At 45.9% G+C, this 71,723-nt stretch overlaps 3 protein-coding genes across 3 annotated transcripts; 2 read left to right on the top strand and 1 right to left on the bottom strand.

Annotated features, from left to right (window-relative positions):
• Positions 1-30,660: 30,660 nt before the first annotated feature.
• LOC146189516 (putative sodium-dependent multivitamin transporter) lies at positions 30,661-49,651 on the top strand. The gene is made up of 11 exons (XM_084605290.1): positions 30,661-30,716; positions 31,399-31,521; positions 32,817-33,071; positions 34,199-34,264; positions 36,465-36,516; positions 41,079-41,146; positions 43,065-43,222; positions 43,574-43,714; positions 44,266-44,395; positions 45,570-45,658; positions 49,504-49,651. Exons 2-11 carry the CDS (start codon positions 31,411-31,413, stop codon positions 49,649-49,651), a joined length of 1,218 nt encoding a protein of 405 aa, XP_084461416.1. The 5' UTR covers positions 30,661-30,716; positions 31,399-31,410.
• A 3,328-nt stretch (positions 49,652-52,979) lies between these two features.
• Positions 52,980-57,659, top strand: LOC146189515 (uncharacterized). The gene is made up of 4 exons (XM_084605289.1): positions 52,980-53,026; positions 54,500-54,600; positions 56,309-56,403; positions 57,399-57,659. Exons 1-4 carry the CDS (start codon positions 52,980-52,982, stop codon positions 57,513-57,515), a joined length of 360 nt encoding a protein of 119 aa, XP_084461415.1. The 3' UTR covers positions 57,516-57,659.
• Positions 57,660-62,107: 4,448 nt separating this feature from the next.
• LOC146189514 (uncharacterized) lies at positions 62,108-71,645 on the bottom strand. Its single transcript, XM_084605288.1, has 4 exons — positions 71,606-71,645; positions 68,125-68,183; positions 66,017-66,109; positions 62,108-62,376 (listed from the first exon to the last, which is right to left on the bottom strand). The coding sequence occupies exons 1-4, from the start codon at positions 71,643-71,645 to the stop codon at positions 62,143-62,145; spliced, it is 426 nt and encodes a 141-aa protein (XP_084461414.1). The 3' UTR covers positions 62,108-62,142.
• Positions 71,646-71,723: the final 78 nt, after the last annotated feature.

Genomic DNA, 71,723 nt, shown 5'->3' with positions numbered 1-71,723 from the left:
TCGTGGCGCGCCGCGCATTCGAAGGCCGCGCCACTTCCCAATGCTCCCTGCGCGCGTGCCTGTTTCCCTCTCCCCACTCCCGCGGGGATAACCGGTCCCGCGCGAGGGGGCTATAAAAGAAGGCACGCGCCGCCGTCTAATTCTCCCCCATGTCAAGCACAGTGTCTTCGCTCGAAAGAAAATCTCTTCCCAGAATGACTGGTATGGCTAAGCCGGGCAGATAGACGAAGCGATGCCTCCGCTTCCTGCCGTCAAAACGCAGGACCAGACGCACCGCTCCTTCTGCTTTTGTTGTCCCTGCTGCTAAGCTCAAAGGGGTTTCTGTTGGCTTGACACGGATGTTACATCTACGGCAAGCCTCGAAAACATCATCACCGACCAATGACAGAGTTGAGCCCGTGTCAACGAGTGCCGAGTAGCTTTGACCAACTAACCGCACTAGCATAAAAGGGCTCGAGCGCGACAACATTCCTTGCGCTCTACAGGCAAGGGGGACAAAAGCCTCTGCGCCCCAGGGGCGGTCGCCCGGTGACGCGGCGTGGGAGTGCATTTCCCATTTTCCGCCGTGGTTACCACGAAATTCTCCCGCCGACGGCGACAGGCTGGTGTTACCAATTATGGCCGCCGGCGGTCCGCGTTTCCCTGCGTACGCCTTGCTTGACACTCTCGTGCCACGTGGCCCGGCCGGTTGCAATTCCAGCAAAGCCGATCGTTCACCTGCCGCGCGGTCGGGGGATGCCGCGTTCCACGAAGCGGTTGGGGACGTAAGGTTCTTCACAGTCCTGGATGCAAGCAGAGGGTACCTGCAGATTGAGGTGGTGGAAGGTGACATTCAGAAAACCGCATTCACCTGTCACCGCGGGCTCTTCGAATTTACTCGACTCCCGTTTGGCTTGTCTAATGCACCGAGCACGTTCATGCGATTGATGGACATCGTGCTGGGCGATGCAAGGTTCAACTACGCGATGGCGTGCCTCGACGACGTCGTGATATTCTCACAGTCGTTCGAAGAGCATCTCATTCACTTGAATTCCGTTCTTGAAAGAATGAGACGTGCGGGTATAACGATCAACCCAAAGAAAGTGCAGTTGGCATCGAAGAGAGTGAACCTCTTGGGATTTGTGGTTGATGATGGCACTTTGAGACCGAACGATGACAAACTGCAGGCAATTCTGAACTACCCCTGCCCGGCGGACGTGAAAAGCTTGCAGAGGTTTTTGGGAATGGTTGCCTTCTACAGACAATTCATCCCTAGTTGTTCAGAGCTCGCTAGGCCGTTGAACCAGCTGTTGCGGAAAGGCTCGAAGTGGGTCTGGGGCAAGGAACAGAACGACGCTTCTGTTGCCTTGGCTCGCGCGATAGCGAACACCGCTAGTTTGCGCCTCCCCGACCTGAACAAGCCGTTTGTCTTGCAGACAGATGCTAGTGATGCCGGTGTAGGAGCTGTTTTGTTGCAGGAACACGAGGGCAAACTGCGCCCTGTCGCGTTCGCTAGCCGCACTCTCACATCGGCGGAGCGGAATAACTCCGTGACCGGAAAGGAATGCCTGGCGATAATGTTCGCATTGTCAAAGTTCTACATGTACCTATACGGAGCGGTTTTCACCGTGCAGACAGATCACCAGGCACTTTCGTGGTTAAAGAGGCTGAAAAACCCCGCAGGCAGACTCGCTAGATGGGCGCTGACGTTGCAACGTTACGCGTACGCCATTGAGTACCGCCGGGGCAGCATGAATAAGGTGGCCGATGCTTTATCGCGCGCACCGTTGAAGGCTGGCAGAAGCGCAGAAGAGGCGCAAACCAGCATTGCTGAAAGCGGCGTCGCCGCTAGTGGAGAGGAGGAGAGGGCGGACACGAGTGTCGCGCCCTGCGTAGTTAAAGAGAGAAAGGAGGCGGACAGAGTTGCCGCGCTGTGCTGCGAGAGAGAGAAGGCGCAGCAGCTGGTGGCGGCGACTACTCGCCTGCCAAGAAGCGAGGCAGAGAGAAATCTGTCTTGGGGAGTAGCGGTCAGTAGGGAAGAGCTAATTGAGGCCCAGAAAGCAGACGGTCTATGCCAGCGGGTGCTGACAGTGCTTGCGAGTAGTGCAGCTTGCACCGGGAACGCTGAGGGCAAGTACGACGCGTATCTGCTGGGCGATGATGGCTTACTGCTCCGCTACATCCCCCAACTTGACGAGGAAGAGGCGATTGCATCCCCCTTCCGAGTCGTGGTCCCGAGGAAGTTGCGGAAACGATTCCTCCAGTACTTCCATGACTCAGCGCTGGCAGGCCATGGCAGCGGCAGTAAGACTTACGACAAGTTATGCCGTGTCGCGACCTGGCCAGGTATGAGAAAGGATGTGCTGGGTTACGCCCGTACATGTCCTGTTTGCCAGGTAGCCAAGCCTCGGGCGGGGAAACCCGCTGGCATGAAGAAGCCGGTAGTTAGCAACTATCCGTGGCAAGTGGTCGCGTGCGATATCATGGGACCCCTCCCTCGCTCCGCGCGCGGACACCAATATATACTGGTAATAACGGACCACTATTCCAAATCTGTTGAGGTTTTCCCCCTTAGGAAGCTTGTGTCAGAACGGATTTGGGAGAAACTGTTGGAGACATTCACTCGTTTCGGTTTCCCTTCCGACCTCATTACAGACAATGCTTCGTATTTCAAAATCAAAGTCTTTGTTGATTCCTGTCGGGCGCTTCAAATCCGCCACAGGAAAACGAGTCCCTACCACGCTCAGAGCAACATAACCGAGAGAGTGAATCGGAATGTTAAGAGTATGCTGGTTGCGACGACCGAGCAGCACAGAGATTGGGACGCACGGTTGTCCGAACTGGCTTTCGCCACTAGAACAACCGTGAACAGGTCGGTGGGTATGACACCTGCTTACTTGAATTTTGGGAAAGAGATCGCTTTTCCGCTAGAGAACGCCCTACTTGACGTGGCGGGGCCCGCGCCCCCTCCGCTTACACAGTACGCGGCAAAGCTCCGCGAGCGCCTTGAGGCAGCGCAGCGCGCGGCTCGTGAAAACCTCGATGTCGCGCGCATGGAGCAAGCGGATCAGTACAACAAAGGTCGTCGTCACGTCGTTTTCAACACGGACGACTTGGTACTGAAAAGAACGCACCCGCTTAGTAACGCAGCGCGTGGTTTCGCCGCGTCGCTAGCGCACAAGTGGGTTGGACCGTTCGAAGTTACGGCACGGACTACGCCACTTACCTACCAGCTGCGGTTGTTGGCGAGCGGTGAAACCGCTGGTCCGGTGCACGTCGCAGACTTGAAAGCTTACCACCTTCGCAAGGACGATAACTGCGAAGCGGGGAAGCTCAAAACGATGCAGGTAGCAACCCGGTTCGCAACCGACGCTATAACCTAAGGCCAAGGTGCTTGTCTAACGTCTTTGCTTCTTTCAGAATGCATTCTGATAAGATTTTGCAGCAGCCAGATGAACCACCATCGCTGGGGCGGGAAACCGCACCCAGCGCTTGGTTCAAGGAGGGGCCACTTAAACAGGGGGTACCCCCCTAGTTTGTGGCCCATTATTGTGACCAGCGCGGCCATGCTGGCCGTCTTCAACGAGTTGGATTGAAGCCCGCTACATGTCCTGGAGTACGGGCCTCAGGAAGCCAGGTGTGCCCGTGGCGGAAACGCCTGCTGCAATGTGCATCCAGCACGGCGCCACGTCGTAAGGGGTCAACGATGTAGAGCAGCAGCTCAGGGCCGCTGCCAGTCGTATCCGTGGCCGAGCCCAGCTGCGCTTTGACCCCGAGGATGTGGCCGCTGCCGGAGAGGGACCAACCGGAACAGTCCCGCCATGCCTGCTGCTTCTCCCGTCCCACGGACCAGCTGAGATGGCATCCCGCCAGAGCCAGGCGACAAGCCTTCATATTTTACGCCGACCCGGGCTCGGACATGGACATGGCCCGGCTGTTGGCGGAGCCCGAGTCGGACGCTGAGGGGGGAGAAGATGTAGGGCTCGTGGCGCGCCGCGCATTCGAAGGCCGCGCCACTTCCCAATGCTCCCTGCGCGCGTGCCTGTTTCCCTCTCCCCACTACCGCGGGGATAACCGGTCCCGCGCGAGGGGGCTATAAAAGAAGGCACGCGCCGCCGTCTAACCCTCTCTTGGTCTCTGGCTCCTTGGTCCCTGGCTCTTCGTTCCGGCGCTCTCAACGACCCGCAGCCACCCGGACGACGACACCGACTTCGACGATCCCCGATCCCTGTGAGATTAAAGATGTTTATCATACGGCCCACTGTTTGTTTGTCGTGCGCATCCCTCGGGCAGAGGAAGCGCCCACAGGTTTCATCGAAATGTGCTAGAACTGGAGGTGACTGCAGGCGACGTTGAAGCTCCTGAAATTCGTCCATTTGCTGGTCGCCCCATGTGAACGGCATATCAGCCTTAGTAAGAAGTGTAAGGGGGGCGGCTATTTTAGAAAAGTTTTTCACGAATCGTCGATAATATGCACATAGCCCAAGAAAGCGTCGCACCTCTTTCTGGTCCCGCGGCGTCGGAAAATTGGCGATGGCAACTGTTTTTTCAGGATCCGGCAGAACTCCCACTTGGTTCACGACATGGCCCAAAAACTTCAGCTCTTCATAAGCAAAATGGCATTTTTCGGCTTTCAGAGTGAGGCCCGACGTTTGGATGGCGTCTAGTACTGCGTCTAGGCGACGGAGGTGCTCCTCGAAATTCGGGGCAAACACAATTACGTCGTCCAAGTATACAAGACATGTCGTCCACTTCAGATCTCCAAGAACGCTGTCCATGAGTCTCTGAAAGGTTGCGGGCGCGGACCAAAGGCCGAAGGGCATGACTTGGAATTCGTATAGCCCGTCAGGTGTAATGAAAGCAGTCTTTTCGCGGTCCCTTTCATCGACCTCTATCTGCCAGTATCCAGACTTGAGATCCATGGAGGAGAAGTATCTTGTGTTGCACAGACGATCTAAGGCGTCATCTATTCTGGGCAAAGGGTAAACATCTTTTTTCGTAACGTTGTTCAGTCGGCGATAGTCTACGCAGAAACGAAGTGTGCCATCTTTTTTCTTCACAAGTACCACAGGTGCAGCCCAGGGGCTGCGGGAAGGGCGAATGACATCGTTATCGAGCATTTCCTTCACTTGGTCTCGGATGGCAGTACGTTCTTTAGGGGAAACTCGATAAGGCGACTGGCGGAGTGGTCGAACAGTTTCGTCTGTAATGACGCGGTGCTTTGCAAGGTGGGTTCGACCGACGCGTGATGATCTGGCAAATGCATTAGAGTAGCGACGGAGGAGGTGCCGTAGTTTCTCTCGATACTTTCGAGGTAAGGCCGGGTTTATATCGTACAGAGGTTCAGTGTTGTCGGAGGGTTCTGTTGCTGAAGCGCTGGTGAAATTGCATTCATAACTAGTGTCAGTTATGGCGTCGAGATATGCGACATTTGTCCCTCTGTTCAGATGTTGATGTTCATTGCTGAAGTTCGTGAGAAGAACATCAAGTTTGCCATTTTCAACAAAAACAACTGCCCTGGCAACGGCGATGCCTCTTTCAATAAGCAGTTTCTGTTTTGTCTCGACGACACCTTCTGTATCTTGGATTGGGAGGGAACCCACGGAGACCATAATGCTTGAACGTGGGGGCACACTAACATGGTCATCAATAATGTGGAGTGCAGCGGGGAGCAGGCTGTTGGATTCGATAGCATTCTCAACTGAAAATGTCACGGACTTATTCTGCAGATCGATAATGGCGCCGTTTTCGGTTAAAAAGTCCATACCGAGGATGACGTCACGGGAACACTGAGCCAATACGATGAACGTCGCCAGAAAAGTTTGCCCTTGTACAGTGATCCTCGACGTGCACACTCCCGTGGGCATAATAAATGTCCGCCAGCTGTGCGTATTTGCGGGCCACCCCATGATGTTGTGACCTTTCTGAGAGCTTTGGCGAAGTGTGCACTTAGAATTGAATAATCAGCGCCAGTGTCGACTAGAGCAGTGACGTCTACGCCATCAACGGAGATCTGCAGGTCGGCAGTTTGTTGTGTCGGGCGGCGACAGCTTCGTGGGGTTCGGTCTCGACTTCGATGCTCTGAAGGAGTGGTGGGGCGAATGTCGGCGTCGTGGTTACGTTGAGGATCAGCGGAATTTCGTAGCGGCGTCGATTCTGCTGGTGGCCTTATGTAACGAACTGTAGTTTGCAGTGAAGAACTGTCGTGGGTCTGTGGAGGATCTTGAAATTTTCGCACTGTAGCAGCCGCACCTCCAGAGGCTGCTGCATCTAGTTTCCCCTATGGGGACTTTGGAGTTGCTCCTGGCGTCCAGGAGAGCTGTAACGGCGAGGCGACGGCGATTGGAGGCGGCTTGGGCCTGTGTTGGAACGCGAAATGTATTCTGCGATTTCGCGTGGCTGCTGACCAGGCAACGGACGACGGGCATCAAAAGAAAACCCACGGAGGCCGAGTTCCCTGTAGGGGCAGCGGCGACACAGGTGTCCAGCTTCGCCACAATGGTAGCACAACGGTTGGTGATCGGGCGTTCGCCAGATATCGGTCCTTCGGCGGCGTACGCTCGGCCGTGAAGACACATGGGCGACCGGTGCGCGAGGCTCGTAGGATGCTGTCGAAGGCGGCAGGTAGCGGCTGGTGACCGCGGCGTAGCTCAGAGTCTGGGGCAGCGGTGTAGCTACGACGGGTTCAGGCGCGGCGACGGGTGCGGGCCCGGTGACGGGTGCGTGCACGGTGACGGGTGCGGGAACACCCAGCGCCTGTTGTACTTCCTCACGGATGATATCGGAAACTGTGGCAACCTGTGGCTGTGGAGGAATCCGCAGGTATTTGGCCACCTCTTCCCAGACTATCGCCCGGGTCGTATCACGCAGCGATTCTGACGAAAACTGTACGGCTTCACCTGCACTCGCGGCGTTCATAGACACTGTAGTGCGCTGGTATTGCCGGGCGCGCATGTCAAGTGCCTTCTCGATGGTAGACGCCTCACTTATGAATTCGGCGACAGTTGTTGGTGGACTTCGCACCAGGCCTGCAAATAACTGCTCTTTAACACCTTGCATCAAAAAGCGCACTTTTTTCTCTTCCGGCATGGTTGGGTCCGCGCGTCGAAAGAGTCGCTTCATCTCTTCGGCGTAGGCCGTAACAGTTTCATTCGGATGTTGTATACGGCTATTTAAAAGCAATTGCGCTTTTTCCTTGCGAAGCGTGTTGGTAAACATACGCAAGAATTCTGCCTTGAATGTATCCCACGTTCGGAGTCCGGCTTCTTGATTTTCGAACCATGTCCTCGCAGAATCCTCCAGTGCGAAGTAGACATGGCGAAGCTTCGAGTCAGCGTTCCAGGCGTTGAAGGCAGCCACCCGGTCGAACTGCTCCAGCCAGTCTTCAGCATCCTCATGTGGCAGGCCGTGGAAATGTGGTGGATCCCGCTGGTGGTTGAGCAGGACAGGAGTTGTCGATACCGGGGGATTCATCGCGCTGAGAGAAACGCTCCTTGTTGGTCTGTGGTCAGGGAGAGGACCACACTCGGGAGGCAGACCTTGCAGTCAGGGGCTGCTCAGGTGTACTGGGGTCTCCACCTTAGGGGTGCGTCCTGGGCTTGTAGGGGGCGTCCGGCTCATGAAAATTGTACCCGGCACCTCCACCAGATGTCGCGTAAACAGCGACCTTTACAGTTGCGTCCGAGGTCCAAGGCGTGGCAAAGGTTCTACGAACAGCGTCAGAGTTCAGGCTCGAGGTTAGCACACTTCTTCCTCTCACACTTCTGCGCTTCTTTGTCGTCAACGCATGCTACAATATTATTGTTTTATGGCTGACAATGCTTTGCTGCAGGTGCCTCAATGTTTGTTTTAAACGTATTTCTTGTTCAGGCATGTTCCTTTGCGTTATAACTGAGACCGCTCCAAGGTCCGTTACGCTGCTGTCTATGTATTTGGAGTCTCTCTACGGCGAAAATAAAATTACCCTATAATATGACGACACGAACATTTCACCAAATTGGCCCGCCTTGGAGTGTCAGCGGCCAGAGCACTCGAATACCAAACCCAAAGACGCAGGACGGGACGAAATCCTCGCTTTTGTGGCCTCTACTGTATAACGGCGAAAATCAAGGCGCCCCTGTTTTAACTGTGTGGCTTAAGGGCGCGTAAAGAATCCCAGGTGGTCGACATTTCAGGAGCCGTACATTATGGCGTCCCTCTTGGTCTGAGTAATTTTCGGACGTTAACTGCTTTAAATTAATTCGAACAATTTCCACACATTAATCCAACCGAAAGGGTTCAGCATTCACCACGCGTCTAAAGGAGCGGGACATTTCACTTCTGAACACAAGACACAGTTTGACATTGAAGACATATATTTATGCGTAATTTATTGGGTATTACGAAACATTGAACCGATTTTCGCGGTAGGCAGGCAGTTTTTATGCTATACATTGTCTAGCCACTGCGTTGCGCTGTCTGGTCAGAGATATTCAACACCAGCCCAGAGGCAATTCATGGGGAAGTAGTATGCTGTAACGATGGGTGGTTAAAATTGCCGCCGCGATAAAGTTAGCTGATATCACAAAAGCGAGGTACAGAATAGTATACAAATTCTCTTTTATTTCTGATTACACTGCGGTTTGAAGACATCGCGAGTGCTGTACCGTGCTGCTTCCAAGATGTGTATTCTGGAAAGATCTTTCATTTACGTCAGATCATCAGTGTGATAATCTTTTCAATTAGAAACAACAAGCGTCACTGCGCAGCCAAATACAAGTGTCACGAAAATACGCCTGCCCTGTAACCTGCGTCGGCTCAAAAGTAGTTTCATTGCTTTGTTGGCAACGTCAACTGATTGCTGACGAAATTTCATGTCCCTTTCATCTGCACAGTGTTCGCCTTTGCGTTTCCGAGAAATGGAAGCTCACTTTTATGTGATATTTCTTCTTTTAATGAACGTGTGGGCAGAATGCTAAATTTTAAGAAATGCGCCTTCGTCACCGACGTAGAGTGTTCGTACATGAACATGAGCAGCCGAAAATGTTTTTATTTTAATATATTGAATAATGCATAATTTTTGTGGAAAGCAAGCGACGCCAGATTTTTGTGGAGAAATTGTGGACCAGTCGAGGGAGTCATGACTTAACTAAATAAATGTATAGCCCTCACTTGTAACTAGAAGCAAGCAACATGCAATAAAATCAAGCAACATATAGGATTTTGAAGTTTATTATTGCGATGAAAGACATCTCCTAAGATCGCACTAAAACCTAGCACCATAGGTCATGATTCGGGCACCCTGCCTCCGTCCAACGGGCCAAAGTTTTGTTAACGCCTATGCAATTGTCCCTGACAGGCTTGCTTAACCGAACAGGGCTTCATCGCGTAGACACATCAAGCACAATCACATTAGAGCCCGTCTACCTTTGAAAAGGCACTTCTGAATTCCGATGAGCCACACATGCATCATGTAAAGGCATTAAGTGAGTAGGTCGGTGGTTATCAGCATATACCGTCTAATAAGAAACGATATGATGATCTGAAAAGAGGCTATACCTTTGTACAGGCTTTTCCGGCCGTTCTGTATGCATTCTGTACGAATTAAAAGCGCATTCTCTCTAACTGAACATCTAGTCGACTTTGAAATTACTATCTTTAGCACAAACCAAAATTCAGTGAGTAAAAGCAACCGAAACACAAGCACAGGAAATTAAATTCTGTTCGATTACCTGTCACGCTGCGATCGGCGGTTTCGGAGAAGGTGTGTAAGGCCGCAGTGAAAAGCGACTCGCACGTGGAGTCGAGCTGGCGGTCGAACCCCCCACGCGCCGAGGCCAAGGAGCGAGCGCTGTTGTTTTGTTTTTTTTTTCTCCTTTTCTCCCCTTTTCTTGGGCGCGGGCGCGCGGGAGGCTTGGTTTGTTTCTCCCCTTCGCCCCGAGGCGTCGCCAAGAAGCGAACGGCAGACGCATCCTTATCAGCCGGGAACAACAGCAGTACGCTTCTGCGAACCACTTTACGGCCAGCTCGTCCAGCGATGTCCCACCGTGGCGCCAAGCATGGGTGCAGGGAGACGCAGTTAATGAAGCTTTTTGCACTGCCACAAGCGCTCACTAAATGTCCTGCAGAAGGCGACAATAGGCGCGACCCTAGGCCCTCCCAAGTAGGCAATCAGCCCAGCGGCCTCCCGCTGGGTCGCGAGACATTAGGTCCGAGCAACGGCGACTGTACACTGCTCTGGGACAGTGCCCCCCCCCCCTTTTCCTCGAACGGGACGGCGGGGTGGCCTGGTCTCCAGATCCCCCGCGGCGTTTCTTTCACAAAGGCGCCAGCTGCAAGGTCGCGTCGCAAACACGCTGAGGAGGGGAGGCAAAAACAGGCGCCGTGTGAGAGGGTTCGGGGACCAGCGAGTGGAGAGAGTGTGTGTTTTGAATGTTGTATTTTTATTTGGCGTAATTAAGGACCTGGGTCCAAGATTATTCCCAACCCACGGGGGTTATGGCATGTTTTTAAATAATTTGATTGGCTGCTTCATTTTCGGGGCGGATTCCCTAAGGTGACCGCCCTTGGGTCTTTGTTGATGTCTGGTATCAAAAAGCGGTCCTCGGACCATGTTCGACAGTCAAGATTGAGGTTCCGTGCTTAGCCCGTATTTACACCCCCCTAGGCTTTAACCGAAAAGCTCGGTAGGAAAGTAAGGGCCTGTAAAGTGACTTTTCTGTGTGAGAGTCTTCATTTTCTTTTAAGTTACAGTTGTCTGTGTGACTTGTTGCTGTAACTTTGCCTATGTATACTATTTTGCTTCTGTAAATATATATCTCCTCCTGGCCATCATCAGATCATCGTCTTCTGCTTCTTACCTGCCGAAGACAGCTAAACATCACTAGGTGCATGTGGCAGAGCTGCCCGAAATGGTAAAGTAGACAAGAAAATATGCCGCATAAATATGCCATGAAACCTCTACAATGAAAGCTGAGAGAAATGGCAGACTTCCGGGTACACCTTGTAAACCCGGTTATTGAACAATGTGTTATTCTTGCATGTGAGCAATGACCACGTGGTCACCAAGAAGTATTTATTGAACTATATATTTCTCGTCAGTTCCGCATTCTTCAGACTCATATAACACACTAACTTTTACAGACGAGATGAACCTATTAGCGAGCTCTGACAGTTGCCACCATCATCACATCACATCACTTTAATACCTTAAAGACCCTCATTAGAGGGTATTACATAAGGGGTGGGGCGCACAGAAATGAAAAACAGAATTGGTAACATATATGAGTAAGTAAGTTATAAAAATACAAGATTTTCACTGCGCAAGTACACGTGTGATTTGTTCAAGAAATAAAGATGGACATGTGATAGCAGCAAGTTCTCGGGGAAGGCCGTTCCATTCGTTGGCAGTCCGGGGGAAGAATGATGAAGAAAATGTAGTGGTGCGGGCGCGATGTCGGGACACTTGCTGCTGATGACCGGTGCGGAGGGAGATACGTGGTGGGGGTGCGCAGATGTAAGGTTCCTGTCGTAGCTCGGAGTAAAAAAACTTGTGAAACAAACATAAACTAGCAATGTAGCGACGATGAGCAAGGGTAGGTAGGTTGGACTGTGATTTTAAGGATGATATGCTGATATCAAAAGAATACGTTGAATGAATGAATCTAGTTGCTCGGTTTTGAACTGCTTCAATTGAATTACGCAGATATGCTTGTTTCGGAGACCAGATGGGAGATGCATATTCTAATTTTGATCTAACTAGTGATTTGTATGCGAGGAGCTTGACATGCTGAGGTGCAGAGCGTAGGTGACGCTTTAAAAATCCTAGTGTTCTGTTAGCGGGTGATATGATGTTTGAGATATGCGTATTCCACGTAAGATCCTGACAAAGAAGAACACCAAGGTATTTGTATGATTGGACAAGGTCGAGAGGAACGTTAGATAAGCTGTAGCTGAACAGGAGGGGGTAATGGCGACGATGAAACGGCATATATTTACATTTACTTGTGTTAAGTGTCATTAGCCATTCATTACACCAGTCTTTCACACGAGTTAAATTATTTTGAAGGGATTGTTGTTCGAAAGTGTTAGTGACTGTTCTGTAAATAACACAATCGTCAGCAAACATCCGAATATGGCAATCTAAGTTCTCAGGAAGGTCGTTAATATAAATTAGAAACAAAAGTGGCCCAAGGACGGATCCTTGGGGCACGCCCGAGGAGACTGGTAGGAGGTTAGACATTTGATTATTGACGATGACTGATTGGAAGCGGTGAGTTAAGAATTCTTTTATCCATGCTAGTATATCGGGATGCAAGTTTAGGCGAGAAAGTTTCAAAAATAAGTGGTTATGAGGTACCTTATCAAATGCCTTGGCGAAGTCGAGGAAAATAGCGTCAGTTTGGAGGTTAGCATCAAGGTTAGCATGAAAGTCATGAATGAAAAGTGCTAGTTGACTTTCACAGGAGTATCCTTTGCGAAATCCGTGCTGCGAAGAATGAAAAAAATTATTTGAATCCAGAAATTTCATTGTTAAAGAGTAAATAACGTGTTCCATAAGTTTACATGGTATGCTGGTGAGTGATATGGGCCGATAATTAAGTGGTGAATCTTTGTTACCCGACTTGTGGACCGGAACGACCTTCCCCACTTTCCAGTCATGGGGTATGGCACCTGTAGAGAGAGACTGCGAGAAAAGCAAGCATAAAATCTTAGCAGAAGTATGATTAACATTTTTTACAACCTTTGTGTTAATTTCGTCAAAGCCGGCGGATGATGACAATTTTAGTTTATCAATAAGACATGATATGCCGGCTTCCGAGAAAGTAACTGCAGGCATTGAAGTTCTTTGGTCATTTGCTGTCGTGAGGGGAGGCGGTTCTTGTTCTTTAGTGAATACAGATGCGAAAGCAGAATTAAAGATGTTAGCACACTCATCATCGGAAACAGCGCGTCCGGAATCATCAGTGAGGGTAACAGTGCGTATAGATTGCGGGTTTAAAAGCTGCCAGAATTTAGTTGGATTATCTTTTAGTATGTTGGGCAGTTCAATATGATAAAATGAGCGTTTGGCGTTTTTTACTGCAACCAGGTATGTCCTTTCAGCGGTGTAATATTTTTCCCATGCGCAGTCCTGTCCAGTCTGGTTGGCCCTGCGGAACAAACGTTTCTTTTTGTTTTCTAATCTCCCCAGAGCCTTGGTGAACCATGGTTTCTGTTTATTCGCGCGGAAGCTGCATTTGGGAACATATTTGTTAGTAAGTTCGTTCATTTTATCGGTAAACATCAACCAATTTTCGTGGATTGTTTGTTCTTGGAAAGAGCGCTGAAAAGTTGGGAAAAAAGCTTCCAGTTCCCTATTTATGGCTTCGTAGTTTCCTTTGTTATAAAGGGTGATTGTTTTTTTGGAAGTTTCTTTTGTTGTTAGAGTGAAGGAGAAGGACGCATGGATAACTTTGTGATCGCTAATTTCCCGAAGATAAGTAATGGAATTGAGGCTGTCAGGGTGGCTAGAAAGTATAAGGTCAAGAATGTTAGCGGTATCTCCTGCGATGCGTGTAGGCTGGGTTACTAATTGAGTTAGATTAAAATTTAAGCACACATCCATGAATTCCCGTGATTCATCTTGTCTAAAAATAGGCTGATGAGGGTTATTCCAATCAATACCAGGATAGTTGAAATCTCCAAAAAGTAAAACGTGTGCATTAGGGTGTTTTGTTGTAAGTTTGTTCAGGATGTTGTGCAGCTTTCGAGGGAATTCGGGGTTACTGTGGGGGGGGTCTATAGCAAACACCAATTAGTATAGATACTGGTGTGGCGCGACAAAGCAGCCATAATATTTCGAGGTCGGATTTTATGTGAATGTGGGAACACTGTAGTTGATTGTTGGTAGCGATAAGAACGCTTCCTCCTCGGGGGCCTTTGCGATCAGCTCGGAAAAGGTTGAAATTTGGTAAGTTGTACAGAATTTCAGTGTCGCTCACGTTATCGGTCAGCCAAGTCTCTGTCAGTACAAGCAGGTTACTGCCCATTGAAGAAACAAGGCTGGATACATTATCGCACTTAGAGAGCAGACTGCGTATGTTAGTATAGATAACCGAAAACGAAATATTCTGTCGAGGGGAGTTATGACGCGGATTAGATAAGTGTTGACGGTGCTGCAAGCGCTATGCTATTTCTTTAACAGTTTCAGTAGCATCATCAAAAGTGTAGCGTTTCTTGCCGAGAAATAGGGTCTTGTACCGCAAAGAAAACGGTCCGGTTTCTGCTCTTGCAAATGCGACAAGATGTTTGCGGGCTTTTTGAACAGAGCGGGTAAAATCTTCTCCAATACTATAGTCCGTGTCTTTCAGCATACCGCCTTTGGAAAGAATGGTTTCTTTTGTTTTAAAAGAGGCTAATTTTGCTATAATAGGACGTTGACGGTCCTTGTTATGGCGTCCCAAGCGATGAGCACGCTCTATCTGACTGGGCTCCAAGGTAAATTCTAAGACATCTTGACAATGCTTAATTAGTATTTCTTCAGATTCTGTGAATGACTCGCGGGGATTGGTGTCTGGAAGGCCATAGAATATCAAGTTGTTGCGGCGTGACCTGTTCTCTGTATCGTCTATTTGAGCCTTAAGGTTGGTAACAAGAGCAGCAGTCTCAGCGGCAACGGCTTGGGCGGATTCTATGCCAAGTTTTAGAGTAGGAATGTCCTGAAAGAGGCATTCCAGGTCTGCTAGGCGCTTACTCAGATCGGAAATGGTTTGGTCGACAGAACGCATCTGATCTTTGAGTTCCTGTACATCAGCGAGTATTTGGCCTTGACCGGCTGACAATTTCTTAAGTTCAGCAAGAACACTATCAAGTTTGTCCGGACCAGGGTTCGTTTAAATATCGCCGGACAAAAGAAGAAGAGATTTTACAACACAAAAGCATTCACCAGCCATAGAAATGCAGCACTGCAGGCTCGGCAGCTGTACCAGGCAACGGTCACTACATTTTTTTAGAAAAAAGGCAGTATGAAGAACTAACCTGCGTAGCGAAAATCAGTGGATGAGGAGGCTGCATCATGGCACAGCTACCGAGCCCACAGAGCGCGGGCGGAAGGCGGTGCTCTTTATACGTTGACAGGGTCGATGATGTCGCTGTCGCTTGCGCTTGCCATCCGGCGTCGATGGTCCAGGAAGGGAGCGCTGTTTTCACCGACGCATCAGCGCTGCTCAAAACGAAGGGTCCGTTGATCTCGACGTAGAACGGCTGTCCCGGGTCTCGTAGAACGAGCCACGAAGTGTCGAAGATGGCTGGTAAGATACAGGCAAAGGCAGGCGCGAGCACCTGCGTAGCGAAAATCAGTGGATGAGGAGGCTGCATCATGGCACAGCTACCGAGCCCACCAATCACTTCTTACATATGTGAAAAAAAAAATTGAAAGCTACAGTTAGATATCAGGTTCTTTTTTCTTCTTTTCTTCAAATTTCTCTCATCTCCCGATTAACCTGGACCGGAATTCACTCTAATTGCAGAATACAGAATTTATTTACAATATATACACATTGCAGCACAACTTCACTTCAGTCAGGGTGCGGCCTCTCGTCACGGCACCCGAAACGAGTCTATCTCTTTCCCGCGTCGATCGGACTCCTCGGAGCTTCTCCCCCTCTCCGGGTTCTCCTCTTCCCCCGTCACCCGGCGTCAGCGTAGCAGCAGTTTCAAGCTCTCCTCCGAATTCCTGGAAAACAACTCGCCGGCACGGATGGGGGTGGTTGAGGTAGGATCGGGTGTCCTCTCGGGAGCGGCGCTTTTCTTCGGCCGACATCGCCGGCCGGCCGTTCGGCGCCAGCCCGCAGACTCCCTCCCAGTTCGGGTCTTTCACAGGGAGGCGTCATCCACGGCCGCTTCTCTTGCACACACGCACGCACATACACACAAACGCCAAAACACATGCGTCGCAGTCTTTCTATTGGTTCGTTCTTTCTGCCCACGATCAGGGCGCGCGCACTTGACACCTCCACCGCCACTGTGATGCGTGACTTATTGGAACGCGTCACACCTCACACAACACCAGTGCGCGGCTGATGTCCGTGATCCCCCTCTGGCGCACCATGACAACAAAAACAAACGCAGAAATGGAAACAAAAGGGCCCTCGCTCCCTCTGAGCAATGGAGCTGGTGTACACGCGTCGGCAGCGCGTCAGCCCAGGAGGCGCGGGATGCCTCCGACCCCCTGCGGCGGAGGGCGGTCAGTCGGTTCCGTGTCCCCCAAACGAATCGTCTCCAAGGTCGCGCCCCTTCTGGCAATTTGGTGTTTCCGCGTCCTGCTCTTTGTCCACGCACCGGACTTCATCCGTCGCTCGCAAAAGCTTTGATTGAAGCGCTTTTTGCCCACGTTTCTTTCTGTAGAGCGGAATTTTCGCTTCTTCCCTTGACGAGAATCTCTGTCACTCTTGTCACCGGTCCGCCCGCAATCAATCAAGGCCCGCCCCATTTTTGCCCGGCGCGACTGCCGTGCTGCCCGCGGATCGCGCGATTGACTGGCGACTTTATCTCCCTTTTCAAGCGAAATTTCTGCAGCAGCCTCACCGTGAACGAGCGCGCTCGAGCTGTCCTCCGTTTCGTTCGACGTACCGCTGCCAGTTAGCTCACGCATGAATCCGTTGAATTCTGCAGCCCTGTCATGCGCGCAGTGCCCTCTTTCTGCACTGTCGCCATCGTCTGGCTCTGCTGCGATGACCGTTACAGCCGCATCTGTCTGAGCACATAGCTCACCGTCGTCACAACCCGCATCCCGAGCTGTCATTCCTACGCGCCACGGGTGCCGCTTCTACCCTCTCCGGATTTGTGACATTCTCAACAGCATCTCCCTCGGATGCCGGCGTGCTGTTCTGATCATCGAGAAGCGCAGTGTCAACCATGTTTACGTCTGTTTCTTTTGTTTCGCCATAACGCACCTCAAACACCTCAACAACTGCCTCCTCCTTCTCAACCTCGGCCTCATTGCCGCCTCCCGACTCTGCCAGTCTGCGGTCCAAACTTTCCGCTCTCTGACCACCTTCGAGACACTCCGCGATGCCCGTCCCTTTGTCTGGACTCACCGCTTGTTTCTTGCCGGCCGCCGCTGCCCTGACAGATTCCCCGTACTGCAATTTCGCTGCTGCCAATTTCATTTCTGCAATTTTTAGTTTCAATTTTAACCGCGCCATCTCGTCGGCAAACGACAACCACGAGCCTCCGCTGACGCCCCCTACCTTTGCGCCCGCCACCAGCTCCATCTGCCCATCTCCAGCACCCCGGCCCCATCCTTCCCCGCTACGGTCCCGCAAACTATGCCCCCACGAGCCTCCGCTGACGCCCCCTACCTTTGCGCCCGCCACCAGCTCCATCTGCCCATCTCCAGCACCCCGGCCCCATCCTTCCCCGCTACGGTCCCGCAAACTATGCCCCACAGTTGTCATAGTGCGCCGCGGAAGAGGGACCTACAAGACACCAACCTGTGTCGTGCTCCGAAGATGGCTTGGCCCGCTGGTCAGCGCCCGAGGTCCATGGCTCAGCCCTGGCTCCTTTGTTGTTCCACCTCCGTCGAGTCCGTTGGCCGGTCCGCTTCAAATCGGAAGATCCTTGCCGACTGCGCCAGTTAGATATCAGGTTCTTTTTTCTTCTTCTTTTCTTCAAATATCTCTCATCTCCCGATTAACCTGGACCGGAATTCACTCTAATTGCAGAATACAGAATTTATTTACAACATATACACATTGCAGCACAACTTCACTTCAGTCAGGGTGCGGCCTCTCGTCACGGCACCCGAAACGAGTCTATCTCTTTCCCGCGTCAATCGGACTCCTCGGAGCTTCTCCCCCTCTCCGGGTTCTCCTCTTCCCCCGTCATCCGGCGTCAGCGTAGCAGCAGTTTCAAGCTCTCCTCCGAATTCCTGGAAAACAACTCGCCGGCACGGCTGGGGGTGGTTGAGGTAGGATCGGGTGTCCTCTCGGGAGCGGCGCTTTTCTTCGGCCGACATCGCCGGCCGGCCGTTCGGCGCCAGCCCGCAGACTCCCTCCCAAGTTCGGGTCTTTCACAGGGAGGCGTCATCCACGGCCGCTTCTCTTGCACACACGCACGCACATACACACAAACGCCAACACACATGCGTCGCAGTCTTTCTATTGGTTCGTTCTTTCTGCCCACGATCAGGGCGCGCGCACTTGACAGCTACGTTTCTCACAATTTCATAATGAGCGCATCCAATTACACACTATCTGACTGTCAGCTTAAAATCCACTCGTTATACTTCCCTTTGAGTTCTGGTTCCTAAACGAAACAAATATCTCTAACTCGTCGTATTCTATTAAATACTTTTCACGCCCCTCTGATGGAGATAGCATCTCAAACCCTTAGTTTCGGCACATGATTAACTTAGTTGCTTACGTGTCGTATACTACATGCAACACACATTTCAGAGAATCTATAAAAGACCAACGGGACACAGGAAAGCTTAATAGACAGCGTAGCTCTGCAGTATATGACTTATCGCGTCGCGGTAGATCCATCAAAGCCAAGCACAATAGTATTGTCTCTCTTTAAATGCTGACACCTGCAACGCGAACCTTAGCCGTACGGACGCGCAGGTTCGCCTGGCGGTAGCCAGCTGTTTGGCCCCCGCGGCCACGCTGTGAATTAAGTGCCGTTTGTGCCTGGGCAGAAGTGCGACATATGCTGCGAACGCGCGCCCACTCCTGTTTTACCAGAGGGCAGTGAACCGGCATGCACCACCTGCTGTCTCCTTTCGATATGTTCAATATGGCAATATTTAGGCCGGTGTGTAATTTCAGCATTAAAACATCCGTTACACACACAGCTGGGTTGTTCACTCCGCCGGCAGTAACTTTCGCCATTTGGTGAGTAGTCTGTGCATCAAGCTGTGACCATTTGTGTGCATTGATGGCAGCCTGAAAATTCTTTGTTGTAAACGGTGGTTGATGCCGAGTCGGCAGTCTTCACATCTGGTCTATTCTGCCTGGAAGATGTAGTTTCTCATGCGCCATCAAAGCGGTAAGCACGCTCGCTTGTTACCGGGATGGTACGTTTGGATCGGACTGCGGTGGTAAGATGCGTCGGCGCGTTCCACTGTCGAGGTAGGAGTTGTCAGGGAAGACTGTTCAGTGGGGCTTGTCGAAGAGACGGGTGAGGTTGAGTCATTGCAATTCATGTCATGAATAATCGATTTTGGTGAAGGTGTTTGAGACTGGCAACGTGCCAACGGGTGGACTCTAGCACGGCATCCCTGACGGCGTGTCGTGCGACGCGCAAAGAGGTCTTCGCTCGGTCAGGCTCAATACGGTAACACTAGCCGCGAAGAAAGAAGTAACTAAAAACCGAATTTTATCGCTTGCGTACTGTATTAGGTCTTGCCAAGATCCATGAGAAGAGTTCACTATGAGTCAGAATTGGTCGACAACACCCTGCTAGAGGCAAACGCCAGCCGGCTTAGCAGCGTTCGGTATGGGAACTGGTTTTACCGGGTTGGCAACACTGGGCATGCAGTTTCGCTTCTGTATCCTGTTACTACTGTAGTAACCGCAGTTAAATCCCTAGTAAATCTGAGACGTGTACTGTTGCTCCTTTCACTAAGAAACCACTGCACGATTTCGGCTTTAGTTATGACTGCCTTTGTGGGGCCAATTATATGCCTAAGCCACGTTTTCAGACCATTATAATGGAAAGATTGGAGACCGAGGTATACACCGTGCAAGTGAGACAGCAGGAGTACCTGCATTTCAGCACCATAATGTTAAAGCCTCTTTTCCGGAAAATCTGCCTTGCCGGCGCTAGCTACAAATTCACGGGCATAGTTTTTGAACGCGATAACTACCAGATCATTGTTGAGCGCTGACTGTTCGTCGGGTTGCGTCACTTTAAGCGTACTTTGGACTATTGTCGCTATATTACGCATGGGGCAAATATTACAGAGAGGTTTATTGCATGGTGTAAAGGCTGAGACTTTACCATTGTTTAATTTCGATGAGGTCACTATGTAGTCGATGTTTTTCAGCCTTCTATACACGACACGTGCTAGTTCAGGAAATAGGGCCTTCATTTTGTCACTTTAGAGTAGAATATTATGGTGCTTCTTTAGAATAGCATTAACATTGAGGGCTGATATTCTGTAGGTTAAGATGGGGTCAGTTTGGAAACCATCTTTGTTAAGTTGAGGGAGGCATTTTGCGGTCACTTAATCCTATACAATCGATTTTTAATGGTGTCGCGGCATCAAGGAAGTATCGCAGCATCATACTGAGGAAGCGTAGGTGCGCTGAAAATAAAATCGTGTTTTGAAGCGGCGTAATAGCGCAACCTTAACGAAGGCATGGGAAAGGTGTACTGTTACTTCGTCTTTAAATGCAATAACATTTCCACTATGTTATGTTGCTACAGTGTGCGGCTAGCGCAACCACCGACTTGATAGCGCGTACACAAAGAAGCAATGAAAATTTTGCCTCTGCAAAAAGGGTCCCAGCTTTCCCAGTAAAGGCATCACTGATCTTGCCTTGCTTGCGGTTTGTAAGCAGCATCTGCCCGGATTTTTGTGTTCTTCCATCTAGTGTTCCGGCAACTGTCGAAACAGATTAAGGGTAACCATAATCTGTCTCGGCGTTGGCATGCGGCACCGCTGCCGATTCTTGGTCGACGGGCCGGCTTTTACCCGCTGGCAAATTCTCCTGAATTAAAATCAATATAACTCGCGTTTCGCATTGCGCATTTTGGCAACAGCGGGACGTAGTTGTTGCCCGATATTACCGTTTGCTCGCAGTCAATACATTATTGAGTGGTTTGTACAAAATAGACCAAAAATAGACTTTTCCGCTCTCATTTTCAGCAACAGTTCGTTAAATTGGGACTGATAGCAGAATACGTTTCGTTATTTTGAGTAACTCAAAGTAGTGGGCCATATGAGCGTGTGAGCGAGATAATTTCGTTAAATCGAGACTTTCAATAAATTGGGTTTCGTTAAATCGCATTTGGACTGTATTCCAATGCACATTCAGTGTACGCGCTGTTTACGCTAGGTGCAATGCCACAACTATTATAAAGCGCATTCATAGCACGCGCTGGTTACGCTAGGTGCAACGCCGCAACTATGAATAAGTATGATTGTCGCATACACACACTTAGTATTTGTAGTCATAATCATGGTCTTTGCAATATTATTTGAAGTCATATTAGTCATAGTCATGATTAGGCACTCATAGTTTGTGACGGTCACAGCCATATGGTTAGTCATAACCATGGTTAGGCATAGTCACAGTTAGTCAGTGATAGCCATAGTTATTGTCAAGGTTAGTCATTGTCAGTCAATTTCGGCCGTGAGTTTTTTTTTTCTATTATGCCTAATCCTTTTTGGTTCATGTGCGCCATATACAAGAAGTGCAACCAGAAAGTGTGATTACAAAACATCCATTGCACTGCCACTTATAAAAAATTCAGGGGAGCCCTTAAATCACCTTACGTGCAGCATGGCCAAAGCGTTGTGGCCGCACTGCTGCTATTCGATTCTTGGAACACCTCTGATTATACAATAGAGAAAGGGGAAGAGAGACTCTCTCTCTAGAGAGAGAGAGAAACAGCGAGATTCTCTACAGATAGAGAATGAGGCTGCGAGGGCAGAGAAAGAGGGAGGGAGGGGAAGGAGAAAGGGGTAAAGGGGAGATGAAAAGAACGAGGGAGAAGGCCCAGATAGAGAGAGGTTGTCTGTCTCTCTCGGTCTCTCTCCCTCTAAACAGTTCCTTTTGCCCTTTCTCTCTGTCTCCCTGTATAGATAAGAAAGAAAAGGAGAAGGCTTCACCTCTCTTTCTCGTCACTATCATTATCCCTATTGCTATCGGTCCCTACATACCAGATGTACTGCGCGATGCCAGTGCACGTTTCCAGTTTCACCATCGCCAAACCCGACGTGTTTCGAATGCTTCACTGCTTGCACCGACCAACAGTAGCCCGGCCACCATCGTCTCCGTCTCGCCTTCCCCGCAGCGATACGTGCTCGACTTCGACCGGCTCCCGAGCCTAACCTTGATGTTTATGGTGCTTATGCAGCAAATGACTTGCGATTTAACGGCAACGCACGCCATTAAGTATTCGGTGTGTGATCCCAGAACCCCCTCATGAATGCACCGATTCACTGATTACCACTGAGCCGCCAGCGTATTTTGTTTACATATCATTAGTCTATAAATAGCAATATGTTGCTAGTCCGACTGCATCAAATGCAAGCTGAGCTGAAAACACTCTATTCTTTCAACACCAATTGAAACTTTATTCGCTTACCAACAGCAGCACCGTAATTAAGAAGCGCCGAGGATTTTATGTCGACTACGTCTCCTGCTTGCGCTAGGTGCCCTAAGCGGCACCGACAGCTACAGGCGACCTTCAGCACTGCTCGTCCCACAGGATCACATTATTGCCTCGGGCTCAATATATACACGCGTTTTGTGATGCAAATAGTTGCCGAATTGGGATCACTATTGTGAGAACTACCTTCAATGGCCACATGCAACCGCTAAAGCATTGTGAACGGGCTCTCCGTAATCACCTAAATTGGAGACCCGAACCTCACGGACTCGTGCTAAGCCTACTCGTTGCAGGACATGCAGTCAGGCCGGCGCCGACTGACTTTTCTGGCTAAGCTCATTCCTGTTGAGTTTGAACATAGGAAGTGTAACCGTTTGTTTTCGTTTTATAACATGGTTGTGCTACAGACAAGCACAGCTGTTCAGGCCGTTGAAAAGTCGGGCTTGAAATTCTCTCTCGGCCTTCCGATTTGACCAAAAAAGATAATGCTACCTTCCGCTGATCGGTTCCGTTCGTCGTCGCCGCGTGCCCGAAACCTAAGATAATAGACGACCTTTGGTTGTAGTGACGTCGTCGCCGCTGAAATGCGACAGATCAGTGCGTCTCTGGCTAACGAACCTCACCGCGCAGCCCACAGACTGTGACTGTACTTTAACTATGCCGAAGGAAATACATCTTATCATTTAATGATTTTTACAGAAACATGTTCATCACGCCCTTCTGCATTGGAAACAACCGCTACGTCAATTGTCCACGGAATAGAATTATGCATGCCATTTGATACTGCAACCTGCATTAAAGACGACGCTCCACCGTCTCTGTTCCTGTGACGTCACACGAGCATTTCAAAATGACAGTCGCTCTCGGTGGGAGGAGCTTCCCGATTCCGCTTTGTATGGTATTATCTGTAACGAGCCCTACGCTATGCACTAAATCTTTATGAGTAGAACCGCAGACTTGTATATTTTTCACAGAAGTGCAAAAGTGTAATATATGGAAGGACCCTGTCATCCCCACTTTATACGCCGGGATATACAGCCATGGCGGCTCCGTAGTTAAGACGCGCGGCTACAGAACTGGAGTATCCGGGTTTGAGCCCGACTGCGAGCGGCTGCGCTTCGGTCGAGGTACAACGGAGAGGCATCCGTGGGCTCTGCAATGTCAGCTCTCGTTTAAAATCCACAGGTGTTTAAATTACTCCACTACGGCCCCGTTTCTTTCTTTCCGCTTTCACTCCCACTTTCTTCCTGCATAGCAATTCAGGCGTTTGCGGAGACGCGGTGACAAATACAACACCTTTTCTATTAACCTATTCACCAATAGAAACTTCAACAAATTTTATAAATATCGCGGAATCAAAGAGCGTAAAATGCGCCAACATAACTCTTAAGGCACAGCTTGAGCTTGTCCCTAACCTTTTTCTTCAATTGGTTCACAAAAAGAGAAAGCGCAGTATCTGTCACACTTGCTCTGTGGACACCTGAACCGCGCCGTAAGGGAAGGGCTACGGAGTAATTTCGACCACCTGGAGATCTTTAACGTGCGCCGACATCGCACAGCCCACGGACGCCACTTCGTTTCACCTCCATCGAAACGCAGCCGCCGTGGTCGGGTTCGAACCCGGGAACTTCGGCACAGTAGTCGGGCGTCTTACGACTGCACCACCCCGGCGGGGCCTTTAACGTTTCGCAGTTGCCTAATATGAACCTCTTCATCCAATGTAGGGGCCTTCGAAGATATACTCACCTGTATGCGTCTACATTCGAGATAATATTACATAGGAGGCAAGCGAAAGGGCAATACGTTATGATGACTGAAAGAGATACGGATTAAATGTCAGCTATACTAGCGCAAGAGCTCTGTCCGATACCAGTATACGCTCCATCCTCTTCTAGCTCTTAGCATGAACGAGACCTACCTACAGACCATTCCGACCGATTGCGTGAATAAAATGAATGTAGTGAGGAGGCTTTGGGGGCTTTGTGGTATGACGCAGGTCATTTCTCGATAATACGAAACTTTGCTTCTAGTCTGATTTTACCAGGTCGCATCCCGCAACCTGCCACGCACAATCGCACCAGCATACAAACTCTCGTTTTGCCCTCACATCAAACTTCCTGGAGACATATACATGCATCGACTAAAGTTAACCAGGCAGGAGGTCGAACATGCACAGAATATACCCCTGCACCTTAGCACACTATTCATCGACGTCTCTGAACAGAGACTTCTATGAACGAAGTGATTGTGCGTGGCTATCTGTTATGCGACTTATCCACAGGCTAAAGTGTCCCATAAGCACGAAAAAATCCCAAGAATATCAGACGCTTTCATTGTATGCAGAAATCCTATAGTATAGGGAGTGATGTAAATATACCAAAAAACCCTGCATCACGAAAACACTCAAAGAAATAATCTACAGTTTCTAGCTGCTCACACAGGCGACAGTCTAATGAAAATGGCATAAGCGTCTCTTTTTTTTTTTTTTTTTGCACAAAGATGGGAAGTTTGAAAAGGAATCCTTTGCTACTGATTGTATGTACATCCATTGCACCCGATTTAATAAACTATTGTCTTAAAGGAAAGGTAGGGCTGGCAATACACCGGTAGAGGAAAACACGTCTCATTCAGAATTTTTGTCATCTGTCTTCTAGACATACTACATAGGGTTTCAAGGAAAAACAGTACCGAGAGGAAACGGAATGCGTCGGCAACTTTCTTAAGAAAACCCCCCAAAGGACCCTCACTCCTATGACCAATGGGGGCAAACAAAATAGGCAAAAAGGCACTTAATTGTCTGTTGAACAAAGGATGGCTTGCTCTTTTAAAAAAGAAATACCTAGAAACAAACTGAGCAAATAAGTGCTGAAGAGCAGTGTCACCAGCCCCCAGAGGGAGAAGCAAATTGCCTCGACGCAAAGGCTACCAACGAGAGTGCCACACAAATGTATCAAAAATTCTATTCATGGACTCTACTTTGTTTTGTTTTTTTTTTCCCATTGCAACACTTGAATAATATAGATAAGCTTCGAAATCAAGACGACATTGCAAACTTGTACTAGTCCAAGGACGCATCCTATCCATCCAAGTCTTGGTTTATCGCCTAACTCATGAAATCTTAGAATCCCAGTAAAGCCCACTATTGCGATAGTAATAAAAGGGCAACCTCAAATTTAACAGTATTCTGTATTGGGTGAGTTGGAAGTAGTTGATATTGCGGAATAGCACGAACGACACAAAGGACCAAGGAAAGAAACGACAACACAGCGCATATGTCATCTTCTCTTTCCTCGATCCTTTGTCTTGTTCGCCATAATTCCACAATACGAACCCCTAATACTGTATACGTCTTCGGAGTTTCACCTGATAGGCTGATACTGGCAAAAATATTTGGTTTTGTACCCCAGTCACCTAGCCAGCACCACTTGGATTTATCAAGGCTAAGAGGCGCACCCGAACGATCACAAAAACGCTCAGTTACGCGCAAAATCTCGATCACACTATAGCTATAACAAAAAAAAAAGAGCAATGTCGTCAACATAAACCGAAATCTTGATATCACAATGCGATAGTGAGAAGCCAAGAGCTGCTTTGTTCTTGGTGATACTACGACATAGGGACTTAAGATATAAGGCGAATAATAAAGGCGATAGCGGACAACCTTGTCGAACAGATGATTTAAGCGGAATAGGTTTTGTAAAGCTCTGACCACCATTTAGTCTTAAAGTTCCCACTTTATAACGTAGTTCGATGCCTCTAAGCAAGACATCGCCAACAATAAATTATAACACACCTTATCAAAAGTTTCTGCCAGAGCAATATGAATTAGGCCCAGTTGATTGACCTCATCTGACACTGTCTGTACGAAGAAACGTGCGATATAGATATGGTTTTGGATACTACAGCCTTTGATACCGCACACTTGTTGCGGCCCTAATAACTTTAATGGAACAAGCGTGAAGACGAGAAGAAAGAACCTTCGCAAATATCATATAACTCACGTTGCATAAGGATAACGGATGATACCCTTCAACAGTTTTAAACCGAGATGAGTCTGTGGTTTTATGAGTTAATATGGTTTCACCAGTATAAAGCGTAAGAGGGGAAAAGCCAATGTCGTAAGCTGCTTTGAAAACTAGCACTAATACGGGTGCTATGGTGCGCATAAACGTTTTCTAGAACTCACTACTTAGACCACCGGGCCAGAAGATTTCTGGCCCTGTAGTGAACAAATGGCCGACTTAATCTCATCTAAAGTAACAGACACGTAAATGGTTGCCCGCTGGTCATATTCAATGAGAGGAACATCCCTTAAATGACTGCAATCAGACCAACTGATCGTGTTACTACTACCACTAAAGAGCCATGCATAATATTTAAAGAAGGTACCAAGAACACCTGGCGTGCCAGTGTACGTATCGCTTCCGCAACCAATTTCTAAAACCTCCTTCGAAAGAGCAGCTTCCCTCCCATCACTAAAAGTGTGGCGAAATGGTTATTCATGAACGGATCTCCGTGTTCGCGACCTAATCAAAGCACCCTGATATTTTTTCTGCACTAAACTTTTATACCTACGCTTTAATATTGCTGACATCATAAAGATATGACCCCGGAGAACTTATTTCCAACTGCAAGGCTCACAAGCTCCTGCTTAAAAAGATTCAAATTTTGAAAGACTGAGAGATCGGCACATGCCCAAGTGTATTTAAAGCACGAAGCCACAGCGCGCTGAAAAGTTTCGTCTGAAAGAAAGGAAATATTTATCTTCCATAGCTCCCACTGCTTTTGGAGTATGTCTGGTATGCATTCCTATCTGAACTGACACTATGCAGTGGTCGCTAAAAATTATCGCTCTCACTCAGTATCCATGCGCAGTAGGTAATGTGCCAAAAAAAAAAAAGTAGATCCTGTCAATTTGAGATTTCGAAGACGATTGGAAGTGCGTGAAATGTGTGCTATCGCGTTTTAGTTATCCAATGTCAACAAGGTTATCCTCACAAACTTGCAGTGAGAACAGCAGCACTGGGATCATAACGTGCATAATATACTAATTGGCCCTCATTGTTACATACACAATTGAAATCGCCCAGCAGTAAAATTTCTCCATCCGTGCGCAGGATGTTTTCCAATGTCATGAAAAAAACAGCCTCCTGTCCTGCTGCCTAACCGGCGCGTACACACAAACAATTCGCCACTGCTGACCCAAACTAGCGAGGTAACAACTGTGAGCCTCCCTTCACCATCAGGGCAATATCTCAAGCCCATCATGTCTCGTGTATAGTCAGAAACAGCATGCCCCCTCCAGACAAGCCTTTCGAATAGCTTACAATAATGCTATATCGTGATACGAATATCTCAAGAGCATTTTTTGCACCCTCATCCGTAGCCAATAAAGTTTTAAGAATCGCGGTTGCATTCACCCTGCAGCTTTCAAGCAGTTACGTTAGCTGGCATTGGCGTCGACGATTCCGCAAGCCTCCAACGTTAGGAGTACTGATCTCAAAAGCTGTGACCCCCGCCATTTTTCCTGCGTACATTATTCAACTCCATCCGCCGAAGCGGGGAGAGTCACCAACAAATTGGCCACGCCCGGGATCGTGAAACGGGCATCATAATGCTCCTTGCCTACCGTGAAGAAGATAGTTCAAAAGGAATAAATCCTGTCTCCACCGGGAGTCGAACCACCATGCCTTGGATGCCCAGCCGACTGCGCCCCCCCCCTAGAATCATACAACGCGCATCATAATTCTCCTTGTCTACCGTGATGATGATAGTAGCGAGGACAATATTGGTGCAATTAGTGATAACTTCAATTCTAAATTGTATATATCATCACGAATAGCGAAATTTTATTATGTATGTAAATACTGATTTGTGATCTATTTGTTCGTTAGGACATATTTTATGTGCACTTTCCTTTGTTCTTAATCATGTGCATTTCCTGTCTTGGTCATTTGTAGCTATTCATGCGAATGTCTAATGTCTAATAAAATTTTTCTAAACACAAAGAAGGCAGGTATATTCTGAAGACATGTGTGGAATGAATGACTGGACAATACATTAGTGGGGTATGAACTCTGCCAACTTTGTGCATTGGACCTAAGCGCGATGCTACGTATAAAAATGCACTAATCAATCAATCTTGGAGAGCACTATGGTTGAAGACCTAACGAATTACACAAAATTCGGCAAGCTTCCGACGCTATGCAAGTCAGGATAAGTCAAATGTGTGTTTATAAATATGGTAGAGGCGCGTTGATAATTGTGCATAATAAAACAACTCTAATTGATTTGAATTATTTCTAGCTGGTTCAGTAGGTTGTTAATACAAGAGTTTCAAAGTGGCGACGTATAAACATGTTGAGAACAAACATTGAAGTAGTAGATAAGCTTCATAATAGCAGGAAATGCAGTGAATTTACGTTTTAAATTTACAAGCACATGGTCAGCATGGTTAACAATGAACCCAACGCTTGTTTTCCAGCCCAAGTTGAGCATGAATGCTTAGGAACATATAGGATGTGACCCTTTTGAGAGCAGTTTTGTCCCGGTGGTTCATTACCGAATTGCTAGTGCTTCACGACATATGCATCCTTATAGAATTCTCAATGTGTCAATTTTTACGTTTGGCACAAGGCAGAGAGACTATAACATCCACGTGAACTACGCATCGCTCAATATAGTTTATTTCAATGAAACGAGCGCAATCAGCAACCGAATGAACATAACAGGCAACACAATTTGGTAGGTCACTTATATGAAATAAAAACGCAAAGGCCCAAGGCTAGTACCTAGCGGAAGGCTAGAACGAACACGATAGAAAGGAAAGTTACTGCCATTAGCGGTACAAATTGCTGATGTTTTTCTTTTTTTAAAAGCATCCAAGCAATCGTAGCACATTCGTTTTAATGCCTGTTACACGCCATTTCTTAATAAAAGTTGGGGACACATTTTATAGGCTACGATTCAGGCAAAATACGGGGTGATACGAGTTATATTCAGTTCTTCATCGCGGACATCCCTGGACTATATAGCTTGCAACAAGAACTAAAATTTAGTCTAATGGACACAGCATAAGGGCAGTGGGATTGTATTCATGATGCATGCTAATCGAGTGCTGCCTCCATTCTTGTCTACTGTCTCATTAGAAGGCTTGTTGGTAGCCCAAAGATTTTCTTTCATAGAAATTTTGCGGAGACAGTTGACGTAAAAGTGCCCGCACATAAGGAAATCCCATTTGTATCACCTAAGACTACAGCATACCGCACACTGATGTGTCGGTTTTAACAAAGGAAAGATACCTCGAATTTAATAGAACAGGCTACAACTAGGACGCCCGCACTTGTATTTCTGTGGAGATCGCAGGTCCCTCTAACACAGCCTATAGAGGATGGGGGGGGGGGGGGGAGTTTTTTTGTCAACAACCGCATTTTCACACTCCTCCTGTATAAGCGTACCGATAAGAAAGATAGTCCGCACTATGCTGAAGCCATGGAAAGAATATGTCGGTGAGTTGAGGCTACGTCCTTGGCGCGAGATAAGGCTAATTATGCCGTCTACGCTTCCTTTTAGTTAGTTTGTTAGGAGTAATTGTGGGTGCCCCTCGGCGTCAGCCTTCTATTCTAGCATCTTATCCAGCTTTTTGCACATTCTGGACTTCTGAAATTTGCTGTGTATTTTGGCAATGAGGCCACATGTGTATTGCGCTAGCAGCAAAACTGTCACGTGCAATTTTATCTCTTCAAAAACACGTCACAAGGCTGATAATGCAATGAGCACGGAGCGCATCTTCACAGCAGGCTGGGGATGTTCTCACGTGGGTTAACACTACCGTTCCTAACATTTTTATGATGCTACAGGTTCTGTGGGACTTAGACTTTTACAACAGCACTTAGGGGTAACCGAAACAAAGTAAATAATTAGACGTGTGCCACAATCGGACTGCGCACTGCGTAGAACATGGGCGCCAGGGAGATGACTTATGTTCATGCAACATCTGTTTCTGCACAGCGCTCTCATTGCTGACTTGCCGTTTCGCTTGCGAAAAGTGACGTCAGAATGCGCTCCGTTCCAGCTGCTGCTGCTGGCATTGCACCCGCAGGAAGAAAATGTTTTTTTTTTTTGCCTTCACATATGTGCCGGAAACTAACTGCACAAAAACAGTATGAATCAGAGGCTGGAATCATTTTCAGAATTCGAAGCTTGTGCCGCCCACAGGCTCTCTACTGACGAGTGTACCCGCTCTGACACGGTGAAATTGCCGCACCAAGTACGATCATCAGCAGAGCTATGCATTTTGTGCTGTATCAAGTCCCTTCGATTGGATCCATCTTGCTTAACAGGACGCACTTGGCTATTAATTTCATTTGCAGAGAAATAGCAACGAGGAGAGCTTGGACGAATACTCGCGGTTCATCAGAGGACTGTGCAGGCAGGTGGGCTCTATAGTTTGTTGTTGTTGTTGTTGTTGTTGTTGTTGTTGTTGTTGTTGTTGTTGTTGTTGTTGTTGTTGTTGTTGTTGTTGTTGTTGTTGTTGTTGTTGTTGTTGTTGTTGTTGTTGTTGTTGTTGTTGTTGTTGTTGTTGTTGTTGTTGTTGTTGTTGTTGTTGTTGTTGTTGTCCAAATAACGTATGGCACATACCCACAGGGGGGGGGGGGATCGACCAAGAGTTAAGTAGCAAAGAACTTTTTTGAAGTATACTTCCATGTGATAAGAAAAAAAATATAATGTGATTAGAGGGGTAGAGGAAAGGAAACAAAATGGAAAAAAAAATACAAAATTAAAAGTTGTTACACACACGGGAGATTGCAGATACAATAAACGTCCAAAGCACCTACTTCAGCCGCTTCAAGGTTAATCAATCTGTGCAATAACAGCAGCAGGCATTGGAAACGCTATTCATAAAGCCGGAAACTCGCCAGTTGTATTATTTGTCGCTTATTTCGCTGAAAACGACGAGTAGAGGTTGGTCTAGATTACTCGCCTCTCCTCACCATCTACGGGGAAAAAGTACAGTAAATCTTGTTTATTAAGAAAGCGAAAATATAAACTAGGGCCTTCTTTGTCAAGCAACGTTTACTACAAAAACCTTTAGTCTAAATGCGCTCTTTTTTCCAGGAAGAGAAAAGCATGGCTGACTCGGAGAGTCTCGGCCCTGCAGACTGCGCTGTATTTGCTGTGCTCACTGCCTTGGGTTACCTGGTCGGCCTCTACTTTTCTTTGGCTGGTCGCTGCAGAAAGGTAAGTTTCGCTGTGCGGGCGGTGGCTACAATCGCCCTGCTTTTGTTGAATAATCGATAGTAACGTTTATTTATTTGTATTGCACCTAACAAAATAAGAGCGTCAGAGATCTTAGGACTTAAAAACAATGGTATCAGCATCGAAGACACCGAACTCTGCGCCGTAGTCTCAGAGAATCTGTTCATTTTCCTCCATATTCTAGACTTACTTGTGATTTCATGGATCATACAAGCATATCATTATCGATACCTAAATGGGATTATTCTCGCATCCTCACTAGCCAATACTCAAGATATTGTTTATCATGCGAGTGAGGCCGATACCACATTTCTGACACATCCACGCATCGCAGAATTTAGTACGATAATCCTCATTTTTCTCCCCTTCGAACGCAATGTGCATATCTGAAGTCGGGACATGATCCCCTACTCCCCAGTATTCGTCTGAAAAATCATCGCCTTTGGGTATACAATGTTTCCTCTAATTCGTTTTAGAAAGTTTCATTTCTGGCTTCGAGGCAACAACAATTGCTGATTATTTCGGCACCTTTCCACTGGTTGATTAGCATGGGTTGTTATGCTCTCCGTATAAAAATTAAGAAATATAAAAAAGAAAAGGCAAGCAGTCACTAGAAGGGGCCAAAGGACATAGCATTCACAGGCCAGAATTTTCTTACCTACGCTACAGTCGTCACATTCCAAAGCGAGGAAAACGCAACGGAATACAAATACCTCAAACCACGACAATGAAGCGAACGAACCGACTGACATTACTGGCCAACAGATATTAAAGTCATTTTCTTTAATAATCATGCATAAGTAAATGATAGCAAGTTATTTAGTCGTCACGGGCACTTTGTTTGCAGTGTCATCGGCTTTAAAGCAAATACATTTTTCCGTCCACTAAGCTTGAACAGAGCAGCCCGATATATTTACATTCGTGAACTGAGACGAGATGCGTTTAAAACTAATATTGTGCGGTTGCAAATAAAGAAAACATTTCCATCTGAGAACTGCATTCACATATGTCATCATGCTTCCATTGTGCCAAATGGTCCAATTTGCAGTTAACCAGATAGGTTCCCGCGCTACGCTTCTAAAGAGAAACAAGGACGTGAGACATGTCACAGAAAAAAATAAGGCATAATGTTCTTTACAAGGTCTATAAAAGCAGGCGCATTCGTTTCTATTTACGCTCACAAACAGACATGCAACGTGAACTAAGATAGTTGTCCTGTTAAAAACCAGAACCTTGTGGTTCGTAATGCGAGTTTAAAACTTGCTCCCTGATTACAGGCGCCAACAAGTGGGAGGACCAGTCCTGAGATGGAGGCTTTTCTAGGCGGCCGCAGACTGCCGGCCTCGGCTCTCGCGGTGTCGGTCCTGGCGTCTGCAGTGAACGGAATGGCTGTGGTGGGCTTCATGGCTCACTACTACGGCCACGGCTTCCACATAAATTGGTTTTTGGCGTCAATACCGATATCGGTGGCCATCGCGTCCACGGCACTGGTGCCGCTCCTGTACAAGCTGCGGGTAGCGTCCATTTTCCAGGTGAGTATGCAATTTATTCCACCTCCAGAGAGCAGTATGTAAAGCAAATATCTACTGCTACCACCCCGTCTCAAAGTGGAGGCTCCTATGTTCCATCCATCCATCTACACAAGGACATTCGTTGCGCTGCCAGGAACCAAATATATTTCTTAGTTTGGTCGATGTACAAAGGGAAACCGAGATATGATGCATTTCAATGTAAGCTGCTCGTGGTAAAAGGAAAAACCCACTGCTCGGTTTCAGTGCATAGCAAAAAACTGGGCCCGCTTGCACAAAACATTCTTAAGACTGTCTTAGCTAAGTCCAGACTTAACTGGAGTCTAAAGAATAGGCCACTAGCATGGCGGCTTAAGACTGGAGTAAAGACTGGGCTTCAGTCCTGACTTGAATAAGTCGCTTGTATGATTACGACTCTAGTGCTGTCTTGGTTACGACACAAGGACGCCAGGTGTCTAAGTAGAGAAATTAGGGATATACAGGGATGCGCTGGCACTGTCCCTGCTTTAAGATGTACACATTCCGTCAATTTTGCGTTGTGTAAAATCCGTGCCATTGCTTTTTGCGGCATAAGATTGTGTTACGAGGAAAAATGCCCCAAGTGGTTGCTGAGGCCGTTCTGGGAAGCCACTCTGGTGAACATGAACCCAAAGCGTTCTGAACACGAGCCGTCTTAAATAAGCTTGGTCTTTCTAAAGACACCATTTAAGTCTGGACTTAGCTCGGACTTTATCGTGCAAGCCGGCCCTGATATTAGTGAATCTGCACAGTTTTCGTTTCTAGAATGCATCATCCCGTAACTATCGATAACTCATATAACTCTTTACAGTTGTGAGACGAAGAGACGTGAATGCAATGGGACCTTACGTGATGTAGACTGCGGTTTAACGAGAGATTCAGTGTTTTAGTGCGTGCCAAATCAAGACTAGTGCGCGATAAAGTCTAACTAAAATTCAGCGTCTCGTCAATAGCCATTATAGAAGCCTTTCAATTCAGTCACGTGGTACTGCTTTCTTATTCCTGATATGTAGTGCGACAGCGTTCATTGGGTTTCAGCAGTGCTCATAACTTCTTTACACCTTCAAAAGTAAATTTGTACTTTTACTTTTTTTTATTTTCATGAACTCAAGTACTTGAGGCTGCGTTTCGACAACAAGGTCGGCATCACCGCTTGCTTCGTCTACTTCATTTTCAGTGTAAGCAGTTTTGGTAGATATTTTTTAAGGCGAAAGTCATTATGAGTGCGGACAGGATTTGCGCGTCCGCGGTGGATGTCGAGCCGTCATTGTCGAGAAAGGAATTGATTGATAAGCAAAAAAAAAAAACTGATTGTATAATTTAGAATGGGAAAGCTTGCCTCAGCGCAAAATTTCGCTGATGTGTATTAGTTAGTTGATTAATTAGACCCAAGCACGTCGGAAATCACTCAGACGTCAAAATAGCCAAGGGCGTCGATATAGTGGGCAAGCATCAAACAGCCACAGAGGCCGAAATTGTGCAAAACACCTGTGCAACGCTTGAAAACGAATAAACGTTGCAAAACTTTAATGTCAGGCTTCGCATTGCGTTCCAACATCAACAACAGTCAGTCAAAAATAAAAAGGAAAAAGTATAAAATGAGACCAAGTAAAAACATTAAAAAAGATCAGAATAAGAAAGGAAAAGTAGAAAGAGTAAAACGCAATTAAAGAAGGAGCAATAGAGCAATTAGGAGGTCCCCCGGACAGTTTATACTTCGGGACCTCCTTCTGTAATACTAATAATCCATGTACATGTACCTCACAGTGAAAAATAAAGATGAAAATAAAGATGAAAAAAAAGTAATGGAAACGGTGGCTAAGTGAGTGAGGAAGCGAATAAAAACACGCCATTTCATCTTACAGGTATCGCGAAGGTAACAGATCTTAAGCGATGAATGAAGAAAAATCAAAACTGTGAAGCCTGCCTGTTAATCGCAGCAATCAAGGAAAGATGTTTGAGCTTATTGGTAATCCCGCGTTGGTATTTCGCAGGCGACTGCATTGTGGGCCGTCTCGCGTGTACGTTTTAGCACCTCAACGCTCACATGCACACGCACCGGCCCTCGAATCTCAATGCTTTCGGCAAACTTCACAATCTTTAGTCTTAGACGCCGTCACGTTTGCAACGCTGCATTTTCAGTATCCTATGGCACTATGGTCGTCATCACTCTGTCATGCTGGTCACTCGATGCTCGAGCAGGAGCGTGGTACCCTATTAGCACCTGTTTTAAGAGAACGTCACGTCGTGCGACAAAAGACAAGTAGATAACCGAAATGCAAGTAAACCCTGTAATGCCGGCTTCAATTTTGTTTTTCTGCAGATATGTAACAAGGTATAAAACGTGCTATCTTTTTACTCATGCTTCCCACGCTGCGTCTCTCTGTCAACTGCCATGTAGATTCTTCCATAGAGATCCAACCACCACGCCTGCTCATCTCCTGCCCCCGCAACGCAACATGGATGCTTCGGCGATCCCCGCCACCTATACGGCCATTTCATTTTTCACTTCCACATTTATTTCCACCATCACGGCGCCATTCAGATATTCATGCGGAAGTGGGACTCTTACTGCACGTTTTCTTTCCTTTCTGTCCTCCTCACTACGCCAGCTGTGGCTTTGCTCCTCTGCGCCGTGCGCTGACCAGTCGAGATGATAGCGAGCGTTGCTTTGCTGCCACTGTACCCGGTTAAATGGCAACGCAGGAAGTGAGACGGTTCAAACTTCCGCTGTGAAAAACACATTACCTGACCACCTTTAAAGCTTAGCAGCATATGTGCAGCAGTAGGTAACACTGAACACTAGCTAGAAGTTTTTGTGCGTGCTACTCCCCCAACTCAACTTATGTAATGTACTAATTTGCTAACATGTTCATCCGCTTCGGCGCATTTCTGCACGACTTTTTTAACATGTTCAATCATTCCTATATCAGCCAGACTAAGGATCTGCATTAAGTAAAAGAAATGAAAAGGGCATACACCAACAATGCAGAAGTGCGAGTCAAAGCACATGCTAAGTTTGATAAGCACCAGCTGCAATCATTTTTGACCGCCCCGATATGAAAGGGTGACTACAACATTTTATACTCTTTATATTCACCATTGAAGAGAGTCATGTGCCAAAGTGATGTGAGTTCGCTAAATGGTTAGGTTCTGGGAGGCAAGCCGAATGGAACGGGGTAGGGGCGAAAAGAAACAATTGACGGAAAACTTTTCTTTCCATCGCTCCTCAGCATAGAATATATTACTCACATTCAGAGATGTAACTTTAGCTTAGAAATTATTGTTCTATTCAACTTTTCTCTTCCCCTACACAACGTCATCTTATATTGGGAGAGAAAAGCTGCGTGTTTCAAGAATAATATTTACCAACCGCAGCAAACCCTGGGAGCAGTGGCCATCTACAGCGCAGCTATAGGGATCTCAACGAGTACGTATTTTTTATCTTGTATTTCTTTGCTCACTTACGCAAATCCTGTTGGCTTTATTAAGCTTAGTAAACGCTATTAAGCATCAATGCAACAATTGTTTTATTGAGTACACTTTTACCTAAAAGATAAAGACACTCTCAGATATTGTTTGTTTTCTAGTGCGCACAATGAAGAAGCGAATACCGAAGAAATATAGTCATTTTCGGAAACGCTAACGTCTACCGAGGGTGTTTGTTGTCCGAAACATTGCTCTTAGCCAGAGGACGTTAACCCGCATTTTTCCCTGAGGTATTTTCAACGCCAAATCACCCCGCTAGTGTCTAATAGGTGAAACTTTCGTTGCTTCCTCGGTACGCCAAATCCAGTACACTCCAAAGTCCCTACTCCAATTTTTATGCGAGGCCGCGCGGACTCCCTTTTCTGAATCAAATTCCTTTGATATGCGCATGAATTACAACTTACGCATACCACACCAGCCTTGTCCTTTGTCCTTGAGATGTATGTTAGCATGGCGTGCCGCATTTGTGTTAGCTCATACCTGCGAGAATCTCTGCGAGAAGACTCAAACATCTGGAGACATCTCTCAGGCCTCGTATTACCCTTCTGTTACTGTGCAGGCGCGTGAATGTGTGCATTACGTCAGTCGATACCTATCATCTTACTGTACTTATAACGTCATCTCCCATCTTCACTCGCGCCCATTTTTAATACTTTCCTCTCTCCCCACTCCCGCAGCAGACTAATACTCTACTCAACGTTCCTGACTTTCTATGTTTTCGCACTTTATTTCACGCTGACAATTTGTACCATCATTGACGTTACAGCCGGTAGTGGAGAGTCCAGCGCGTATTGTAACCCTTGCTCGCCAGCTGCAGCCATGCTTGAGAAGCAAGCGCAGTGACTTCATTGCGCATATCATTTGCAGTTGCCACAGTGTCAACTGAAATAGAACACAAACCTCTTCCTACATAAAACGTTTACGAAGTAAAGTTATATGTCCGCTGACACTGTCATATTAAATGTGTCATATCTTTGAAGCCTGTGCTTATGTTATAGTCACTGCTGTCGTAGTGCGTGCCAGTGTTTCCCATTTGCGTTCTGTGGTCTCCTTCAGCTGTAACAATGCTGCCTTCATCATCCGACCACAAATATGCAACCAAAAAAATACATGCAGAAAGAAAGATTTGCTTATTCCCCAGTCAAGAAGTGAGTATGCTGTCATGTGGCACTGAAGGCTGGCTGGTACTTAGAGAGGCACGAAAGGCTTTTAAATGAATCTCTATATTAGGCAGAATTTAAGCCGTAAACAGCTACACAACACGGTGGTCAATGCGGCAAACCTTGTCGGCAGGCGTCTCAAGATGAGTACTTACTGCCTTTGCCAGAGCTCAAATTAAAGCTGACAAGAAACAGCCCAAAATAGCGCCACCAAATGCATTTTGAACAATTTCAAACAATTTCGAAGCAGTCGTGCATAACTGCAATTGTTCAAGATAAATATCCATGCCCCAGTTGCGGAGCTGGTTCCAAGAGACAACGCCGACGACTACGGCAACGGCAACGGCGACGCGAAACGCAGGAACGGGCGCCAAGCAGCTGCGCTCTAAAAAATCAGCCTGCCATGACATTTGAATTCACGTTATCCCTATGCCAAGGGCAACAGCTGCCAGCACGAATCACTCCTTTCACATGGGAGGGTGATATAAACAGCCTGCCAGAACCGTTTGCATTCTCGTTACCCTTACGACATGCAGACACGCTTTTTGAAGCGTGATCATATGTGTGGGTTGGTAGCTTACGCTCTCGCGTCTTACCTTTAAAGGATGAGCTTAAGTGTCGCCTATAAGGTAACACCTTACACTGACAGGGCGTGATATATGTAAATAATGTAGCAGGCAAAAGAATCTTCTGCCGTTGCTTTTGTAATTCAACTAGGGTTCACCAAAGCTAAACCACCGCCAATTTTTTTTTATTCTGAATTTTGTGCTTGTATTTATTTTCAGTTGTCACTTTGCTTCTTCAGTCTGAACGGTAAAATTTATTCCGTCAGTATTATGCCGGGTACTGTATTATAAATACCTATGATTGATAATGACAAGATTTGACGCACTGATCTATTGCATTATAAAACATAGAGAATGCACTAATTCCTCGAATGCACTATGCCTACGTAGCGCATTGCGAACTGGCCGTGCAAACTCGGAAACTAATGTCGCTTTGTAGCGCAAGAACCGAATATCGCCGGTCTCGTACGCAACAAGCATGCTCACACATTACAAGAAAAAAGTACAATGAATTTAGACACTTTTTGCAGCAACCTTGCGGTCGCAAAAAGAGCGCATTCCCATTCATACACGTACGCATTCTTAAGCGACTTCTCAAACTTTTTCCTGCATTGTGAAAGCTTCCTTTCTCTCTCTTTCTGATTGTCTATTTCCGTGAATGCATGCTCTAGTCTACTAGTATTTGTCTTTGTCACTCTCACATTCATGCACTGGATGTTTACCCGAAGTGCATAGACACATTTCAAAACCACGCACACTACAGCTGCTCTGTGACCGTGAAGCACGCCCCCGATAACCTATATTTAGTAACGCGGTGTCAAGAACGGTTAGTACGCGTGACTGCAAATTAAAAAAAGATCGAAACAGATTCGCGCATTCGTGTGCGTCCGTTTCTGTTCGACGAGAGCAGCTGCGCGCAAAGGAACAAAACAACGCAGCTGCAAGAACGTTTGGTTCTCTTGTTTCGCCCTATCGCGCTTAAAAAAAAAGGCAAAAGAAGCTCAATTGCATTTTGATAAGTCTCGAGTTTTCGCCTTTTTGGAACTGTTTGTTCTTTGTGCCTCACACGCCATAAATTCCGTTAAAACTCAAAATTCCAAATAGCATTCATATTATATTTATTTACAAAGTCACTGACACTAGGGTTATTGCGCAGCTCATCAACTTGCGTAGCAAACCTCAGCAATGTATACAGCGTACCCAGTGAGGTTAGCAACATCGGTCAAGAGAAAGCGTACAGCAAATTATATCCAAACCATTTAGCCTGTTGTTGAACGCAGCTCACGCACCCAACGCACATACGAAAAAAGGTTGCAATCATTACAGACACAATACCGAGAGATGACTGCAGTGAACCAAAGCGTATCAGGCTGGGGATTAAAGCCTCCATCATTGTTTTATTGTCGCCAGGAGAGTCGGTCCCGCTGGGAGCGTGGTAAAAAAAATGTTTGTGCGCCAATATTCTCAGCCTAATTACCGTTCATAATTTGGCGGTACAAGGCACTGAATCTACAGCTACAAAAATAACATATTGGACAGCACAAAGAAGGTAAACCTACATTCACTGACACTTGCCTGGGGCCCAAAACACGTCTCCAATTCGCGGGAACCTAAGGCCGGCCCACGGGCCTTGCTATTGTTCACCTTTGAATTCAAGCTTTCCTTAACACCTCAATGGGTGTTAGGGAAAGCTTCCTAACATCTGAGGTGTTAGAGAAGTTTAGGAAAAGCGCAGGAAGTTTCTTTGACATACTGGGGGCCTAATGGTGGGAAGTTTCTTTCACATACACTGGCCTAATGGTGGCTGAGTTATATACCCGCGCCTAATCTTTGTTGCTACGGAGGCTAAACGTAATGATGTCGGCATTCTGCGGTTAGAAAGCAAAGCATACCGCTCTAGAAAAGTCGGACTAGACGTGGAAACCTCGTTTACCGCATGTCTGCTCATTTAGGTTTTTGCTTTGGCGTGTCGATCCCTACAGTATATTAAATAATAAAAATGAAATAAATGGCAAACGTAAATGCGATCCACCGTCGATTTGTTAACGGCGCTTTTATAAAGCACCCAGTAAAATAGACAGATAGATAGATAGGGATGAAGATGGAAGGCAGGGATGTTAACCGGAAAGGCCTTCGGTTGGCTACCCTAGTCTGGCGAAAATGGATAAGGGGAATAAAGAGGGGATGCTAAAAGGAGGGGAAACTAAAAGTTTTGGCGGTTTCATGCATAACAGGCACCGAAAACAGCTGCGAAAGATTGGACGTCAAAGTATGCTCGGTATCGGGGTCGGTGCATGGCCTCTTGATGTCGCGGAAGCTTGGCCATGGAAGCTGTAGAGACCACGGTAGATTGCTTATTCTCTAGGGCCAAGAGTTTCGTAAATTTGCATGTACAACTCGTTTTTCGGAACTTAGCCTTCCTATTATAGTCAATGGGGCGTGACGCCTGGGCGATGACTCGGCGACAACCAAGTGAAACCTAGTAAATCAGACTATACTGCATCTTTATCTAAGTTTAGCGGAAAGTACCTGCTCACACTCACGTATATGTACGTGGAATAACTTTTATTTATGCATGTAGACTACACCTCAAGGGCCACAGGTATGGGGTATTACATGCGTAGCTATTGCAAGCTTTTATAGTTTTTGCTGCAAAAACGATTTCTTCCAAGTTTGGCATGCAATGTATGCCATCTTGCTGAGCATTCAATGATCGCATATCAGCTGGTAATCATTAAATTGTAGCCGTTAGCTCTTTTCGTCTTCCTTTCTTCTAGTGTTTCCGGTGCCGCTGCCGTACTCGAACGTTGCCATTGGTCTAGCCGGCACAGTTTACACAGCTCTGGTAAGGCTATTTATGCTCTCTATATTTCCTGAGGTCAACATAAACCGTATGCGGGCAGAAAGGCATAGATTCCTTACTGTTCTACAGTGCATTTTGTTTGCAGCTATTTATTCTTCTCTGAGCAGTCCCAAACCAAGAAGTCACGTTTAGGAAGAGATTCAGTTCTCATTTACTCAGTGAAGCAACGACACTATTCAGCAACAAATTTATTTATGTCCCTTTTTTTTCTTTAACCAAAAAGAGCTGTAACAGATGCACTGCATCTATGCTCCATGACAGATTTTCTTTCGCTGAAACCAAAACCTACATGGTCGAAAGGCGCCTTATGTTCTTTACGAAGCGTCCCCGCTAAGGTGACACCGTCCTCTTAAACAATAGGTTAGTAATATTCGTTCCTTGAGACACATCCATTACTAACCTACTTGAACAATAATTACTGAGTTATTACTGAGGCGACTGTGAGATATTAAAATATTTTTACATGCATGCGTATGGGAACAGTTAAGCTTTTGATGTTTCGTAAAAATCTACTTTTAAATGTTTTGCAGCGCCCATAGCAATAAATTAAAACTGCCGCAAAAAAATGAACTGGAGATTAAATATATGTGTCAGGAAACTGGGGAATTATTACAAGATATTTAATTAAGAACACGTTATTATAAATGTTTTAAGCTTCCTAGAAACTTTCCAGCGCTCACAATTTGGACTATCGATGAACATCTATATTGTACGTTCTTAAATATTGTGACGTAGCTGTGGACCAATGCAAAGCACCTAATTAACGCTTTATTAGGAATAATCTAAGCCTCTAAGGTATAGCAAAATGCTTCTTTTGAAGCCTTTTTTGTTCGCTCAAAATTAATAAGCAATGGCAGTGTTCTTTTATATTTGGCACAAAAGAGAAAACAAAACAAAAGCTTGGCTTGAAGAAGTTATACAGCTTGGACAAGCTGTATAACTGTATAAAAATTCAATACCTGGAATGATGGTATAGTTCACCGATCTAAAACAATATTCAACATATAGGAAAAAAACGAGCATGATAGCAACTGCTACCACCCTCTTTCAAAGAGGAAGCTCCTACTTTCCATCCATCCATCCATACAGTTGAGAGAACGGAATCACGCGGCGCCGCCGGCATTCATTAAGCTTATATCACCGTCATTGGTCATTTCTCTGTTCTCCGACTTGACGCCTCGTAACAATACGTTACAACCTTATTGGCAATTTGCAATATCGAGTGTGCTGGGAAACAATGTTTTATTAGAAAGAGTTCTTAGCCCCGTCCGATGCCAAGGTTCCACGGACGACCAGAGCTAATTGCAGGCACAAGAACAACAAAAATAGCTCTACAATCAGCCTGAAGACACAGTTGTATATTCTCCACTTTTGTACACTGCATTTTATCGCCAAGAAAAACAGTCGCGGAATACTATTTAGCCCAGTATTTCAATGCGCATGCCTTGATTTAGCAGTTAACCGCTGCTGCAAGGGAAGGTTACGAAAAACATTCTTGCGCTGTCAAAACCCATTTTACTTTACAACACATTGCCCTCGTTGCGTTCATCTACATTCCAAAATTTCAGCATCAAATCTGTAGCAGAATCTCTTCGCCTCACCAAAATTGTCTAAGCTGACATGAGTTGACATTGGCCTTTCTGTTTCTTGAATCATTGAAATTCAAATGTAACCAGTGTTCACGGCAAGTAATCCTACATGTAATTTCCCAGCCGTGCATAGCAAGTCAAAACAGGTTGAAGTTCCTGATTTCGACAATCAGTAAACTGTGCAACTAGCATAATCGCTTAAGCAGTTTTTTGGACCGTTGCTGAATGCAGCCCCAGTAGGTTCCTTAAGTGGTGTACAGTTGCTGTTTGTGCGCATTGTTTTTTGTTGTTGTTTTTTTTTTGCATCGCAGGGAGGCCTACGAGGCGTCGTTTGGGCGGACTGTGTGCAAGCTGTGGTCATGCTCGCTTCGCCTTTCGTGGTCATTGGTAAAGTCGTATATGACTCGAGCAATGCCAGTCCACCACTGAGGCCACTTAGCGACTTCAACTTTACAAATTACATGTTTAGGTACGACAGAAATATTTTTTCATCCACTCCTGCTGCGCCACAACGTTCGCACAAAATTACGAATTGTCACTACCATACAAACAAAAGAGGCCGTTTTAGACGCTTTGTTTTTGCTCTGCCATTTGCTAGTCTGGATTGCGAAAAAAAACGAAGCATATATAGCATTAACTACGTGAGCAGTTTAGTTCATTGAATCATTATTACTCTGTAACATCGACTCAATTTCAATAAGAAAAATTATTACTACAGCGGAGAGCAGGCGAATCCTGAAACCCCCTCCTAGAGCACAAACTGAACAAAATGGCAATGCTTATGGCATGCTCTTCGCTCAATAAATACATCAAATTTCAGGACAAACCTGGATTTATCGAGTGACGAAAACTTATGGAGCAGCCTGGCAGGAGGGCTCCCTTTTGCTCTGGTGCGTACCGGATTTGATCAGATGGCGGTGCAGAGATTCATAGCAGCAAGGACACTCCGAGAGGCGAGATGGCACGTAGCATCCTTATTATTTTGACGCGAGCGATTTTCATCTGTATTTATTGCTGCCAAAGGTATCAGGCATGCGGCTTATCAGTTTGCTTGTAGCGCGCAGAATGATCTAGGCACGAAGGTTTCTGTTTGTATATGGGCATTTCAAAGCCGCAGGGCACGGCTCTAGCATTATCTGCGTTGCGCAAGAAGCGCCGACATATATCTAGAATGATTACGTGAACATTCGCATATGTTTCCACAATGTTCCAGTTCGTGCTAGACAAATTGTGCGGATTTATTTAGATGTTCCTTCACCGACTTTAAATTTAGCGCTGACGAGTGCAACGGGCTTCGTAGTCTGACGACCGACGAGCACGCTTGCTGCCCACCGAGTTGCTTAGTTCTTTCGGGCGCCAGTCAGCCTGCTATATCGTTTAAGTGCAAGATCAGTCTGCTCGTTTGCTTTCTTCGGCATTGTCACGACCACGTGATAATATACCGCATCAAATATATGAACAGTAAATTTAAAAGGCGTTTTTTGTTTATGCCGACTCTCAATATCGTTTTAGGATATCCGTCGCCGGGCCGTTTAGCTTCGCGCTCTTCCAGGTATTTATAGGACTGGGATCCACAGCCTTGATATACTGGTACCGGGACTGTGACCCGCTGCTGGCCGGTGCCATAAAGACCCAGGACGAGGTAACTGACACCTATTTGATGTGCGTCTATCATAGCCTGAGTCGCTGTGGGACGTTAAGCCTCATAAACAAATCATAAACAAACCTATTTGATGTGTGTGCAATAGCAAGTGCCGAGAATGCAGTACGTTTTAAGTGGTAAGAAAGCATGAGGGAGAAAATGTCAACTGAGGTACACGATGGGTGTATTAGGAGTCCCGAGCAGCTAATCGAGATACCTTGATCTGTGAGCACATCGCCGATGCGAACGAATAACAGCAAATAAGGACGCCAGCGAAAAGCACGCCGGGAAAGTGCGACGTACGAATCCATTCCAGCTCGTCCCTTTCCCTGCTTCTTAGTGACTTTGCGATAGGCCTGCTACAGTCACGTAGCAACATTATTACTTCTTGTGCAGATGTGTGTTGTCCTAAGAAGTCTCAAGGCAGGATTTATCGCTTGTGTATTCTCTAAATCGCACAGCGTTGCAGAATCATGAGAGCAGCCAGAGTGTCTATCCACATTATGGCACAGCCGGCCATCGCCTCACAATTTCGACAACCCCGTCATTGAAGTCATACCTTCTGGCCCATTCGCACAAGGTCACTTGCTAAGATAAAGTATAAAGGCTTCCGGTCTTACTTCAAAGGGGCAGTAGAATTGCCCAATAGCCGCCAACCCATTTCAAAAGTAATGCTCCAGTATTCCATCTACCCACCGTAATAACAACGAGCATTGTAATCCCGCCCTCCCTTTCGTTTTGTTTTATGGCATGATGCTTGAACCATCGAGGGCAGAAGTACCGTGCATTCACCACTGTCTGCGCTAGTCGACGCGCGCAATTCCTTTTAGAAAAACTTCGTCAGTTGCGCTTCACCATAATAAAAGGCAAGCTTGACGTTAGTCGTTTCTCGCAACGAATACCTTGCTCGCGTCACCCCCTATTACAGCCCACAATTTTGCGGAGGTCGAACAACAGGTTTGTATCTGCCAACACAAATCGAGCTTTACAGAGAGCCTGGTTTTTGGTACATCTACCGCAGATGTAATAATTACTTGTAAATTCACAAGTCTTGTTGTCGCTCATGCGCTGCGCTCTAAAGGCAGCTTACTGCTTGCATCAGTGGCACTTCCTCAAAGACAGAAACTTCTTTTGCCGCTATTTATTTGAACGGACTTTTTTATTTGTTTCACAGATCGTGCCATACTTTATACGAGAGCGCCTCTCTGAGGTCACAGTCCTTCGGGGCTTGTTGCTTGCTGGACTGCTTGGCGCCTCCACAAGGTAATGCGCATCAGTTCGTTCAACCGGGTATGGTTGTGACACAATGTATACATCAACATATTTGTGCTATTATGCAATTCTTCATAACTATTCTTCGCTGACGTGCTGAAACAAACAATGGTACCTACAAGTATCCCTCTGCTTAAAGAAAAAGGCCATATAATCAACAATATTGAATCAGACCAGACTGATAGCGTAGCGAACAATTTTATACCGGCGACAAAATTATATTTGCCAAGAAATCGAGCGAAAGCATAGTGCATGACGTGCCGCCACGCGCAGATGTGTGCTACTGCTGTTTTGTCGTGTCTACTGTGTTTGATTGCCAATTATTATTTTTCAGTCATTTAATTATTACCGTAGAAGTACCAGCAAAGCAACTGGGCGAGCGTAGCCTGGAGTAGGAACAGTCCGTATTAAGACGCACATAGCAGACGACAGACCAGAAGGCTGGACTAAATACTAGTTCAAACTTTCGCTTCGCATTCTGTGAAGTAAGGCTGCGTGTGAGTGCAAGCGATATTGATTTTTATTTTCATGCACAAACAGGCCGTCGTACACGCAACAGCTAATCGGCTGAGTGTAAGCTGTAGTGTTCACACTACCAGGAGCCTCTGAATACACTGTTTATGTAGACGCGGAGAAATCCGAAGGAGACAATTCTTTTGTGGCCATGCACGCCAACAGCTCGGGCAAAGCATTAATGGCAGGTTCTATAAAAATTAGCGGTGGTTTAGCTTGTGGTTAAACCTGGAGTTACGCGAGAGTTACCTTGCTTGGTTTGTGGGGTTTAACATCCCAAAGCGACTCAGGCTGTGAGAGACGCCGTAGTGGAGGACTCCAGATATTTCGACCACCTGAAGTTCTTTAACATACACTGACATCGCACAGCACACGGACACCTTGCTTTTCACATCTATCAAAAAGCGGCCGCCGAGGCCGGGATTCGATCCCGCATCCTTGGGAACAGTAGTCGAGTGTCCTAACCACTGTACCACCCCGGCGGGGCTCGACAGCTATCTGCATGGCTACTTAGGTTCGGGTTGAAAGTAAAGACGGCTTTCGCACATAGTAGTTTACTCTATGGTTTCAGTTTATTTATGCCATTGTGGGCACTTTGGGCCACTAAAGTGCGATGAGGGGAAATCGCGCGGTGGTCTTAAGCCCTCCCCGACGAGACCTCTTTCTCTCTGTTTTCACTCCTACCTTCGCTATAACGCGATAGCGTAAGCCACCTGCCAACATATAAAGCCCTGCTTTGATCGAGCCTTACGAATGTGCCTGCGTGGCCTATGTATAACGTGAATGCAAGGTTTTGGCCGGCTGATTTCGATATCCCCTCCCGTATGAAAGGAGACCCCCTAGTTGACAGCTTCTGCCACACGTAATGTCAGGAAACCCTACATCCAGTTAGTGCTCGGCCATGTCAGCTACCAGCTGCCGCCTACCACGACTACTACTACTTCTTCTCTTCAACGGCTCAAGTTCAGTGTACCCACTGCCAAGGTGCGACCACAATGAAAGTGCGATCACAGCGAAGAAGTGTAGTGAGTACCGCAGTGTAGCCTTCGCTCCAAAAACAAAAAACAGCTCAGTGACGGTGGAGAAGGAAAATATCGCCATGGCAATGGCCAGCACCAAAGCTGTCGCCATAATTAGCGACTCCAAAGTCGCTAAAAACAATTTCGCCAAGGGCATGATCTGCAAGGAGTCAGAACCAATTCTACGATATCAAGACTGAAATTAAAGAGTAGTAGAACCAATTGCTTGACGGCATGCTCGGAGAACAGGGAAACGAGTTGGCCCATGGGTTATGGCAGCCGACCAGGGAGTCAGGTTAGATCTTCCAATTTCTCGAGAGACACTATAATATTGCTTCCCAACTACAATAATCAACTTAAGCTAGAAAGGCGGATATATCCTCCATGAGACAAGAAGTTCTGCAAAAGGCAGGAGGTAACCTGGCGTCGGCTCCAGACTCGAGCCTTCTTTAGCCCTTTGAAACTAAAACGTATGTACCCAATGCAAAACAATTCCACTTGCAAAGAATGCGTCGATCTCGAACCGATCTAGTATAATGCCAACATATGGCTCAATGCCGACATTATTGTTTCCCAATGACTGTATTCCAATCCAATCCGAACGTAGTGCTTGCACACAAAAATAGGAAGGATTGCTTTACTCTAACGGCGTGTTTCTTCCGCACATCACAGTGGAATTTTCAATAGCCATTTTTGTAGCGAAAGCTACGCTAGGATAGCGAGCGGCGCATTTGGGGTAAGCTAAACCATGCGCCGTAAGCATGGCATCTTGTTGTTCTGAGCCACAGAAGAAGGGAAGAGGGAAGAGAGAGAAGTAGGAAATGAAAACGACGAAGAAGAAACTGGTCAAATGGAGCAAGGAGATATGGACGACGCCAAGACGAAGAAAACAGAAGGGAAGAAGACAGCGGGAAGAGATAGAAGAGGAAAGAGAAGAAGAAGCCGGTCAAATGGAGCAAGACGATTCAGAAGACGCCAAAAACGCGCACAGAAATGGTTTGCTGCTAGTACACCGGCGACGAGAACGTTCGAGTCTGGCTTTGTGAACAATCCGTTTGGTAGCTGTCGCTACGGATATCCGGGATTAACTGAGTTGATCCGCCATCAGTTTTATATGTTACACGGGATACTAATTGAGGGCATCTAGATTCTAGGTGTCTCAAATGGTAATTTGCTTTTTCCGGCGCTCTTCGCGACACGTGCTGCGCGAAGTGCCGCCAACAAGTGTTTTCCTTCAATTACAATCGATCTGGTGCTTGGTGTGCTTAGCTCAAAGCAGCATAGCCGCATCAAGTATTTCGTGTCTTTGACATGAAAGAGCAAAACTGGTTGCTGGTCGCCAAAATATCAAAATATTGGTTTTATGCACCAGAACTCAAGTCTCTACTTTGCACTTCCATGGAACTGTAGTTCGAAGAATCTCCCAGAAGATTCCGTCTAAAACCCTATACAGCGTCATAGCTTCCTTCGATAGCGGCTTGGCGCGGAGAGCTCCGTCAGTAGCTTCTGCTTGCTAAATACCTGTTTTGTGTCAGTTCGGACTGCGACGAGGTGGTTCGAGTCTTATTTCCAGGCAGTTTCCATCAGCACAATACATCGACTACCAGTATGTGCAAGGTTCTTGACCTACGTGGTTCAATCTCAATTATATAAGGGTGTAAACTGGCTACAAGATATTATCCACGAGATGCTTAACTTTCTGCCGCATTACTACATTCTAAGAAATAAGAAATTCACTTACTAACCGTTGCTCACAAACTATACCGGTGAAATGCAGGGGAGCTCGCTGGGTATGCAAGAAGCTTTTTCGGCAGTGCGCATAGCATGCCTAGTTCGAATGTTATTAGCAATATACTCTACTGCAATCGCTGAATCTTGCTCGTGGTGTGTAACCTTCATCAATGAAACGTGTCCCAAAGGAGGTCAGTGTAGCCTTTTATCGGTAGCGCATGCCGTCATATTGCCCACACACGAAAAAGGGAACGGCAAATTATATATTGTAAAGCATTGCACAGAAAACACAAAGTAACTTGAAATAGCGGAGCGCACGTCTCTCTCTCTCTCATCCTCTACTTCCCTCTCTCCCTCTCTTCTTTTTAATTTATTTTCATTTTCTCTTCCATCTCCTCTGCTCTCTCTTCTCCAGCAATATATCTTTGTCTTGTCGATGTTCAGGCTCCAGTCACGTGCTCTGCAGTTAAGGTCCGGTAGTTTTGCTTCCTTTTATATTCCTCAGTATGAAAAGCTACATGCAGTGACGTTGACGATGATGTTAAGCACTCTTGGCTTTCTCTTATTTTGCAGCACGGTCTCCTCCGTGGTCAACTCTCACGCAGCCATTTTCTACATTGACGTAGTCGCACCATTCGTGAAGATGGACGAGCGTAGAGCAGTCATCGTAATGCGGCTCCTGGGTACAGTGCGCAACCTTTTCCTGCATCTCAGACCTTGACTGTCCAGCGACTTCGCAAAACCTAATTCCTGTTTTACGTACTGCAGCGTCCCTTTATATGCAGAACCAGGCTCAATTGCATTCCGTGAGCAGTGGCTAGGAAAATCAGTACTTCCATAGCACGTGCGCTCGCCTAAGAAATGCAGCTTTTTCTACCACTAGAGCTCGAAAATTACAATACAAAACAAAGTGAAGTGCATACAAGAGAAACTTGCTGTTAAAGATAGTTGGCTTCACTAAGAGGATGCATTATTAGCTCTCCAAAACAAGAACGATGCAGTGTTAGACGTAGTTTTTCTCAAGGGGAAACGTGCAACAAATGTGGCAGTCCTGAATAATCCTTAACAAAACGGCAAATATTGTCTATACTCATGGCATATACGAGCGGGTCCTAACAGGCAGAACGAAGGCAGCGATGATCAGCTAGGCGTCTACAATCACCGGAAGAAAGCTGGTGGTGGAGTGCTTGTCAAAAGTAACGGCGATCCTGAAAATAAACCCTGAGATTACACTCATCTAGTCTCGCCCTTTTCATATCGTCTTGTTTACACCAGGAAAGAAAGGCGGAGGAGAAGCGCTGATTAAGAGCAAAACTTATTCGGGAGCGGATACGAAAGATTGTGCTCATTTTTAAGTCACCTCACTTCTATCAAGCATGTTCTCTCCATTTTATGATTCTTTCCATCAGTTAATTTAATTTATGCCTACTGATTAATTTAGAAAGACCTTCTGTTTCTTCTATATATCTATCGTGTTCTTTCACGATTGTTAATGAAGCCTTTTATCTACCGAGTCTATAGAGAGCTTCCCCCCAAAATCCAGTCCAGCTACTGACTATTATTTGTAATGGTAAACTGGTAGTAAGCTCAGAGATGATTGTTACGGCGTAATTACTTAATATAAATAAAGTTTATTCTCTCTCTATCCCCCCGCTGAACATCTATATATTCGTGCTTTCCCCAGTGTATTTTTAAATCGCCAAATATTATTGCAAATTTATCACCAAATCTGCAACAAAGGTAATTCGTAAGTTCAAATCCAAGGTAATTCCACATACTAATATTATATTGTTGGGATATCTGATCTTTCCTCATACCTGCACATCTAGCACTGTCCGCATTATTATTCCTCGACTGAATGGCTGATTCATTCGTTTCTGTATTCCTTTTTGAAATCTAGAATAATTTGAGACTTACCGTCGACATATAAAGATAGCATGTCCACATCATCGAGTCGACACCTAACCTTGCTGTGTACCTGCATGTTTCGTTTCAGCAAAGACCACTCTGATATATTCTGAATCATATATCGCACATGTAACGACCGCATTAATTTTTTTGCGTATTTTTGCAAGAGCACAACCCTTAAGAAAATTAGCGTTTCCAAACCCCTTCGCCAAATGTTCAAGGTAGCTTCTGGGCTAAAATTTTGTTGGGAACAAGATAAGGTACTTTTTGAATTCCTAGTTATTATTTAAGAAAACAAAAGTATAAAACGAACGACATATAAGAACAACAAAAAGTTCCGCTCAGATTTTTTAAATATATTATGAAGAACCCGCAATTGGTCTTATCCTGCACAATCAACAACCCAAAAGTTATATTATATATACGTATTGACAAAAGGTTAGTGAATATCATGAGTTTTGAAATCTGTTTCCTTAAGCTGACACACTTAATTGATCATTATGACATCGACAACTTTTTTCTATTTTAGATGAGGCGGTAAAAATTAGAATGTATTATAATAAGGGCAAGATAATCCAACCCTGAAAAGTTTCTCGAAATATATGCAATATTTCAAAAGCTAACCCTTTAGCATCTCGCATTCCCCATTAATGAAAAACAAGAACAAAAACTTTTTCAGGATCCAAAAAAAAAAAAAAACAAGCGAATTTATAAATACGAATGGTTCCTCCTGCCTTCCTAGAATCCGATTGTATAATAGACCAAATATCGCCCCCCCCTCCTCCCCCCATTTTTCTGCCCCTTATATTTCAAGCTCTACAATGATTTCGCGCGCAACTCCTAATCCCATCAACTTTGATCGATGCAACCTTCCACTTTGAGGGAAGTACATAACTAAAGGATCAAAATGATCTAACATATTTTCGTTGTGCATGCCCTTCTTTAGAGCCTTATGTTTCTTTTTTTACAATGCGTTAGAACTCATTGTTGCTTAATGGCAACTTTTCACCACATTGCGACAGAATTGTCCGTGCTTTAAAATGCTGTATTTCACCTATTCTGATAGCGTAGCATTCAAAGTGGGTTGATTTACCCTAAGCCGCTGTAAGCCTTTTATGTATTTTTTATGCATCGTGTTTGTTCATGCCAGCTCTTTCTTTTTCTTTCCAGCGTTTGCTAGCGGCACCGTGATGACATGTTATGCTGTCGCAGTGCCTTACATGGGCTCGGCAGCAAGGGTGCGTTTCACACGATACTCTATATTATTTTTCTTTTCTGTCATTTGCTCACGTGCATTTCTTATATCTATAACGTCGCTCTTTTTCTTCTGCAGCTATTCATGGCCCTGTACACGTCCGCCTCAGGCCCGTTCGCTGGCCTCGTCCTCGTCGCTATCTCTTCGCCATGGGTCAACTCAAAAGTAGGCTTCCTGCGCTCTTCTACGTTCAGCAATGTAGAACGAGACAGGTCTTCTTCACTAGCTACGACATAATTCGGCTCTCCCGACGGGTTACGTGGTGTAAATTCGTGGGTCGTTTGAAAATTGTGTACAGTTAAAATGTCGTTAGGGTTGTAGCAAAACTTATGCGGGAAATGTTGCCGGAGTGTATGGTACCCATTTTATCTCTACACCATATAATTGTAAAAACGGCTGTAGTGGTTCGGCGAAGTGTGACACGTGGAGTTAACGTACTGAAGCGGCATACATGTTATATTTGAGGGACCGTAGCAGAGGTCTGAAGAGTACTTTTTACCACCGGGTGTTTATGTACAGGGTCGTCCACTTCTAGCTATAACACGGTCACTGCTTTCAAAGCAACATTGCGCCCGACGTAGGCATATATCGATGCAAAGCGATGCGAGAACAGAAGGACCCGGGCGTGTTGCTTCACATGGCCTGCCACTAAGCTGTATTGCTTGGCCGAGTCGGACGCAATGACGCTTTGAAAGCAGTGGCCGTGTTATAGCTAGAAGTGGACGAGGCTGTACATTGATTCCGCTTCCTCGAACGCAGTACCAGAGAGCATATAGAAATAGACGCAGTACAGCAGGCATCAGCGGCGTTTAAACAAAAGAAAAGGAGCAGTATCTGACACAATTCTGCGCGAACACCTTAACCGAGCTGTAAACAGTCTCGCAGCATGCCTAAGCAGCACGGCGGGGAAGGCTTCCGCCTGGAAACACAATAGTGAGCCAAACTGCCTCCTGAATTTTCCTTGTGTAAAAAGGTACTTAAGCTGACACCAATTATGGTTTACCTCGTTGCATTACAGGGCGCTGCGTGGTCATGCCTGCTGGTGTGCGCACTCCAACTGTGGCATGCTGTCGGCAGGGCTCTGTCCGGCGTAGGCCATTCCCCAATAATAGTCGGAACGCTGGACCGGTGCCCGCGACTGGCGAATAATACGGGCGCCATCCCTACATTTAACACAACTCTAGGCCAATCACTGGAAGAAAGGTTGGTAGCCTCTTAGAGCCCGTCCAAGACTGCAGCGTGCGTAGACCCTTCATTCACCTCTAGACACGGGTTCGCTTGCACGCACGCCTGCGATGTTATGCATTACCTTTTCGCCCGGTGAACTGATAGTGAAGGCAAGTGCTACGCCAAAATATTCCTCAGTCTTTGCTTGGGGATACATATCGATCCCTAGTCGCTCATTATTGGTGAAGCGATTGTATGCTCAAAACGCTTTGAAAAACAAAATTTTTCAGGTTGACTACGCTAGTGTTCATTTGATTATAACTAAAATAACACGCTTTTTTCTGTAAGCTTTGCAACTTCACCATCAACAGTCCCCTAGCATAATTGTTCCTTTTTCAGTTCATATCGGCCGTTCTGGCTCAAGCTTGGTCACATGTCTAGCACCGTGCAACACCGGCAGCATCGAAATATTAAAATGTGCATTTTTATCCTTGAGGAGACAATGTCTTAACGTATTCCGATCAAGCGGCGTGATATCAGCCTCGTAAAGCGCCGGTGGAACTGCCAGGGTTAGGCGTGTCACCAAGAGCCCGGGAGAAGATAAGGCAGGGAAATGCAGGGTTGCCGCGGCTACGAAGCGCACGTTGTTGTTGGCAAGCATTTAAATATTATACTCGCCTTTCTAGGTGGCGCTCACACGCAATATTGACAACGATCGCATCTGATGCTATTGCATATCCGCAGCTATACTTATGTACACAGCACAAAACTCATAAAGATCCTCATGCTACAGTCGGATTGCGCCTGTTCCAGCAAAACTGAAGCATTCCGTGTGCGCTGAAAACCATACTGGATAACACTACATGAATGCGCATCCCACACGTTAAACCTTCTTTGAAGCATCGCAAAAGTCGATCCAACTGTTCAGACATTACGCCATTTAGGGCCATTTGCACACGTTGGGAAAATAACGCCTTCACTTCTTTTCTTTGAAATATTGAGTAAGAAGACGAGACAAATGGTGTTAAGCAGCTGTGTTTATATCTATGAACGTTGTCTATTTCTGCGCTTTGCCACAGCGGCATAAACTTTATGAGCTCTAAATACTATACGCGTCGGTTCTACACAATACTTCTGAAAGTAGACATAGTGACTTAAGTGGAAACATTCGTCTGCCACTGTCCTGACGAAGTTTATGCCATGGCTTATCAATGTAAAACACTATATTTTTCCTTCCAGTCCGTACGTGTTCCCACTGTACCGAGTGTCATATTTCTGGATCGGATTCTTTGGACTCCTGCTCACGGTTGTCCTGGCAACTCCCTTGAGTCTAGCTACAGGTGAGTATTCAAGGCGCACGTGAGCCCTGTACTCATCGCGGTAGCGAACTTCATCTTAAATTAAACACGATGATATCGGAAAACGGACCATGTTTTGTAAACAAATTAATAAAATATCTGCTCCGTTTTTCACCCTAGCAAGGTCACCATTGTTAGTGATAATCAGACCACGAGAAAATAGTGGTCATTTTGTAAAGATATTGTATCACATGTATTAACTAATGTGAATACAGTCGCGAGTAAAAAATATTCGCATAAATGACTGGCGATGAGAGTTGTGATATCTCAACCTGCGGCACTGCTGTACGCAGGCATGCCTATCGGACCGTGCTCATTTTTTGCAGCGCGAGGGAGGGGAGGGGGTTCAGGAAGAAATATTTATCAAGCAAGCCACCACCTGAGCGTCGATGCTCGAAATCAGAGGACTCAAAACTCGCACCTCCACCCAGTGCTGGCTTCGGGTCGCAGTCTCATAACCCCCCCCCCCCCCCCCCCCCCATCTTTCATTTTCGTTCCTAGTCATGGCAGGACGGCTTAACACGTGTTCCTCTCCGTCCAAAGCTCACAATTCTGTCACCGTACCGCAGTGAAACTGTAGAGGCTTTAAGGCTCGGCAGAAATGCGCGAACCTGCGTCTCTACCTCGAAACATTCGACGCTTTGCCCGCCGTGGTGGCCCTCCAGGAGCCAGGAGCGGCAGCCAAGTTGACTAATTACGCGACGTTCCAGCAAGACCCTCTGTCGTGTCTCCTCGTGCACAAATCATACACAGGCACCGAAACTGACCTCTAACTCCACATACCCTATTCATACATCATGGTGAGGATCCTCCATCTTCGGCGATCGGATCCTCCCCTGCACGTGCTTAACGTATACTGCTCCCCAAAACTGAAGCGAGTGACCGCACTTTCTATACACGGCGCACATGAGCCAAGCATGGACTTCCCTTTTGAAAAATGCCGAATGAAATGGTGGTCTTAAAATCTCTATCAAGTTCATTCTAACTTAGGTGAAGCTCAGTGTCCCCGTAACTGAAATTGTACAACAAAGTTCACACAGGGTGCAACCTTGTTGAACAGTACAAAACCCATGTTAACATGAGCTTCATCCTTATTCGACCTTGGGCGGGCAACTCACCCCTTCTCTTGCCCTTATGCACTATACTCGGACCAGTCTTCGTAGCCTCAGTCAGCATCGCATGCAGGTGGCCACACCAGACCCACCTTTTACGAGAAAAACCCACCTCACCCGAAGTCAAGAAGTCTTTTTGATTAAGCTCATTGCCCATGCGGCTTACACGCCACGTATTATGGCCCGCTGGCGTCAGTATACGGAGAAAATGATTACGTGCCCCTACTGTACGACTCTAACTCGCGGCGGCATATCTCATCTACTCTGGGATTTCCCTGTTTTTTCTAGTGGACGCTCCGAGATCAAACCCTACCGCCTGAACTACCGTTCCCTTATAGAAACTGATGCTAACACACAGATGATATTTGCCAAGTATATGGCTCGCTTAGTAGACTGGTTAGAGCAATGTGATTCGAGTGACGACCTAAACAATGGAGATTCTGTCTACTCACCTTTATCCCCATGCATGGCCATGAGCCCTCCCATTCAATAAAGGACATTCAATCAATCAATCATGAGCTTTCGATCGCAGAACTGGGTTACAGCCGTGCTCAAGACTTCAACATTTTTTCCCGCAGACGGGGCTCAAAATGCAAAAACCAACCTTCGCCTCACAAGTACAATATTTCTCAAAGTATGGCGCTACTTCTGTTCTGTCCGGCTGCCACTTCAGGTGAGGTCTTCTTTGTTTGACTGCGATGGCTGACAAAGTGCGTTCAGATTCTGAAAATACCTATGCAGCATATGCATATTTCTGTTCACGTGGTCATGCAACATTCGGATTAATTTTGAAGATACTTGTCATGCTTCATTATTACGTTGAAATAATAAGGCAAATATCATTCAGTCTTGCACAGCAAAGACACCATGTGAATATCACTTACGCATCTTCCCAAAGACGCACATTTGAACCGTGATTCCTCCCGCAGTAATCCGCATGATCATCGCTACATGGTCCGCCCACTATTTTGCACTTGGTGCCTTTCCTTTAACTGCAACTGGCGGCCTTAAGCAGGATGTGACTTTGTCTATATTGTGGGATAAGTAAAGTACCTGGTTTGTCATCACATGTTTGAACACAGACTTCATCATCTTGACTCTCAAAGCGTTCTCAAGCAAAATATTGACAGCGTCCCTCCTCCATCCATTTCTCGCCCGTTTGTGCCTCTGGCCTGACCACCCTTATGGGTAGCGCTTTCAGAACTCACTTCAACAAGTTTGGCTGCATCCGTAGTCATAACAATGTGCGACTGATATGCCACGTTGCCACTAGCCGGTCACATTATAAATATGCGAGGGACAGACATGGCAGCTTCAATTGTTCCCGTCTACAGTTCCCATTGCGAGCCTTCGCCTACTCTCACTATTCACCGACATCCACCATGCTACTCGCTAAATCACTGCTCACTTTATTAGTTTCTCTCATATGGCGCATTATATTTTATATATTGAAGACATACTTATATGATCTGGTTAGTGATTTTGTTCTCATGCACGAACAACAAAGGTATATCCTAAGTCATACAATGCACTATGTGAAATATCTCCTGATATGGTCACAAACATAAGCTTTATGATAAATAATTAGTTATGTACGAGTGGACGAATATGTCCCGATGTGGAGTTATCCCTGTTTTCCTGCTTATATTTTGTGTTTTATTCCGACAGGTTGACACAAAAGAAAAGGAAAGGGGCGCTAGAAGTACAACGTGCGACTGGAACGATGATGAACACATGCCTCTTGGTGTCGAACTGATTCCCCACTGTGAGAAAGCCGGTTCCTGAAAGACTAGTGTGGCGCAAGGACCGACTTCATGGTGTGCCTGTGATAAAGGCCACTTTTGCGCTCGCTCTGCAGTTCCAAAGCTAGACGAACAAACGTCATCGAGGTGCTTCAAGTGTTTTTCAGGAAAACTATTTAATAAAGACCATGGGAAAATTTCACTTCAAATATATATGTCCTGAGTTTTTCGCAGGACAAATATATTACATAAAATCGGGCATGCACTGTCATGTGGAGGTAATGATTACGAACTTTGTTGACAGAAAATAGGTAATTGTTTCAGTATTCGTGCCTTCTTCCAGGAATCACAAATACATTTTTTTACGGTTTATGCGCCATACAAACAACAGTCTCGTATCGGCAAGGCATAGGTATTCTATTCTTTCTTCGATAAAGCAAACCACCCGCCGGGGTGGCACAGTGGTGACGGCGCTCGACTGCTGTTCCCAAGGACGCGGGATCAAATCCCGGCCTCGACGGCCGCTTTCCGATGAAGGCGAAAAGCAAGGTGCCCGTGTGCTCTGCGATGTCAGTGCACGTTAAAATTACTCTGTGGCCCTCCACTACGGATCCTCTTTCTCTCTGTTCACTTTCACTCCCACCTTCCTTCCTTCCATTACGGCGCAGAGAGAAAGGAAAGAGTGGGGAACCAATTATGAGTGTGGAAGCGAGAGAAGAGAGGTGTAACTAGGAATGGGCTATGGGATGCAGTGAGGTTTCCCCACCTGATTGATTTATAGGAAGGGAAAGGCGCCGTAACTGTCTCACTTGTTTTCTGTGGACACCTCAACCGCGCCGTAAGGGAAGGGAGGAAGGTGGGACTGAAAGTGGAAAGAGCGAAAGACGACCCGTAATGGAGGGCTACGGAACAATTTCGACCACCTGGGGATCTTTAAGGTGCGCTCACATCGCACAGCACACGGACGCCTCTTCGTTTCGCCTCCATCGAAACGCAGCCGCCGAGGTCGGGTTCGAACCCGGGTACTCCGGCACAGTAGTCGGGCGTCTTACCACTGCACCACCCCGGCGGGGCTGGTTTCCCCACTCTGTCATAGCCTGATTAAATCGAGAAAGGGCGGGGAGGGGGTGGTGTCTTGCAAATTTACTGACGGACTGGATCACGGTGACACCCACATGTGCCCAAACTGTCAGCAGTCAATGCAGATCTTTCGAGGGAATACTAATGCTAACGCGTACTGTACCCCACAATCGCCTAGATCGTCTATGATTTTTATCGTGCGACTACTGCAGCGCCCATGCTTGTCTAAGGCCAAGAAAACAGGTGCTGACCATTCACGTAGCACGTATGAGGTTGGGGATTGTCTACTGTGAGAGTCTTGCATCCTGATTAAGACACGTTACTCCTAGAAAATGCAAGTACGTTCGTACGACACGGTTGAAGCGGGGTTTTAAATCCATGTTGGAGTATCATCACATAATATCGGAGAATACTACTGCACCATCTTGCGTACCATAGCTCTCTGCGTTGTCCTGAAGTAGAGCCCTTTTCGCTAGCCTCCACATTTCAGCCCCATAGCTGAGTACAGCTAGGTAAGATGCTACTGTTATAAACTTTCTTCATGAGTGATGTCAGTAAGCTGCTAGTCATAATCTGCGAGTATTTTCCAAATGCACTCCATCCCAATCTTATTCTCCTAGTTACTTCTCTTTCATGATCCGGATCTGCGGTTAGTACCTGTCCTAAGTAAACATGTTCACCTACGACTTAGAGTGCTTCTGTACCTATTGCAAACTGCTTTTCCTTCCCTAGGTTGTTGAACATTATCTTAGTCTTCTGTATATTGAGTTTAGACCTACCTTTCTGCTTTTCCTACCTAGGTCATCAATCGTCCCCTGATTTAGCAAGACAATATCATCAGCGAATCGCAGATTACTCAGGCATTCTGCATCCACACTTATCCCTAACTGCTCCTATTCTAAGTCTCTGAATACTTCCTCTAAGCAAGCTGTGAACAGTACTGGGGAGATCGTTTCTCCTTGCCTAACACATTTCTTTATGGGAATTTTGTTACTTCCTTCATGCAGAACAATCGTTACTGCGCCGCCACTATATATATATATATATATATATATATATATATATATATATATATATACACCTTCCAGTACTTTCACGTACGGTTTGTCTGCCCCCTGATTTCGCAATACCGGCATGACCGCCGCGGTTTGTTCCGAGTCAAATGCTTTTTTGTAATCAATGAATGCTATGTATGGGGGCTGGTTATATTTCGAGCATTTTTCTATCACCTGGTTGATGGTATGGATATAATCGATAGCAGAATAACCCTTTCGTAAAATATTCTTGACCTTTTGCTCGATTGAACTCTATGGCTGTCCTCATTCTGTTAATGATTACCTTAGTAAATACCTTGTACGTAAAGGAATTGTAGGCCGATTGGTCTGTAACCGCTTATCACTCTCATAGAAATGCAATCACTGAAAGGCTAAAAAACTTATACGCTACTGCAGAAACTGCATTGGGAAAATGCGAAAGTATTAGCGCTTCCGCAACGTTACTGCAACCTAACTGACAACTTTTTGAGTCTACTTATCCATTCCGTTAAGATCCGAACCCCACTCTTCGACCTCCAATGCTACCAATCGGCGATGTGAAATTTGTTGGAGTCAGACGTCGGTGGCTCACTGCATTCAGCACTCTGATTGGCTGGTTTTGTGACATCACCAAACCATTGATGTCACATACTAATGAGGTTGCATACCTTAGATGCAATCGACATTTGACGTGACAAGGCTCATGACTGAAGACAAGACTACGACGTCTCAGTGACGTCATAATCCATATGGCTTCAAATAACCTCAGGAGCAGCTTTTTGAAATTGTTATGCACTTAATTGCTTTTTCTTACTTTCGACCGCTGGTCTTCTTTTCTGCAGGCCTCTACAGCGTCCTTACGCTAGGAAAAGAGGATTACTAAGTCGTGTTCTCCTGCCTAGAGATGTTGTTTGTGCGCTCGACTGGGAAGCGGAAGGATGGTCGTTCGACTCCTCACGCTGACATCTTTTTTTTTTCTGAAGTCTGTTCGAAGGGACTTGTATTAGGGGCACATTTTGCGGACACTTCATATACTAGTAACGTTTTCGCCTTAATAAGAACGGCAGTGGTATAATTTCAATGTATGCCGGCAAGGGCCATCGAAACTGGCACGCAATACTCTCTTATGTCACCTTCGAATATCATACTGCTCTGTAGGAAAGACGCTCTTATTCTGTCTCGTTTAGTTCAAGGGCGCTAAGCTGAGTCCACGGTCGCAAAGCCATGACTGTGCTGCACGCAATGCTGCTTTCGCGTACTCTAAGAAAATCGTTAATCACGGTCAGGCAACTCGCCGACTTGATCGGCAACGTATCTGACAACAGTACTTAAAACACACTCAGCGTTATATTCTCCGCCACAGAAATTTAATTACCAGCCCGCACCACAATTTTGGACGTAGATGCAATACCGCGTGGGATAGTGCTCTGAAAAGCGGGTTGTCCAATACTTAACCCAATTGAAGTTCTTCGCCGATGTAATTTATGGAGTTGTGCGTCAAGTAACTGTTCGCTACTCTAGGCAGCCACCGTCCACAGTTATGCACTTCGCACGAATAAAGCCTTACCGCACACGTTAGCCGCTCGCACGTGTCTGCCACCAGGCGTCAGACATTACCGACATTGTTCCTCGTTTGCCTCCTTATTATTGGGAGCTAAAGCCGGCAACACTCAGAGCTGGGGAGGTACAGGATAATCCCACAGTTCTCCACGTTCATAGCGCTGGCACGCAGCAAGACTGCAAAACGTGACATTTTGGCTAGCCTTATTAATGCAAGCGGAAAATAGATTGAGTCCTTGCTCCAACTACCGGCTACCTTGCGCGTCCTAGAACGTGTCAGAAACTTTTCCCCGACTTATTCTACTTTTCAGTGGTGTAATATGACCGCTTCCTTTTCTGTTTAGATATTAGTCGTCAGAGCAAAGGTTGACCAGTTAGCACAATTTCTTTCAATTACATAGTTTCTCTGAGAGCCCTATATTGTTGCTTTGTGCACGCATGGCTACAAGGTAAAGCCATGAGCCAATATTCAGAGTCTTCTAAAATTAACTTTTGTAACAGGCTGTAAACGGCAGGAGTACGTTCGCATTGGTAAAACAGCCTACCAGTATGAATTGTGGGCACACCTTCAATTGCCCTCGCTATGGTTTCTCCTCTCACACGTCATCCACAGCAAAAGCGCTGGATATTCGACACTAGCGCGAGATTATTAAAAGCGTGGAATGCTGTAAGTACCCGTGTTTTTTTTTTTTTTTTTTTTTACCTTGGCGCACCCAATACATGCTGCGTTCGTAGTGAAAGCTCTCTTTACTATCTTAACGCTTAATTCATGAATAGGAGCGTATTTATAATTATCGCACTGTCTTTCTTTCTTTCTTTAAAGCACTAACCACGGCTTATCATTGTTTCCAGCCTTAAATTCTAAAGCTGTGCAATGCAAATTATGACTCGCAGCCCCATCTCGTAAGGCGCCACGAACAAATAGAAACCTTCCTCATTCATACAGAAAGATCACCTACGCTTTACTCAAGAACATGCCGGCGTTTCTCACTCTGCTTAATATTCGGATTTCGCGGTCTTGAGCTTCTTCGTTTTCGGTTTCGGTTTCTTGCTCTTTCTTGGTTTCTTTGGTTTCTTTGGTTTCTTTGGTTTCTTTGTTTCTTTATCGTCCTTGTCTGGCTTTCTTGCTCCGATACGTTTGAGGAACAATTTTACCTCGTCGTCGTCTTTGTGAAAGCAACCGGCGTGCTCTTTGGATAGCTCTGCGCAGACGCCGCTCTCGTCGCCGTACTGTCGCAAAAAAAAAAATCAAAAATATCTACGTTACGCCCTGTCAGTAAGAGAAGTAGCTTCTGGTTTGTACGCAGTAACAATGGAAACAAAATATATGGCCCTTTTCAGTAATTTCTATATGGCCCTTTTCAGTAATTCAGTAACAGAACCTTTTCAGTAATTTTAAAACACCTACCTGCACCGGATAAGCAACCAGAATTTATCTTGGCGTGACTACTTTGAATTCAGAGCTTTTAGTGTTTCTGCGAACCTTTCAACTTAAAGAAATCGCTGCAGTATAAAACAATGTGCCTTCTGAGTACCTAATGACCAACGATTTATTTTACAGCGTATTTTAAAGCTTACGACAAATTAAACCGTGAAGAACCCGACCTTACACTGCGGAAGCTTTACATAGAGGGAGTACAAAGTCCTCCAATCTTAAAGGGAACGCGAGAGTGCCTAAGCACGCTCGTAACGCGCCTAGGCACCCGATGCGGTCGCACGTAGAAGCGAAATGACGCATGGACCGAGGAAGCTGTGTGCAGTGCATCCAATGTTCTGCAGCAGCGCTTCAACACAGACACCAGGCACAGTCTACTTGCGTCAATGTGCTTCGCGTCAATGTGCTTTGCGTCAATGTACGGCCACGCCGCGCCCTACCAAGGCACGGCATGTCTTTGACTCAAAAAAAACGTCAATCAAACTAGATTTACTACCCACAATACAGTTAAAATTCATGTGTAAAAGCTGCAGCTAGTTGCTATGTAGTGGAGGGATGTACTGGGATTTTATTTACACATATCATGGAGTAAGACCCTTTCCCCAGCAAACAGAATGAGCTTTGCGGCATCCTTTTTTTTTTTTTACAAGCAATAAATTCAGGTCTTTTTCAAGTAGCTAACAATTTGAAAATAGTTTACTTCAGTAGTTCATATGCTAAGACAACTGATCTTAAAATGATTTAATCACAGAACAGTTTTCTCAGGTTTGGTTAATTCGTTCGTTGAATCCTTTATTTTCGAAGTAAGTAACCATGAAAAATATTCTAGTCTAAACAAAGTTGCATGTATTATATTCTACTACAGCCGTGCATGCCTATAAGCTAACCAATGACATATAATTTGATGCTGTAACATGAAGTTAAATTACAAATAACTTAGTGACGCAAATTAATTAAAACCTGCAAATAATCTAGTATACTTATACTCGACATTAGCTATCTAACGATATATGACAATGATTTACCGCTAAGTTGTATTTTTATTCAGAATTAACTAATGAACTGTTATTCATTGCGACCCGCAATTAGTAAAGCGATCAGCAAGTCATGCTGTCATAAACGAGCATAATATCGGTGTCACACGGGCGCTTCAAAGACCCACGAATAACTGATCTATTGAATTAAAGCCTTTGAGCCCTGCTACGCGGGTGGCATCAATGGCCATTAATAATATCTTCTATGAATGAATTAGTGCATATAGCGACAAGAAGCTCTGGAGCCGTAGTTTAGAATCAGTAAAAAAAGGAACCTGTCGGTGAAATATTAGTTCAAATCCAAGTTGTAAAAGCACAAGCCGGACACAACGTCGGAGTAAGACATTAAGTAGGGTGAGAAGGCAACTTAACATTCCTCGTATAAGGCTGCTTTGTCCACCATAGGCACCAATCTTAACCTTAATGCTGTGGAGACAAATAAAGAAGCAAAGGTGTCCGTGGGTGTTCCATGTTTGGCAATCTGTGTCAACGAAGCAGCCCTGAACTCTATCGAGATCTCGACGGTGTTCAAATGGTGGCAGCAAACAATCTCGTACGCGAAGCGCTCGTAAGAATCCCCCTTTTTTTCACAAAATGTGGCGCCCTCTGGGAGTAGTTGAAAAGTCGTCTGCTGTACTGGTTGAAAACGTCTTTGGCGCCAGCGAAATGACGGTGTGCGTTCTGGACAGCTACCGCCATCTGTCGCATACGCCTGTCACGAATATTACCTACACATGGCCTCCGAGATCAGTTACAGCTGCATCGATCACGGAGGTCAGGAACTGCACATGTGCAGCTTGGGCTAGTGGCGTGTTTTCAACCAGGCGAGAGGCGCGCATGCGCAGAGCGGCCTTGTGCAAAAGGCAGATTAACGCGCTCGGAAATGAAACAACAGAAGCGTAATAGCCGAGAAATTATAAAGCCTCCGAATACACGCTTTACTGTTCCGAAACAATGACTATCCTCGATTCAAAACACCGAATAAGGCGCAGTACCATTGTTTCAAGCGATGTATAATCTACGCACACCACCTTCCTTAAAAGTGGATGACTGCACACAGTTTCCTCTAAAAAAACGATATTCGTTTCAAGAGTGAATAGTATTACACTAAGGAATAAAAATGTTGTTTCAGATATTTTGAGGCTAAAACTGTCATCCAATCGCTTGCATGTGTGCAAAATTATGGGGGTCAGCGGAGGCACCACAACACCTCGGTGTGAGAATACGAAATCACTCAGAGGCGGTCGAGTTCGTCGAAAGTTCGTCGATCAGAGGTCGAAATTTCCGGAGTCCTTCACTACGGTGTCTCTCATAGCCTGAGTGAGTCGCTTTTGGGCTTTAAACCCCAAAAACCAAACCAACCAAACCTTAGCTTTCATCCACAAGGCAAACTTTTTTTTCTATTGCAGCATCAACTGTGCTCTTGTGTTAGCTCTCTTGACTCTGCGCGCCAAATTTCGTTCCGCAAGACAGTTTTTAATCTTCCAGATAAAAGCAGCTTGTGCCTCGACGGTGAGCAATTTTTAGTGATCTTTATAGCGCCCATTTTGCATTTGTGCCTCCTAATTTTGCTTTTAGTTTCTGCGCCCCTAGTTTCTATGCAGTGAACGCCGCTTCTAAGATCCGAAATGCCGCTCTTTTTATGAGAAACTGGAAATCACGTCTAGAAACATACATGCTGTGGATACATGATTGGCCAACTTTTTCGAAGCTCCACACATAGTTCAAGGTGTGTAGCGCAGAAGAGCAAGTCTAAAGGTAAGTGAGGCCTAAAATGATACCGGATGATTTTGTATTGTGTAATTTTCTATAGTTAAGGACGAACAAACTATTCTTAAACACAGCGAAGGGAATATGATGACACTTAATGCATTCTTACAAAACGGCCGCACAGATATTGCCACCTTGAATTATGCTTAAAACATAATGGTGGAAACTACTCAAAAGCCACAAATAAAATCAAAATTCTTTGTAAAGAAAATCGCTCATACGACTGGTGTTAGATCTGTAAATCAGCGTTCTATCGTTGAAGCGATTCGGCATCGCTTGCTGTTTTCACATTACGAACCGCTTTGTTTATAATCTAAATAGTTAGCTTTTTATCCACCCTGCACTATTCCAGTCGTTACTATGTACTTTTCATAAAATTTACAAGGAAGATAATTTTGAGTTCGATTTCTAACAAAACCTAATATAACTCGAAATAAGCTCTAAAAAAACTATTAACTCAAAATCATTTAACACAGGTGAACTCAATAAAAGCATTTAACAATGGTACATAGACAAAGCCATTGAGAGCTCCCAGGCATGAGGGCACAATATTCAGCTATCAAAGATAATGACGACTTGGTTCGTGACATGTTTATTGAGAGCGGAATTATGCTGCACTGCGTTGTCTTACCGTGCATTCAGTACCGTTGACGTAGTATCCCATCCTCCACACGCCATCTTCTCTCTGCCCGCAATAGTAATTGCAGGCTTGAACTGGCTGGCCCTGCAGCAAATATTGCACCATCATCTTAATAGCAGCGCAAGCAGGCGGAGTGCCTAAAAACTGAGGGAACAATCCAACTGAAGCCAAACGTAATGAGGACGTTCCGGTGATATAGACAAGCAGAAATATTGAACACAAACTGAAGTTAATTGGGGAGAGTACTGAACGTCGAACCATGGCCCCCTCGTTTGCAAGACGAACACGCTAGGCAGAGGCCACGAAGATTTGCTCTTTCAGGAGTTTTAGAAGGGGACCTTGGGATTAGCGGCCGGTTTTGAAGACGCGTAGTGATCTTAACTATAAGACGAGTACTATAATTAATAGTCAGTGTTTACGTACAAAGCTGTATTGTCATCTAAAGCAAATCCTATTGTAAATAAAAAGAAAGGACAAGGAAGGAATATGCCAACTAAACAAGTCTGTGTCTCAGCAGGTGGTGGTGAACGACGAGCAGGAAATGCGGTGACAAGCTTTCTTAAGGCAGAGCTTAAGAGCCTTCCAATGTTTTCTTTAAGCAAAAAGCCGTCAGTAGTATCTATGGAAGGTATTTGTGCCTTGTCTACACATTTCTCGCCGCCAAATGTTATTAAACTGTTGATTCAGTAGAACTACTTCAAAGCACGCATGAAGAAGTCATTTGAAAATCTTTAAATGCATGCTCAGTGAGTGAAGTGCACTTTTATAATAAATATACACATGCATGTAAATTGCTAACAAGAGACCCCGGATGCTCTTGAAAAAAATAATCTCTCCATATATCTAATAAGTGGGCTACAAATGATGCCTGACAAGAACAGTTTCATTCTGATGCTCACCTATATAACTATCTGGCCCACATAATGGTACTGGTCCTAACAATGTGGCTGTAATTTCTAACATTATTCTGAAAGCACAAAGGAAACGAACGTCTGTAAGGTGTTGATCAGCGTCATGACTTTGGGAACTGTTGAGCTTCGTTCGTCGATATTCACAGCCCCAGATAACCTACATAAACTAAACTATTACAACATTAGGCCGAAGATGTGCGATTATTAGCTGTGCAAATCCTTTTTTTTTTTTTTCTAGGCTTGTCTAAGGCTCTAAGAGAGCATCGCTGTCAATACTATTATTGTCACCAATGAAGGAAAAATTAAATCATCCATGACTAATTCTCACAATCCACTAAATTGACAGCACGCTTTTCAAAGGGCCAGTTTCTGCACAATATGAATCCTTCAATTAATTCCATTGCAACCTACTTTAGTTGAACATAGCCAAGTACCTGCCACAATTCAAACATAAAAATGCTGGGAAAGGGTGTGCTGAGATAAAGATAAGCACTGCTTCTCTCTTCGCATTTTCCGGACAGCAATGGGGCTTCGTTCGAGGACTTTAGAGGAACTTCCTTTTTACAGAAAATTCGGGAGCAATTTCAGTTGAAATGAGTGGTGTCGGTTTTTCACAACTTCGTACAGCCAACCTTTCTCATGTTCTTTAATTGGTGCTTTCTCCACCTTGCAGCAGGGAAGCGCTAAAAATAAGGATATATCAATTCTATTAAGGGATTGCCAGCTTCTGGCATGGTAAATCTGTGTGAGAGATCGAACGGGCACTGCGCTTTCTTACTCTAACTTAACCAACATTATTGTTTTCATTGACCAATGTTCCTAGTGGGCATCTCACAGACGACCATAATCTGCACGAAAACTGTAGCGCTTCGCAACGTTCGTTTTCTAACGAACTAATAGTTTGGCTTTAACTTGAATTTGCTATTTGTTTCGAAGAATTAGGTCAATGCCTAACGCGAAGTGCGCCCGCCCATAAAAGAAGAGTAACAATACCGCTATTTATTGTGCTTCTGAATGCAATAGTCCATCCAGGACTGCGTACAGCAGTTCGTACAGCGTGGCGTGTACAATTTGTGATTTTGTGCTATCGCAAAAAGATTTCTCGGCGCTACCTTTTCAAGCTGTACTATTTCGTTGCTCCCGTAATACAAGTGCCGAGTATACACAAACAAAAATACGGCTACTCACGGGGACAGGGTTTGCCTTAGGAGGACAGTCTTTGACACTTTCACTCAGAGTGTGGTGTGCTGTAACAAAAATAAAGGACGGCCGTCACTAAGACCAGCTACCCACTACATTAACTAAAAATTAGAAGAAGCTTTTATTTTTTGTCCCTTTCGCCACTAATTCTTCCAACCATTACTCTTACTCGCCCAAGTAAGAATTCATTTTTCTGTATGCTTCACACCCCAAATAGTGGAATCAATTACTTAGATGACGATAAAGGATTGCTTGTAGTGTAAAATCGATAAACGTATTAAACACACGGTGCGAATAACACTGGTGAAAGCCATACAGAGCTGCTTCAACTTTGTGAACAGTGGATGTTGGCTGAAATAGCGTTGGAATCTGAGCCAAATAGTCCGTCACTAAAACATCATAATTTAAGCCTGAGTAGCCTTTATTGAGCAAGGTGTTTAAAACATTCCTGAAGAAAGAAAGACAACCAATTTCATCTCGGCTTTGTTGCTTCTGAAAGTCAAGAAGGTCCGCCGTCTTGAAACAGTGCAGGAAAATAAATTAACTTTGGTATATCAGTTTCGAATCGCTTGTGCTTCTCCAGCACCAGTCAAACTTTGACGGGCAAGCTTCATAAATACTATTGGTCTCCCCCCCCCCCTTTTTTTTATTTAACAGTGATACCAACCAGTCAAAACTTTCGTCACAGTTTTAAACTTTTTTTCATCCACTTTTGTTCTATTACCAGAAAGGTTTTCGAACAATATTGTTTCGTTACTCGACCAGTCTACTGTGCATCAGCAGCTTTTCGGACGTAAGCATTTTGCTCAGTACAAAGACTCCACTGCTCGCAAGCAAAATTGGCATTTTTTTTCTTGCTAGCAGGAGTTAACTTTAGAACAAAAACACATTGTTTAGACCGAAAAAAATTTCCGAAAAATTAACATCACGACATAAACACGTTTGGTACCATTTCTTCGCGCTGCCGTAAGGGCTACGCTTCGCTATTGCCAAAGCGGCATCCAAGCATAGCGTAGGAGAAGTAAATCTTGCTTCGAGGCGTGTTGCACCAAGACTAGTGCATTCTAGGCCTGTTTAAGAAGCTCAACCAATAATAAACTGAACACAAACATCGCCAGCAGCATTTAAACATAGAATTATAAATTAATGCGCCGCTATCTATGAGCGACACATTATTACCCCGGAAGGAGACTGCAGCCACGAAATTAGGAGACGCCTGCTTCTGGGAAAGAGCCATGGCTAGCCTTGACCGCCTAGTAAAGAGCAGAGACATTACACTGCCAAACAAGATCCGTATAACTCGCGCTATGGTCTTTCCAATTGTGATGTATGGATCCGAGAGTTGGACTGTGAAGAAGGCTGACCGCCGAAGAATTGACGCGTTTGAATTGTGGTGCTGGCGGAGACTCTTGAGAGTTCCTTGGACTGCCAGAAGATCAAATCAGTCAATATTGTCGACCATAAACCCTGACTGCTCATTGGAGGGTCAAATTCTAAAGTTAAAGCTGAGCTACTTTGGTCATCTGATGAGAAGAGAGGAGTCGCTGAAGAAATATTCGATGTTGGGTAAGGTTGAGGGTCACCGGATAAGGGGTAGGCAGCGAACGCCATGGTTAGGTGGCATCCTCGAGGCGCTGCAGATGAAGTTATGTGATGTTAGGAAGATAGTTAGAGACCGGAAAGCGTGGCGTGATATGGTCCATAGGGTCACGAAGACTCGGACACGACTGAACGACTGAACTTAACTGAGCTGATCTATGAGCACGCGTAAGTTGGTACATGGTTATGTACTTTACACTAATCTCGCATCGCATTTTGTATTTGCTAGTTTGAATTCAGGACACAACTATGTGGCGGCCAATCTTAGAACAATATAAGCGCGATTTCTTCCTTTATTTTCACAATTAAGCGCGCCACCACCAAGATTAATGAAAGAGAATTCGCTCCGCTATGTTTTAGCAGCGCAGTTCTCAACGAGCCGTCTCTCTTCGGTAGTGGTCGCGCAGCAAGACACGTGACCATCGCCTGCGCCTGCCACGCACTGTTTTTGTCATCTCAAAGTGGAACGCACGCTCATCCCTGATCACGTGATACCCTGTAGCTATTCTCCGCCTGCAGATGACCACATCGTGCATGCTGCTTCTAAAATCTAGCCAGAACACGATGCGACTTTCGATTTCCTTCGTAGGACACGAGCACGTAAGACACCACCAAACACTTCGAAACGCCTATCAAATGCAACGTGCTTCAACATAGGCGTCATATGTGGCTCCTCACTATGGCAGTCATATTGAAGGCCGGCAGCAGGGCCTCGACGAAGGGTATGGGAGTTTATAGTCACAAATACAATATTATCTAACACATAAACTCGCGCACAGAATATTATTGACTACGCTTACGCATTCAAAGCCTTCTTCAGCTTTACATAAATAAAGAACAATGTTTTTTCTGCCTTTTCGTACAAGCCAGAAGTAAACTTTACTCGTATATACTTCAAACGTCGATTACTGTTAACTAGTCACGCGTCAGAAAACTTTACTAACGAAGCGGAATTCATAGTATCTCGGCGACAGTAGAGTACTCGGTGAACGTGACCGCTTGTATGCCTCCCGAACAAAAGCACTGCACCAGCAACTCCCACCCCCCCCCAACCTCACCCCCCCCCCCCCATCGCCGGTCAGGCATGTGGTAGATGTCGAAGCAGGCGAGCAGCGCCCAGGACAAGATCGTGATGTGAAAGCTGCTTCAATACTTAAATTTGTATTCACGAAACGTTTTGCATTTAAACGCTGAGATCAGAAAAACGGGTCATACTTTATTAAGTCTCGTAATCGTGCCTTAAATTCTCTTCTGAACGCTTGGAAATGATACATGTTATTTCCAACTAGTGTAATCCGGTCTCTTGTGGTAAATTAGTTTGGTGAAATACCGGGCAAGAAACACTAATCATGAGGCGAAGTCCTTGAATCAAGAATTGGAAGACTAGCATGCGATAAAATATGCAGTCCATATTAGGACGCATAGATTTACTCATTTTTAGAAACCTTCCAGAGCACCTTGACCACCGAGTGGGCCACTAAGGTCGCCGCCAGCCATGGGCTGGAGGCCATCTAGAGCGGACCGTCTGCATCTGCATTTTGACGAAATAAATGTTTTCCAATTCAATCCAGAGCACTACAAGCACTTGAACCTTAGACTCGCTTCTCAGTATTGAACGCGGCGAATATTATTGCGGAACAGTAGAAGGTGCGGCCATGATCAGAGCAAGGTCAACAATGGGGCGTAGCACACTTTAAAAAATGTGCTTTGCAGAAGTCTTCTGTGGCAAAGAACTCCTTAGAGGATTTCCCCGTGGTTGTGTACTAAGCTTACAGTCACGTTAGTAGCATCGTCAGACACCAGGAAAGCTCAGTAAAATTTCTGATCAGGCTAAACAAAAATCAAAAACCAAATAGTAGTTCCTCCTCACCCTGCAGCACTAGCACGGCCAAACCCACCAGGGCGTGCATGGTGTCTTAGCAGGATGCTTGGCTCACGAAGCAATGAAGGTCCAGGCGCAGTTTTTATAACCATCCCAGACTGTAAAA

The sequence above is a fragment of the Amblyomma maculatum genome, chromosome 5, assembly GCF_055883805.1.
Source record: "Amblyomma maculatum isolate TAMU_Amacu chromosome 5, ASM5588380v1, whole genome shotgun sequence".
In the NCBI taxonomy this organism is placed as follows: Eukaryota; Metazoa; Arthropoda; class Arachnida; order Ixodida; family Ixodidae; genus Amblyomma; species Amblyomma maculatum.
Note: the sequence above shows the minus strand (reverse complement) of the source record. Positions and strands in the feature narration are given on the sequence as shown.

Excerpts from the sequence above, each read along its gene's own strand:
- LOC146189516 (XM_084605290.1), top strand. The coding sequence starts at position 31,411 with ATGGCTGACTCGGAGAGTCTCGGCCCTGCAGACTGCGCTGTATTTGCT. Across the intron at positions 41,147-43,064 it reads GCACAGTTTACACAGCTCTG|GGAGGCCTACGAGGCGTCGT; the intron begins GTAAGGCTATTT and ends TTTGCATCGCAG. Across the intron at positions 43,223-43,573 it reads TTTACAAATTACATGTTTAG|GACAAACCTGGATTTATCGA; the intron begins GTACGACAGAAA and ends ATCAAATTTCAG.
- LOC146189515 (XM_084605289.1), top strand. The coding sequence starts at position 52,980 with ATGCCTAAGCAGCACGGCGGGGAAGGCTTCCGCCTGGAAACACAATA. Across the intron at positions 54,601-56,308 it reads TCCCTTGAGTCTAGCTACAG|ACGGGGCTCAAAATGCAAAA; the intron begins GTGAGTATTCAA and ends TTTTTCCCGCAG. Across the intron at positions 56,404-57,398 it reads CTGTCCGGCTGCCACTTCAG|GTTGACACAAAAGAAAAGGA; the intron begins GTGAGGTCTTCT and ends TTATTCCGACAG.
- LOC146189514 (XM_084605288.1), bottom strand. The coding sequence starts at position 71,645 with ATGCACGCCCTGGTGGGTTTGGCCGTGCTAGTGCTGCAGG. Across the intron at positions 68,184-71,605 it reads GGCCGTGCTAGTGCTGCAGG|CACACCACACTCTGAGTGAA; the intron begins GTGAGGAGGAAC and ends TTTTTGTTACAG. Across the intron at positions 62,377-66,016 it reads TCAACGGTACTGAATGCACG|TACGGCGACGAGAGCGGCGT; the intron begins GTAAGACAACGC and ends TTTTTGCGACAG.